Here is a 60,948-nt window from a genome sequence, read left to right as displayed (position 1 = left end):
AAGATCTCAGGAAGATGGAGAAAAGTATAGACCACAAGGAATGGCAAATCGCTCAAGACATAGCTTCCAACAGCATTAGAATAAAGAGCCAAACTAGGAGCGAAAATACTAGAGACAAAAGACCACCACAACATCAGTCAAAAAGACAGCTTCACTATGCCAAAGTCGACGAAGTTGGAAGGCATTTCTAATTTCTAAGTATGGAAGATAAGGATATGGACGTTGATGCAACACAAGGGCCTCTAGCAACTGCTCCAAACCAGCCCAACTCAGGAAGGTGAAGCAATTACCGTTGACCTTAAATCCTTGGATGTACAAATTGTAAAGGAACGCGACAAGTACAAAGCAATGGCAATTATTATCATGTAAGTAAAGGATAGCGTTATTCACCATATAGCAGAATGCACCGACCCAGCAAAACTATGGAAGATCCTTCACTCAATGTACGAAGGCCAAAACACGGCACACACGATGCAGCTACTTAACACACTCCACACCTTGAGAATGAAGGAAGGAACGCCCGTTGAAGAATTCATACGGCGTGTGCGAGAGACATTACTCGAGCTTCAAACCATTGGAGAAGAAATCCAGGACCCTAGGTTGGTCCACCTGACGCTCAGCGCGCTACCACTGAGCTACGAGGGCTTCATCCAAGTAGTTGTGGGGCAAGAACAACTTCCCACCTTTGAGAACCTATGCAACAGACTTTTATACGAGGAGCAACAACAAAAGAGTCGATTAGACGATCAGGGCAAAGCATTGATGCCCTAGAACCTACGACACAGAAGTTGTTGGGAAAATAACCAAAGGCAAGAAGTGGGAAAACGCTTCTAACACCAAGGATCCAGAGACCAGCAATACGAACACCAATATAGAAGACCTCAAAAGAACAAGAGGTGCAATAATTGCAACGAGTGGAGACACTTTGCTTGAGAATGCTTGCAACCCAAAAGAACCCGACGATCGGAGAGGAGGCCTCAAGCAAATCTCATGATCAAGGACACGGAGCAACAACCAAATCAAGAGAATAAAGAAAAAGAGAACAAACCACTCTTCTATAACGTTGCAATGTTGGCGCTCAATCTTGATTGCGATGTCGAGCATTGGTACTTCGACAGTGGCGCTACCATTCACGTTACTAGATTCAAGTCCAATCTCCGCACCATACAAGCCAATACATCACACACCAAGGTAAAATCCGTAGCGGGACAAGAACATGCAGTGCGAGGAGAAGGTACGGCACAAGCGCGATACGAAAACTCAATCAAAGACGTATTAAGGGCACTTCACGTGCCCGGAGTTTGTAAAAATCTTCTATCAGTCGGCATGATCACAAACAAAGGATGTATTGTCATGTTTACGTTGAATTCAAAAGCTTCAGGGCACATATAGAGAACAGAAACCAACACAAGATCCAAATCCTTAGAACCAATAGGGGAGGGAAATTTGTATCCAAGGATTTCCTAGCATTTTGCGAACAGGAAGGGATCAAAAGGCAACTCACCGCCCTACACACTCCTTACTATAATGGAGTAGCCGGAAGAATGAACTGGAAAATCTTTGTCAAAACCCAAAAAATGGCAATAGCAGCGCACCTGCTTGCCACATTCTGGCCAGAAGCAATCAGCACCGTAATTTACCTCGTGAACGTCACCCCTACAAAGCCAAACAACGGAACACTGCTACTTCAACAATACACAGGCAAAACGGTCAATATCAACCACTTGAAGGTCTTCAGATGCACGGCATATGCGCACATTTGAAAAGAAGAGAGAACTAAAATAGACTTACATGTAGAATTGTGCATGATGGAAGGTTACAATCAGGCATCGAAGGCCAACTGATTCTACCACCTCACCAAGTGCAAGATCCTGATAATTAAGGATGCAAGTTTTAACGAATTAGAGATGGCTATCATCAGATGCATGAACCTAAAAATATTGCCAATCAAAGAAACTACTCTTCCTTTGCAATTCAACAACGCAGAAGATGAACCGGCAGTCACAAAGCGAGACAATGCTACACCAGCCATAGAATAAGACACTCTACATGAAAATCCAGAAGAGCCATTACCAACATGCAAGCACCCGGTCACATCAAAATGGGTGTTCCGCACCAAAGTGTCCACCAACAACAAGACTGAAAAGCTTAAGACCCGCCTTGTTGCCAGAGAATTCCAGCAGCGCCTCGGCACTGACTACGACAAGACATTCTCACCAATAGTTAAATGCGTCACATTACGTATCGTAACAGCACTAGCAGCACAAAAAAGCTGGAAGCTAAAACATCTGGATGTGAATGCAGCTTACCTGAATGGTACCATCATCAAAGTAGTTTTCATGGCGCAACCACATGGTTTCATTGAACCAGGTCACAAACACCTGGTTAGCAAGCTTTGAAAAGCAATTTATGGTCTAAAACAATCGGGCAGAGCTTGGTACCTTGACATCGACAATTTTCTGCAAAACATTGACCTACAGTGGAGCAAGCACGACTACAACATGTACATCAAAATCATCCAAATAAATCAATATGTCATCCTCATATTGTATACAGACACCAGCATGCTCACTGGCAATGCGACAGAGGAGCTCAACCACCTCAAAATTTCACTCCAGACAAAATACCAAATATCTGCGCTAGGCACCCTTTCACTTTACATTGGCCTAGAGTTATAGTACATCATCAAGGGCATCTTCATCTTCCAACAACGTTACGTCAAGTAACTTCTCACCAAACACATCATGTAAGCATGCAAACTATACTGGAAGCAAGTGTCACAATTTGCCATCGATCTCAGGGTAGAATAATCACACAATCTCCTAGACAATGTCACAGTCCACACTGGTTTCGCTTCCTAGCTTCCCCCAAGCACTCTCAAGTTTTATGACCCCAATTGCGAGAGGCTTGCAAAGCAAGGCTAGAACGGCGATCCTCGTTGTGGCCATGTTCGCAAGGGATGTTGCGGTCGCAGCGCTTGCAACATATTGCAGCAGCGCAGGCACACTCCAAAACCACGCCGCAAAACCACTCCCTAGATTCCAAAAACAATGTATTTAGGGAATTGTTAAATCAACCTAGGCATTAATTAAATCGACCCACCCATCTTAACCATCATCGTGGTTGTATTATTATCTGAAAGGATAATGGTAAAGCAAAAGATCTAGGTATGTGAATACACTAGCTTAACTTGCATTGATATAATCTTACAGCATTGCATAATAGCTCATTTTCAGGTGTTGGTTACAAAAGCATGAGTAAGAAAACATGGTAATGAGTCATGATAAGAAGTTGAAATGTCTCTTATCAAACATAGTTTCTTTATACTGTAGGAAAATGAACCTTTTTAAATATGTTTATGTGCATATGTATGTATGTATATATATATATATATATATATCACTAGAATGTTTATGTATATGACTTGGAGGCAAGTTACATATGATTTTACTGGGAAAATGGCTCAAATATTTATAAACTACTGAAAAGTGGTTTTTTTGCAAAAGGTAATAAATAAGTTTTTGAAATGAATCTTAGAACTTTGTTTTTATCATGAAGAGGAATAAAAAGAGAGGAGAAGTGAGAGTAGGGGAACTGCCAAAAATTCAAAGAGAAATATACAAGCTATATTTTTTCTTTGTCATTGTTACTTAGGTTACAATGTAAACGTTTTTTAATTTGCAAGGTAGACTGAACTTGATTTACCTCTTAATCACTATTTTAATTTGTAAAAGAACTAAAACACAATTTCAGCCAAAATGAGGACTTCTTCTGTTACTTCGCTTTTTGTTTTTCTTTAATCTTCTCCATTTTTTGTCATAGTCAAAAACTAGTATTATCCTTAGTATATTTTCAGTAAAACTTTTGACATAGAATATGAAAATATATTATATAGATCTTATTTGTTTTTATGCTTTGGAAGCATTCTCTATTTTAAATTAATGAAGGTTTTAAAATTTTAAAACCTAGATAAATTCTGATTATTACTCTTTTTATTTTGGTCATGTTTTTGAAGGTGAGACCATTGAAGCTCCACCACTCCAATGATCGTGAATGATAGGATGCGAGGTTCTCATAAAAACTTCTAAATTGTGTTAAGTTGAGATAATTTATATAATTTCATTAACTGCCCACTTAATTTGAGAAAGAAAACATAAGCTATATATTAGTCACAAAGTATATAAACATACTTGTAAGTTATAAAAATTTCAAAATAGAATAAAACTTATGATATATATCATCTAATTTGCTGGCTTTCATCTATTTATATTTTTCAAAAAAACTCAGTATCAATTTGGTTTGATACATGCATTCCTACCCCAAAGTCATTATGTGTTCTTAAACTTTTCCTCCTTTGTTTGGACTTAACAACTTATTAATGTAGTTTTCCTTTTTCATTGACACAATATGCAAAAGAAATTGTTATATTAAAATTGAACTGTACATTGTTGTCTTCCTTTGTATACAGTAGCTTAAACCATTCTTACAACTGAAAATCCATAACAAAATGTGTCATAACTATTCATAATGTATCAAAAATGATTATAATATATATATATATATATATATATAAATAAAGAATCTTTGCAAATCATTTTATATTTTATATTATTTATGTAATTTTACAAGCGTGTGTGGTCACGTGGGTGACTAATCAATGCTAATTTTTGTGTGTACCAATACTAAAAACCATGTTCCATTACAAGAGAAAAATGACATGGTCCAAAAAGTAGAACAGCAGATATCATTGAAGATATTACATGACATAACACATCACATTAAATTAATGAATAGTCACATCTCTCCCAATAAGTCTTGTTGAAAGACATTTAAGAAAAAAAAAATATATCAGAATTATTGAGACATGTCGAAAAGAAAATCACAGAAGAGAATTTTATAAGAGATATTACAAAAGACTCCATGAAAAATTTAGTAGTTCCTTTTATAGTCATTTTTACTTAATAAAATGCGGTGTTTTAACTGAATAAAAATATCAAATTATTTGTAAAAATTAGTGAAAATTTTCAATTTATATTTTATGGGTTTGAATTAAAATTTTCTATAATATCCACCAATGACAACATCTATAACATTAATGAAAGACATGACAAAACAATCATAAAAAAAATAAAACATGGCATAGCATTAGTCATAACAAACAGAAACGACACATGATAGAAATAAGTTCTGCTATCATTTTACTAAGCCAAATAGGAGTCTAAAACTGGAACACTAATATTTCACTGTAAAAAATTAGTGCATATTGGACATACACCCACATGCTTCCGTGAACAGTGATGGCATAGCCACGAACCCATCATTCCACAAACGCCACACCCAGATGTCAACTTAGTGGACGGATATAATCTTCCACGCCAGTGCATCAATCGAGCAGCACGGTTCTCTCGCCGCGGACCGAAGGCGCGAAGCGCCGTTAGCGACGTCGAGCGGCACTGCTTGAGAAAGCAAGGGATGGCGCCAGGAGGGGAAAGAAGGAGGGTCTCTTGGGAGCAGATCACGAGTCCAGTCTCCACAGACGTCGCCTGACACCACCACAAACGTCATTAAATCTCTGGGTCTCGAAAAAAGTTGGTGCGAGCAGCGTCGACTGTCTACCACAGTTTGTGGGTGCGAGTATACGGCGGTGGGTGCAGAAGAGTGGAGATTGTTTAATGAGCTCCAGCCAGCGACCATCGTACCTCGTTCTTCTATCTACTCCCTATCTACTCCACCCTCGCTGACTCTCACCGCCCCCTCCGACATCCATTTCGTCCACACACCGGAGTTGAAGCTGCATTGACACCTGCTCTGTGCTCTGTCATTGAGTAATCCCTGATTCCGGTTTTGATCCAACTTACTACCCCGGTGAGGCTTGCAGTCGGCCTTTAATGTCGCTCATTGATATTCATGTGGGTTGCTCAAGTCTCTGCCGCTTCGCAATTTCTAGGGCGTCTATGCTGCATGTGTTTCTTTGCAGTCTTGTCACGTGCGCCGTGGGACTGGAGTGAGGAGGAAGTTGTTGTTGTGGTCATAGCTCAGTTTTTTGAACCTGCGAAATGTTTATCAAGAGGGACTGCAGTGGGGACGATGGCGGGTTACGTTCGCTTTAGGCTTGCGACGATTCTGGCGTCCTTTCTTTTGTGTCTACCAGCTTTTTCCCAATGCGGTAATTGATCTCTCACCTGGCTAGCAGCTCGTGCATGGGTGATGAAGCGACGAGGTGCTAGTGTCTGAAGTTATTTGAATTCATATTAGCTAAGTTGGAGAAATTGACTTCATGGTTTTCTCTCTTTCGGAGGCTAACCTACTCTCAAATGCCATTGATCTGCGAAAACATGATTGGTGTCACATATCTGCGACTTACATGAAGCACCTTGATCATGGATTTTGCGTGTGCAGCCAGGGTTGTCGGAATGACACAAACATCGGGTTCGGAAGTTGATTCTGAATACTACTCCAAAGCGTCCACTGGTAGAGCTTCGAAAGTTTTTGTCGAAGATGATGTCTTGAAATTGTAGTGCCAATTACACAGCTTATTACTCGTTGCTAACGTATAAGTGCGTTAATAAGCTATTTTGTCGTTTTCAGAGTATTGTTCGACAGACTTCTCGCAAGTTTCTTACGAAGACGTGAAAGCTGCGTGCCCAGCCTACGCCGAGCAGGGTGCATCTGCAGCTTGTTGTGCTGCCTTCAATACCAAGGCCTGCCAGTACGAGGCTCAAGTGAACAACTTTGGAAGCATGTGTCCCATACTTTTCATCAATTATCTCGGCATGGCCGGTCCTTACCCTGCTGGTTATTTCGTCGGCCCATGTGTCGACGGTACCAAGGGCTTTTGCATCCGCAAGTAGAACTTCTGCAATAGATGATTGTCAAGATCAGTATCTCAGGAGACTGCATCTAAAGCATCCAATCCTAGCTCCTCTTCGCATGAATTTGTCCTAATATGAAATGCTGCATTCCGCAGCCACTTCTGTTCAATCTACTGACTATTGTCCCACAACTGCAGCGCACTACATGTACATAGGGGTCCTGTAGAAGCGTAACTTCCGAGACACAAATATGTATGGATCTGCTTCAGTATGCCCGTGTGATTGTTGGTGAACTTTCCGAATCGCATCACTCCGTATTTCATACCTCGTCTGCATCTGTACGACTCTTGAAACTGGCTCTTCGTCTTGCATTTTCGATACAGTTGCGATAACTGCTCAGCGAAGATGCGGGTTTGCTTCAATGTATAGAGCTTTAAACTAAGCTTTGGGAACAAACGGGTTGGGAACTGGATGAAGCGAACCGCGCCGGTTGTCCATTCAACCGGACTAACAACGGTTTCTCAAAACAGTATGGCGAAGCTGTGATGCATTGCAATATCGGTTAAGCCACAATGTAGTAGAATGGCGCAGCTTTAATACCATTATTAAGCACAGATAAGTCGTCATTCGATTCTAGTTGCGAGTTGACGGTTCTGTAGGTTATGTGTTAAATTCTGGCCACGTTGGTCTGAACTATTCAATTCGACATCTACACCGACGAGTGCTCGTTAGAGATTTTATGAGGGTTTGCTGGATTGCTAAACTTAATGTAGACTATTTCACGCTCTAAACGCCACACGATAAAGCGGGTGTGTATGAACAGTTCACGATAAATTCTTTTTTATTGAAGGAATTTCCTGAAGTTCTCGATCTGAAAGCGACCGTCGGAAGGTGGTATCCGTTGCGAATAATCAATGAGCATTACGGGAATACTGCGGTGATTTCTGTAAGTTAAGCAGGGCTAACAATATACGGCCTCAGAGGAAATTACGTACTGAGATTTTTCAGCGAGAAACTGAAAATATTGTGAAAGTCGACAGAGAATTATGGAGCCTCAAAGTATTTCATGAGAATCGTAGCAACGAAGACGTGTCCGAAGCCTATTAGTTGTACAATTGGAACCATGCACTGCAAGGAATAGGACAGTTCTTCAGATTTCTTAGTTTACGGTCAGTCCATGGCATCACCAATGTTAGAAAGATCTGCACTACGCTCACAAACTCACCAACGAGATCACCTCAGGAGCTTTATAGCAAGCAAACAAGCATATCTCAATGCTAAAACGGCCCAACAACGTGCAGAGGATGTAGCCCTCTCAAGCACAGGAACCAAAGCTGCACTCTCACTGAAACCGTTCCCCGTTGCAGAGGTATGCGCCGCAAACTAAGAGCATTGCAGGCCAATGCAATGTCTTTACCTCCTTGTTGTTTCGGATGTTGTTCTTTTCAAGCACATCGTAGCTGTATAATTCTGTCTGTATTAGGTGGTTCAGCAAACGCAACAAATGGAGAAGATTCACGACAGGGTCATAAACTCGATTCATGCTGCGCTCTCTGATGAGAGTTTGGTGCAGATTCTCGCTCCTCCTTTCAACGAAACACTTGCAGCTGCGACCAAGGTATATTCAAACGATAATTTGGATCTTTTATTACATCCTCCTCGAAGCACGGGCAAAGTAGCTTGGATGCATGCACATGACTTCAAATCTACCATGGTTGAGAAATGGCTCATTCCGTGAGCTATTAAGAGACTCGAATTCGTTTTGTTGTAGAGAGGAGCATCATCACGATGGGAATGGCAAAAGAACACAGCCTTGCTGGAGCTTGAGAATCGTAACCAGAATCTCCAGATTCTTCTCTCTCAGGTCAGCTTCGTAGCTCCATTGAGTGTAAGGCTTTGATGCAGACAAATAATTATACGATACAATTCCAAGACTGTACCGTCTCCTAGATTCTAAATCATGGTTGCTTTCCAACTGGGTGCATGATATACATTTTTAGGCATTAACTAAGGTACTAGAGATATGGAAAATAGGCAGAAAGCGAAGCTCTGAAGCATCAGTCGCGCGCGCAAGAGGACCGCAAGATATTAGAAGAAGCACTGCAAAAAGGTAAAGAAGAGACTATTTTGTTGTCAAAAGCGCGTGACATGCGCGCACGGCTCATCGAGCAAATGCAAGTCATGGCGCGTAACAAGTCACTTCAGGCTACTCTTTGTGCTTGGCGACATTTCTGCGGGAAATCTAGGAGGAAAAGGGTACGATTCCTCACGCATGCTTTGCATGTGTCTAATCTTCCTAGCAGTTGCTTAGCCCTTCTACATCCATCAGGTCCAGGTATTGTTAAGGCTGTTTGTTGCAGGAGGTCATAGCCCCATCATTCTTATACAAGATTCTGACCATAAATCTCAGAATATCTAGTTTTTCTTTTCTTTTCTTTTCTTTTTGATGATACTATGTGTAGGTTTTTAGACATTAAACTGGTCTTAGTATTCTGTGTAGGCTCTGCGTAGAGCGGCTCGCATGTGGCACGCTCGAACCATGTTGAAGCTCTTCACAGCATTTGTAGCAGGATGTGATCGCACCAAACATACAGTTGGATTGAGATTGTATGCCACGCATCACCGGAGCCGGACCTTGCTCTTACTCGCTATACGGGTTTGGTGGCGGGGAGCAATGCTCCGGCGAGAAGCCAAGGACAGACTTCATAATTTCATCACCTCCTGGTCTAAGTATCGGCTGCGAAATGTGGTTGTACATTGGCACAATCATTGCAATCAGCTCTCCTTGAAGTATTCTAATAGGAAAAGAGCAGTTCGATCGCTATACTTTTCTCTCCTTCGACGGGCATGGCGTGGCCTGTACCTGCATACACTAATGGTACGCGAAAAGAAGTTGAATGCCGAGCTTTTCTTCTTCCTACGTGTTGCTCGAGATTGCTTACAAAACTGGCATGGATTGATTGTGCGCAAGAAACAAAGAGCAAGACAACTCGAATTAGGTACGCAATTTATGCTTGCTGTGAATTCTTTCTATTCTGTGTGGTATGGGGACAACCTCACATAAATTACTTGGATTGTTGTGCTCACTGGTGTTAGGAGGGCAACTTCGACAATCATACCTTGTGAGGTTAGCTATGGATGTATGGCTTGGAAGGACGCACCTCACTGCAGTTGTTTCAGCTCGTTTAAAGGCGTTTATCAAGCGGAGGGATCGAAGAAAGAAGAGCCTAACACTCTTCAAATGGTGGCATCTCGTTGTAAAAACAAATCGTGCGCGGACATTACGGATGATGCTCCTAACCAAGATTGAGCGAAGGATCAAGGAATGGGCTTTTCAAGTTGTGAAGAAGAAAGTTTTGCAGAAAACACTAGTGGAAGCGCACACCTTACATCGGTCAAAGCATGTTCGGTACGCACAGAACTAAACACGTCATTGCTAGACAAAAGTTTACTCCTCAGAATAAATTTCCTGCTCGGAATGCTCTTTCAGAAGCTGTTTCACTTCTTTACAAAATTGATGCAAATCTAAGGTTCACGATGGAGAACGAATTTAAACTATGTTTACTGGATTTTTGAGTTCCATACTACTTACAAGCAGGGATCGTCAACGTAGAATACCACAGCTGAACATTTTGAAAATGTGGATTTGTTATTCCGTTTTCTGGACTCGTAACTTTTTTGTGGTTGGAGGCAAACAGGAGGACAACAATGAGGTCATGGTTGTACGAGGTGCGGTCGAAGCAAGTGCGCCGCGTGTGGATGCAACGCCTGCTCAGGCAAATTCGTTATCGGCAGATGCAGAGGACATTCTGTTGTTGGCTTGTCTACACCGAAATCTGCAGGTATCTCTTCCTACCCAGCTGGGTTGTTTGTGTGGACAATTAATTATCATATCTGTGATTCTTGTTTTAGCATCGCGTAGTTCAAAGTCATGTAGAATATAGCTTATGCTCCCTTGTCTACTTATCTAGATTGAATAAGGATATACCTCTATAACGGATGAACTAATTCCACCTTTTCAAAATCATTACATCAATTCGTTCTGAGAAATAAGATGCTGTACAAGCTTTGTGCATAATTGTATTCTCCTGTGGAAGAACTCAAATAATGAAGATGATCTTGTAGGAGGTACGCAGTTGAGGGAAAGGTACAAGAAGCAGAAGCAAAAATAGATTTGCTGGAGATGAAGCTTGCAGGAACTGCACAAGTGAAAGCAGAAATGAAACGGTTGCTAGAGGGTTTTGAAACTGAAAGAGCGCGTGTTCTTGAGGATGCAACAGCAGCCATTGCTCGGACTCCATCTTGGACCTCTGGATTCCTTGATGGTAGTTATGCCTACAAATGATTTGATGCACCACTCAACCTTATATTCTACATTGTAACCTCTTCCTACAGTAGGATCTGAATGAAGTATTTCGATGTAGTCTTACTAGAAATGTACTTCAGCGCAATCAATTCAAGCAATCAGGGTTGGTGTACTGATGTGTACCTTCAGCTGAATTAAGGTGGAGCTCATTGAATTTGGAAGACAAATGGCACCCACACGCCCGAGCGGGCCACTCAGCAGTGTCCATGCGACTGGATACTCACAGGTCTCCGTGCATTATAATCTTTGGCGGTTACAACGGACGTAAGTCCTTCAATGATGTTGTCATCCTTGACAATGGTAAGAAACAATTCAAATTGTCACAAACATCGATTGAATTATCCAGAGATTTGATTTCCTCTGCGTGGAAAGAATACAACAAAATTGAATGCACTGTTTGTTCAACATTCGTTGACACAAGCACAGGATTGAGTTGATGCAATTGTCACGCATTATTATCTTCCAAATAATCTTAGTGATGGCGTGTCCGTGCAGGAGCTATGTCTTGGAAAACACCAACGATCAATATAGCCTCCGGGAGCTTTTGCCCTCCTCCAATGCGCAACCACACCGCTTGTTCTTACGGGAACAATAGGATGCTTTTGTTTGGAGGATTTGATGGATCTTGCGAGTTTTCCGACTTGTCTTTGCTTACATTTTATGACGAAGGCAGTAAGTTCCATCTGTACACCTAGACTTTCGGATTAATAATATATTTTTTAAACGAGACTCCTGAAGGCAGAGAAAAACTTCCTCCCCAGCGGCTTAAAGTTCATTTTTTGTCATTTGTGTTTCATTGTTGCGAATTGAGTCCATGAAGGAGGAGCTTAAGGATGCTTTGCATTGGCTGTTTCTTTTAGAGATATGCGAGTGGTCGCAACCAGAGAATTTTGGAGTAGGAGCAAGACCGGAATCCTTCTCCCATCACACTGCTTGCATGACACAGGACCAGCGGTATATGATTGTCTTTGGGGGCTACCGCTCTTGTGCGGGCCACTTGAATGAGACTTGGTTTCTGGACCTTCATCTGATGACATGGACTTCTCCAGACTACCGAGGAATTCCTCCGTCACCACGCAGAGGCCATGGCGCCGCTATTGTTGACAAGAGGATGTATGTCTTAGGAGGTTATAACGGTGCAGAGCATCTGGAAGACCTTCATGTGTTAAATATCGAGTCCATGACTTGGGAACTTGTGGATTTCCATGGAGATCCACCATCACCGCGACGGCAGCACGCCATGACAGCTGTGGGTCGTCATGTGGTTGTTCATGGTGGCTACGACGGAAAAGCTTACTTGGATGATACATACGTCTACGACACCGGTACCTTCGATTCACTTGATAGCATTACTTAGCTGAACTTCGAAACGTGATTTCTTCCTCCTGCCACTTTCAAAAATATTTCTATGTTGTATGTTGTTTTGTTTTGTTTTGTTTGTTTTTTCTCTCTCTCTCTCTCTCTCTCTCTCTCTCTCTCTCTCTAAGAAAGATATTCCCTGACTCAATTAGTCTTCCTAAAATTGGGAGCAGTGCTCTTGATGTAAGATCAGTGATTTCGATACAGAGAGCCATGTGTGGAAGCGGTGGTTGATTATGGACTCGCCAAAACAAGGCTCGTGTCCAGCTGATGTCAGAATGGATACGACAGCGCATGGCAGATCCATGCATACGATGATTGAAGCCGGCCAACGGCTCGTGATCTTCGGAGGCGTTCACGAATGTGGTGCTTTGCATGATGTTCTGTTCCTTGAGAACGCTGCTGGTGAGCCATTTCTTGTCCCTGATACGTTATGCTTCGTTAAATTTCTTTGAATACAAATGAGGAAATTAGACACGCGAAGAATCATTCGTTGACCGCACACACTATCAAAACACTGCATAGTGGTAGTTCTTACAAATCTTTCGCTCAGAGGCTTGTTTATTTTCTTTTTTTGCAAAGAACAAACCGTGGAAATTTTTGTATTTCGCAGCGGTGGGAGGTCTTCAACTGCAATGTTCCTTGATGGAAGAAACTGCAAAAGTGCATAGTTTGCAGGCAAATGTGGTTGGATGCCAGGAAGCAATGCTGGAGATATGCAGTGAGCTCACTCTCGCTCAATCGAGATTTCAGCAAGTACATTCAGCTCTTAAGGTGTAGATTTCAGCAAGTACATTCAGCTCTTAGGGTTGGGAATGCTGTGCTTGGAGGAAATCAACTATGTCGCCACTAGTCATTTGAATACTTAGAAGAGACATGACCAGTCCGGAATGAACTCATATGTCTACTGTTGTTTTGTTTTCAAAAATTCATTCAGAAGAGCCCTTTTTCTACCTTCATTGTATGTCATTCATGAAAAGTAAAGTTCCAGTTCAATGAGATAGATTTCTCAACATACCCATCCACAAAAGTGAAGACATACTCATTGACAGGTCATGATATCAATAGGTGGAGGCAGAGAAGCGAGCGACGGCAGTGGACAAACAACGAGTGTTGCTGAACAAGCTCCAGAAATCGCGCAACCATTCCAAATCCCTCACTCAAACTTGCCGCAAGTATGTAATCTCTCGATTTACTCCCTCCCTAGCCAGTGCTCCATTACCAACCTTGAGAAATTCAGGAACTGCTAATCTCAAGGAACGCTCCCAACCACGCGAAGCCGTGTCCTGGAGCACTGACAGAAACGAGTTTGCCGCATTGTTGCTTGAGCTGTAGCAGGTTAGGAAAGGAGCAAAAGATGCTTCAACGCTTGATCGTGGAACTTGAGCAGCAACAACGAGCACCCACTCAACCTTCCTCGGCCATGCATCAATCGGAGAGTATGTAGTGGCATGCCAAGCTATATTATGCTTCCTTTCCATTTAAAAGCAGATGATAGTTGCCCATGGTAAGCTCACTTTCATAGAGAAGGGATTCTATTCGTCAACCCATTGGATTGTGCAAAACTGTGCACAAAGAAGGGTATTCTTTGTCATGTTGAATTTCACATGATAAGCATTTTAATTCTCATATACTTTATATTTAGCACCTCGAGCATGAGGGGAATATTTTGTAGTTTGGTTTGTTTTGATTCTTTAGAATCATTTTTCAAGAGTTCTTTGAATTGAGTTTAAATAATGGCTCATCGTGGACGGTTATTATATAAGACAGTTGTGCGTTAGTTTTTGCCGCTTGTATACATTTGAGAGGATATACCTGCTGAATAAAAAATGGTGATGTGTATTAGAGGAGGAACTTTATTTACGATTTTTACATGATTCTTCTTTTGTTTGCTGCAGGGTGGCTTAGTTTTGGCATTGAGTAGAATGTCTTAAACAGTATTTTTCTAATTTAGTTATAATTCAACAAAATATCTTGAACTGTAATTATCTCACGATTCGCACATAACAAAGAAGGTGGCGTTATCTACATCTCATGAAATAGGTTGTTTCATTTTCTTCAATGTCAACTTGAGACAATTGAAGAACTCTCTTTCGTAATGTAGTTTTATTGCAATGTCGGACAACAAATTCATGTGGGCGTTTTGTTGTTGTACCAAAATTAATAAATTAATAAAATCTGCAAATCATGGATTTGAAGTCTAAAGTATCTTCTTAAAGAAATGTAGCACCAAGAAGTCTTTACACGATATTTATAGGTGATAAGGTAAACTTGTTTTGAAAGGAAAAAGTCCATGCATTTTTTACTAGTGGTTTGAATTTAATTAGTGATTAAAATGGTGTATCCCTGGCTAATATCTTTAAAGTGAAGATGGAATCCTTTGGTCTAGTGGATTTTAATTTATTTAGAAAAAAACTTAAACATAACTATTTGAGAGTTCATAATATTTATGAATGCTTTTTTCTTGACTTGCGCACTATATATTAAAAGATGAATTTGAATATCACCTGCATTTTGATGTATATATATATATATATATATATATAAAAAATAAAACCCTCACATGAGGACTTTACCCATCAAAAACTTGTGTCTGCCAGTTTTTCAACTACATGATCCAATTTCAAAGTTTTGAAAGGTTTCTTTTCTTGTTGTGAAGGTGTTAAAATATGTGATTTGGAAATTTATTTCTCATAAATACCATGATATTATTTATTTATTTTTACATTGGATCATCTGCCTGGAAAGAAGATTAAAAAAACCTGGTGAAATACTAATTAGTTACAATAATCTTTAAAAAACTGTATTGAAAAAATGAATTTTTTATTTATGACAACGAGGATTCTAACTGTTAAGTATTTAAATTACAGATAGTTTTGAAAGCATATATATATATATATATATAAAAAAATTGCTCTTGTACCAAAAAGACTCTTCTGTATTGTAAAAAGGTGGTTTTTATATTCAATCTAATAATATAATAAGTGAAGCTTAGGTACAAGACAAAGACATAGAAGAAGTCTTCTCATTTTTTTTTAACTTGCTTAGCCCAACTTGCAAAAAGACCTCCAGTTTACTGTTTAGAAACAGCTTTTCCGTGCCCAATGGCAGGGGTTTCCGCTAGGTTCATAATTAAACAAATAAGCTGAGTTTGGATGAAGACTGATTTCAAAAATTTATCATCTCTAATGCCGACTATGAAGCTTGATTTTGAATAATAATAAAGAGACTGATTAATGTCAGTTTCCTTTTCCCGGAGATTATGAATGGCTGCATTTATCGTTGGGAACGGCTAGCTCAACGTCATTGGCCATTATTGGCGCGAAATCCTATCAATTAGCCAAGTCGACTCGCGGGGTTTCTAAAGTATAGCTACCGATGAGGCAGGGCCTATTTTATTGGCTGGACCCATTCACATTCGCATCCACGTCACCTTTCGCGCCACATGCACGCTCGTTTCCCGCCCTCTGATCTCGCGCAAAGCTGTCCCCGCTGATACTCTCTTCCTCCCTCTCCCGCCATTTAGGTCTGAGTTCCTCCTCCGTCGCTCTGAGTCGAGTCGCGGAGCTGTTGTACCTCAACACCTGCTTGTTTTAGTAGCGCATTGGTTGGGTTTATTCCATGGTTTTGATCACCGTTTGTGCGCATTAGAGATTGATATGAATTGTGACGAACCCAGACAGTCATTGTGGATATTGCTACTCTTCCACTTTGATCTTTTGGATCTCTTTTGTTGGAACTTTAGCGGCCGTGGTGTTACGTAATTTGGCTCCATTGTGGGTGCTCACCTCGAAGTGTACGTTGTTCCCCCGAGAGATCGGTCTGTTTAGACTGTCACATGCTTCCTGGCCTCATGTTGACTTGATTCCGAGACCTTGTTGGCTCCGTGAACTGGTGCTTCGCCTACAAAATGGTGAGCACAATGTCCACCCTGCAATCTAGGCTCCCAAGAGAAATGCCTGTTAGGATTGATGTCGAGAAGTCTCGGAGAGGGATATTGGCTTTTAGAAGTCAAAAGCTCGAGTTTGTCGACGCCAAGGTAACGGGTAAGGGCGATGTCGCTACTCGCAAGCGGAAGAGTGACACCCCAGACGAGGTGTATCTCTCCCTGCCGAAGAAGACCCCTGCTCATCTCCCTGAGAAGTAAGCGTTTCTTCCCCACTTTCGGCTGTGCTCTCGAAACGAGAATCTTTCAGTAGTCTTTGATCTGATCTACATCGCAAAACGAGACCACCGGTTGTTGGGTTTTCAACTTGCTTGATGCGGAATCCATTGCCTTAGTGCTAATGGCGCATAAAATTAAGATAGCCGCTTGTATATACAGATTTGCGCTGTTAGAATCTTTCTATGAAGGGGTGGAGGCTGCCGTGAGTTTGCTAGGAATCCGTTGTCAGCTCTGCACATTTCAAGCAGTCTGCGCTACGGTTGAGGCTACCACGAAGAGGTAGGTCGTGCGTTTCCTTCTGCAGATCTTTTGTTCTAGGTCTGTTGCCTTGTTGTTGACATTGCTTTCTTCTAGAATGAATTCGAATCCTACAGATGTGATGGCTTTTCGATGACAGTTTTTGGACATGGTTGCAGGCGCTTCCTCCAGAAGCATTTGGCACAGATCAAGCACATTCTTCCCGAGGCCGTTGACCTCGAGTATGTGAGGTTGTATGATCAAGAATCATACACCAGGAAATGGGAGCTGAAGATCGCACTGCTGCCTATGCCCGCAGAAGAAACCGAGCCTATTCGGGATGGGAAGTGCACTTCGAAAAAGCCGAAGATTGAGTCTGTGCAGCGGAGACGCGTATTTCATACTCGCTTGGCTAGATTTGCTGTTACACACTCCGAGGTTGGTAATCCTGGCTACTTGAATTGTTTCTGCATGAAGGACAACTGTACATAGTCTATCGACTTCTACTACGTGTTTACTTACCATAGTCTGTCTTTGCATATAGGATGATGATATACCTGCGCATCCAATGCCGGAGCGCCCTTTCAATGGAAATTCAACCTTCAAGAGAGGGTTTACAGATATGCCTGTTGCTATGACTTGCATTCCGATGGGAATTAATATCACTGCGCATCGGGTTGTGGTGCCAGAGTCCACATCTGGCTCACCTCAGTATTCCGCGTCTTTCAAGTCCGGTTTCTTGCAGAAGGCTGGGAATGGACTTGGATCTTTTATTAGGGGTGATGAGGCAGGGCTTCAGGAATCTACTGAGGTTTCACATGTGCTGAACTCCACCCTCCCGATGCCGATCAATAGGACTTCCCACAGAGACGTCCATAATTTTGCAAAGAAGCCTCTGGGAACCCCCCATCTTGAGCCTTCTTTCAAGGCTTTCTTTTCTATCAAAAGTAGATCTGCAATAACGGAGGTAGCCGATGAGAACTACGATGATCCTATTCTCGCCGCTAATACGCCGAACTCTTCACAAACACTCTCACCAGTTAAACGTCGACATGTCAGTCTTCAGGAGGAGGTCGAAATTGTGGCTGCGGTGGAGCCCCAAACTCCGGTCAAGATCGCCCGGACATGCGGAACCCCAGCACGACTCATTGGAAGTAAGTTCGAGAGCCCGATCAGGCAATGCCACCACTCTACTGTCGCCAAACTCCATTTTTCAACCCGGAGCTCTTCAACGAGCCTTAGCCAGCCTGATTCATGCTGTACCTTAGGCTCAGCGGTGGAGCCATCCGTGTCGAAGGATATTTCCATCTCCTGGGATGTGCGGACCCCAGTACATGTGTCCAATGCTGCGGAGCAGTGCTCGCCCGAAGAGGAAGAATCGTTTCTCCTGAAGACGCCAGTGAAGTCAACTATTCCAGCACGCTCCTTCAGATCTCCAGCCTCAGTTACCCCTACGCTTCAGTACACTCCTTGTACGCCACATAATAATGAGCGCGGATGCAGTTCCATTTATGTTTCCTACCATGCAGGGGAGCCAGAAGGGGCTTGCCCAGAGGGATTCAAATCACCTGCTGCCACGCCTGTGAAAGGAGGCTCTACAAGTAGGTCCTTGAACTTTTCCTCACCGAAGAGCATTCCCTTCTCTAAAACTTCTGGCTTCCCTAGATCACCAAGCCCTCACACACCTAGTCCTGATGTCCCTTCAACTCCAGGCCTACGAACTCCAGTGAATTCTTCGAGGACCTCGAGGTTCAGGAATAAACAGGCTACGAAGTTGAATCTTGGGCCCATTTTCGCTCGAACCAGTGACGAGGATGCGTCAGCAGATTCTGGGGGCACTCATACTGGTTCAGGAACGTCATTGCCGAAGAAGTCTTTGTGCTTCACAAGTGAAGTATCGCAAGCGGACATGCTCATGATTCAGGGCATACCAAGTAAACTTGTTAACTCAGTAAGTATTCCACACTTACACTTTTCGGACTCACCATATCAGCTAGTACTTCTGAAGGGAGGATGTTGCAAGCCGTGAAGCTGATGTTATGCTATAAATTGTCTTCAGGTCTTGAGAGAAGAGTTACGAGTTGCAGAAGAGAATAGGGACGATGTGGTGGCGCTTAGACGTCATCAGCAGATGAAGGCTGGTATTACTCTTCTATTCGATCAACTGCGCTTGATCGTCCAGTCCAGTAACAAGTCCGTATTCCCATGCAAGAAGCTTCTGTCGAAGTTGGTATCCTCCAACACTGAAATGACAGATCGAACTGAAGTAGAAGTGCGCCTCAATTTGCTAATGGAGTTGGCTCCTGAATGGATATCGGCAAAGCCATCTCTTGCTGGGGATACGCTATACAGGTTGGTCTCTCACTCAAAATTTCACGCCTGTTTTTGTGGTTATTAGATGATGAGAACCATTTCCGTACGCTGGTGAGTCCATGCTCTGACCTCCTTCCGTTCTTCTCAGGATCGACAAGAATGCAGACGTGATGGGGGTGCGCAAGCGACTATGTAGTGTTTAGTCTTACAAGATTGTCTTAGAAGAGGAACATCAAGCAAGTTTTACCATATGTGACGAAACATAGCGGGTTGTCAAGTTCAAACTTGTTGAGGAACCCGCTATGTTTCGTCACAATAAGTCTTAGACACATTGTAAAATAGTACAGATAAATTCTGACCGTGAAGAGAAAATTTTATTCTCTAAATTTATTGATTTAGGTTGAATTTGCAGCTTTAGTACATATTCTTGTGTACAAGTCATAGGCACCATTCTATGGGCAGTTAATGAGAAAAGTTATTTAAATTTTCGATTAAGCATTACTCTTACACATTACCAGTGAAATATTTGGCCATGTCTTACTACTTACTGTGAATCTTTCAACTGCAAACACCACTTCATATTCCGATAACTTCAATGAAATATGTATGTCTCACACTAATTTCCCATATCTACTAGCCAAACAAAGCGCAAATCTCATATTTTCATCTATTGCCGCTGAAAAAAAAACATGACACTTAGGAATGACCAAAATCTGTTTGCAAAAACTGAGCGTCGAGACCGCCAAAACTGTCATCGTTATCATTACTACTTCCTAGCAAAAAATCGAGACCTTCATCGTTACTAACTTCAGGAAACACATCCATGTATTTCACATCTCCAGTAACATCAACTGGATCGCTTTCATTTACGGCTTCTTCAACGACCTCCACTGGGATACCCACCAGCCGCAGTGTCTCTTGCCAAACCAGATTCGCCTTGTGCATGTCATGTACCTGACGAGCGACAGCGCAGGGTCGGCAATCAGACCCAAAGTAGGGCGCTAGAGGATAACTGATCGAACGCAATGCTCGTGCATAGTCTTGTACTTGTTTGTCTGTGACGCAGAACAGCAAACTCCGAGCACCTGGCAGACAAAAATTCGATTGAAACATCTTTAAAAATCCGTAGGATGAACATAAAATCTACTTTGTGTACCACATGAGCAGTAACAACGAATCGCTGCAATCAGTTCTGGAGAGGAATCAAGAAACTTTCGGATATATGGGACATTACCTTCCAGAGGGCTGAAAAGATTAAACTGAATTTTCTGGATAATACCACGCCAACCTGTTGCCTGTACATTAACAGCCAGACATTTTGAACTAAGAAAGCGCCGAATGCCATTAAAAAAAAACCGTTTGAATGCAATTAGAAATTAGACTCTTACCCAAAGTGAATTACGAACCTTTCTCGTTCTTGAAGAAAGTAATATGAAAATTCTACTCCGGGAAATTTCAATTTCAGATAAGTAATAATCATTACCGTTTCGTTTACAACTTGCCCAGGGTGCATACATATGATGTCAATGCCGGTTTCCTTTGGAAGCCGTCTTTGTAGCAGGTTGGAGAACAGAAGCTGTAAATGGAAGAAAACTTTTACAGTCTCAATTGCACATCATATAAGAGAATAGAAAATGCAGTGCAACTAAACGATGTTGAACGGTTCAAAAGAACTAAATGTGAATTTGTTTTGCTTGAATATGGTATCTTTTGGTCTGAAGTAGTGGTTGAAGTGGCTACTTGAAAGTAGTTGAATCATTTTGGACTAGAATTCCATTACCAGAATGCTTGAGATCACAGCTACCAATACCTGGGCAAGCTTGCTGTTCGCATGAGCTGTCAACGTATTCCATCTCTTTTTGTTGCCAGATAGGTTAAGATCGTCTGCGTCAAGGTGACCTATGTGGTGTACCTATCACAAACATGAAAGCATGTGCTTATGAAGTAAAAGTGATTAAAATGTGTGCAAAATAGTTAAACACATTCAAGGTGAAAAGCTCCAGTTCTCAACAAATTTACGAACTATGTGAAGTCAGGAATTCATGACTAAATCCTGCGCATCTTGAATTGACGAGTGCTACGATTATCCGTGCATAGCCCTTGAACAATAAACACTTTGCGAAGGGAAAAAGGAACAGTAATGCACAATGGCCAATGACTTACAACAGAGTTCACCATAACTACTCGTGAAGGTGATCCACGAAGCAAAGACGGCAACATCAACAACGATAAAAGAGCTGGGGCAAGATGGTTCACTTGCATGTGATGCTCGTAGCCATCCCTTGACAAGTTCTTTGTATCTGCGACCACGCACCAAAGAAGAAAACTCAGACCACGACAAACCAGGTTCGAACATTCGAGAACCGGTACAGTTAATCTATCATCCCGAGATATGTGTAGTCAAAACGAGTAGATATGCAATCACGTGCCTTAGCCAGCTACTAGTGACTAATATAAGTTTTTCAAGTTTTGTTAATAAACGTAGCAGAAATAATCAGCAAGACCGGCGAAATAGCTATATCACTGGTACTGGTACTGGTACTGGACGATGGTGGACCAAATGCTATCATTACTTCAAAGAAAATATAAATATCAATTAATATACTTGTACCGTCCATGTAGGAAGAGCTACTGATGTTGATTAACACGTTCAAAGGAAGCTTGCGCGCCTCCCAATCTACAGAAAATTTACGCACAGAGTCCAGTACTAGACAGTCCATCTTCATAACCTGATATTCAAAAGGGTAGGGATGTTAAGGTAGTACAGAGTGTCTGGTCACATGCAGCTTTCTGCGGTCCATAAGAATCTAGCTTTCGAAGGAACATATACATATTCATGAGCGAACGAAGCTTGACTATGCCACTTGCTGCCAGTTATAGAGAAGCCGGCAGTGCTGCCGACCTTGTGCACGTCATGAGCCAGAACCCCATGCCTCAACTCTTCTCAAAGATATGAAAGTTCACCAACTTCACATCGCTCACTTACTCAAACTTACACATTATAAAGCTTTAACTGGGAAGACTGCTATCCACAGATACAATTGCTGTGGAGCATGCCAATGACATTTACAAGACATATATGCATTTCACAATAAGTAAAATAATAATAATAGTAATAAAAATGCACCATACCTCACAATTGAGCGGCGGATTCGTATAACCCGTTGATTCATCTTCCCACCTCGCAATCAGCTCCCTCACAGCATCCACATCGGCCACAGCAAACACAACGTGCGCTCCTGACTTCGCCAAATGTCTAACACAGTTTATGGATGTTGCGAAATCAAACAAGGTAGGCGTCTAGCAGACATTACCGAATTAGAGAGCACAAACGACGATTTAGCTGTCAATGAAAACCGACATCTATGAAACGCAACAGCAGGAGATGTGAACCTTGCAGTTTCAAGAGCAATGCCAGGTGAGCAGCTTGTAATAATGCAGGTGAGGTGCGACAGAGACAAAGTTGGGAGGCCGGGCTGAAGCGTGACGGAGGAGATCCGCTGACAAAGCGAATCCCAAACGATCACAAACAACCCCATGATCCATTCCCACCACCCCATTTTCGTCATCGCCACTTGCCCCCCCTAACCCTGATCACTGCACCCCCGCTATTTTACCTGCACAGCTTGAACCGATTTCATCGCTAAGTATCCCACTCTCAACAACCGATTGCTTAGGTGATCACGGTTCTTCGAAATCATCAAAGCAGGCCGCCGAGGACAACCCCACCTAGTTCACCTCGGAGAAACAATCTTCGGGCCCAACAAATAGCGGATGTGGGCCAAATTAGGGTCAAAGTGAGACGTGAGAAATTTGGGTCTACTTAAAAGACTCAACTGCGACACGTTCATTGGCATCCACAGTGTTGCGCTCAACAGCGATTGATCGATCGCCGGCATCGGGGTCACACTTTGGTGGATTATCGAGGGAGAGTGACTCGGCAGGATCTCAGAGTGTGTGCTTGCCGACGGGAGGGAATGTTGGGAACACTTGGAGAACGTCGCTCACGACATTCAAATTCATGTGGATGTATGAATCTCTCGCGTTGAAATCAGATGGATGAAAGTGGCTTTCAGTCGTGTCTTTAAAAAATTACACCCAAAAATTTAATCAGAAGATTTATAATATTTTTAACACGGAATACTACTTGTAAAGTGACGACTTTTTAGTGTGTTCCCGTATTTCAATTAAAGTTGGATTTACTCAGATCTAAGAATAATTTTTCTTTGCATAGAGAATTATTTGATATTTCATAATTTGTTTAAAATTAATAGTATTCACAGTTTTAGTGTGAAACATGCACGAAAAATTAATAAGGAGAAAGCTCAGTGATCTCTTGGCAATGGCAGATTCTATTTTATGTGGTTTGTTGACAAATAAATGTGTATTTGAAGATAATCTTATAGTAATATCTAAGCGATTCGGTGCCCAGATTCTTATTGTTTCAGTTTAGATTTAATAAAACTCACCTGCATCTGTAGTTTGCACACTCTTCGTTGAATTCAGCAGCAAATCTGAGCTGGTTATCTAGAACAGTGATTTGATCTAATGACATTTAATAACATGTGATTAATTGGAGAAAGGGAGTAGGTTGTGTGGGCACACTGCAAGTCCGATGGCATAAAAGCCAAAAAATCGATCTTCGCATTCTCTAGTTTACTATTCATCCGAACAGGGTTGAGTTGAATAGCACAATGTAATACAATATCATAGCTTCTTTTCAGTTTTTCTTCACATTTTTTGGTGAAACCGCAGAACTTTTACAACAGAGAACTAAAAGATGAACTCCCTAATGCATCAACAGTGAGTGAAAGTTCATATCTGGCGGAGCAGTACACCTGCGGTTATGAGGATGTCTTCTATTCACTATATCATTTTTCCTGATTGGGAGAGTATTTTGTCACTCTGCTTTTTCCAATGAAATAAATCTCTCTAGATGTGCTACGTGTTGCTTTAGGCCGCAGCCAATGTAGTTGCTGAAATCTCCCTTTGCATAGTTTGAGAAAGCCTGCAAAACCATGTGTCGATAAAACGCTGTATCATCATTGCGATTACGTGATACATGTTGAAAAACTAGATACATTCTGCACTGCCTTTTGGTCATTTAGAAAATAGGAATGCAAATACAATGCACAGAGCTCCCAAATGTAACTGCAAGAGAAACAGAAGACAGTACTGACAAGTACCTTGACTATCTTCACCTTCGAGAAGTTTGATAACAATGCTGCCCCCCGGCAGCAGTATTCCACCAGTCTCAGGTATAGAATCATCTACCTCTGACTGACCAAGTGCAAGATGCAATGCACACATGCCTAGCTCTGCTGACAGTGCAGCATCTTTAGATCCGACCCCTGATACCGACGGGCACATGTCTGATATCAAAACCGAGTACCCCTTTCCCTGGGAGAGGATCAAAGTCAACAGTTGCTATTACTTAAGGACACATCAACAATCAAGAACAAAAATCATCCTAGGCCTCTACGTTCGTCGCAGTGAACACCACTAGTTCTGTCTTCCGTGCCAGCAACATCAGACCTCAAGTGTTCCATAAAATTTACTTTAGAACACACTCAGCAGATAAGGAAAGCACATACCGAAGCTGAGAAAGATGCAAGAGCGGCATGAGACATCTGCATCACATCACTGGCGATTGTCCGTACACGGTGATCACAATGGTCCGCAGGTACTTTTACCTTCTGCTCTGAAATAATGCCACCAAACAATCTTTATAATGAGTAACTTTTCGTAAATCATGTACTCGAAATAAAAATGAACAACGATAGCGCCAATTCACGTCTGTCAAAGACCAAATGAACAAGTTTAGTAAAATAGATTTTGAGAATGAAGATGATGACCTTGATGTCAACTCCAACCACCACGCCCCCTTTCTCCGGCGGCCCTAAATTTTGGCACGCTACCTACAAGCAAAGTGTGCACAATTTTGAGCGATACCAGCAAAGCAATTGCAATCAGTCGCGGAAGAACCAGGTCAGGTATAAGTTAGACGAGCAGTCAACAAACCTGTAGGAAAGCACCCGGGGCACACCCGAGATCCAGTACAGAGGCACCTGGCCGAATGATTCGGTGTTTCTTTTGTATCTCCAACAACTGCAAATCACACGCAACCGAGTTCGAAATTAAGGAAGAGTCCAGTGAATGTCAACACGAAATTGGTTATATAACTGTGGAAAAAAAAATTCGATCGTATCGAAGTGTATCGCAGATCATGCTAAGTGGCCATGGTGAACGTTTAATCGGAAATTCCCTTAGCGGCTCGAAATACACAGAGAAGTACATGCGGGCTCATAGTTACCTTGAAAGCCGAGCGGGCCACATACTTAAGCCTGCGAGCCTCACGGTAGAAAAAATCGGCAGTACCTCCGCTCATGATGACCTCTCCTGACTTCAATAGGGATGTGAAAAACTCATGCTGCTCTGCAACATTCTTTCTGTTGTATCACAACCAAAAAACACATGTGAACGTCATTATGTATCTCGTGCCAACCCTACACTTCATTATGGTCCTTCTCGTTCAATAAGTGGACGCCCATTCAGTACGTGAAACGTGCCAACACCAAAACAACCACAAAAGAGACCCCAACCATCAAACTCAGTTTCTTAAACCCTGAACCCTAGAACATCTGAAAGCAGACCCTGGTGAACCTAGGTACTCATCTTCACCCATAAATCTATGAATTCCCCAAAGGTGACCTCACGGGGTCGCAAGTCGCAACCTTAAGCTAACTTAAACCAGAAAATCGAGACACTGCACCTTCTCACACATCTCTCGTTCCGACCGGTCTACAATCGAAAAACGTTAGAACTTAACAAACGAAGCGATCAACGATCAGACTCACGTACAGGATGGTTTCAAATTCGGAAATCGAGAGAGCGAATGAACTCGTGGAAGAGTGACGGCGAATTCACAAGATGGCGGCAAAGCCAAAGGCGAATGCAATCCTACGAAAACAAAAGCTTCGTGAGATGCCAAGTCGCAGTTGTCCCACAAAAGTATCCTAGTGCTTTAACCTAACCTTTTGAAGTATCCTCATTTAAGGTGGATATGTATAACATGTCTACTCCAAAAAATTCACGCAAGATGACACAGATCCTGATTTTGCCATGTGTGTAAATTGCAGAAGTATAAGATGGGCCATTTACGAGTCACTTGTTGGACCAATCTTCAGTGCCGAGCCACTTGTCTTTGAAGCTAACACACATCAAATTCTGCAGAAGGCAGTGCACTCTATCAACATTATGCGCAATTCGAAGTTATCAAATGGGGCAACACTACTTTTCTCTGACCCATACAAGTAACAAGCACACACTTCTAGGGTTCTTTCAGAAGGGTTCACATGTGAATATGTTGCTAAATTTATGATCTTGATGCACAGAAGGGAAGAGGTCGCACATGATTTAATAGAGATCAGTGGAAAACTCTTAATGTAACAATGAAGAAATCATTAAAATATGCCATAGCAAGAATATATTAGTAGTTTGAAAAGAAAAATTGTTAAGTTAATCTGCATTGGGATACAAACTTCTAGTTTAAAAATTGAGGAACAAGAAAAGAAAAGCAAGTTGTTGGGAAATTCAAACTAAAATGAAAATCTTTTGTAACCTTCATATCTCTACATGAAAAGAGCAGTACATCTTTAAAAGTAGGATGGAGAGCAGAGTAAGGAAAAAAAATCCCTTAATAAAACTGTGATGCCATATAGGAGAGGTAAACGAAGTTACGAGAGGCCATAACCATTTGGCACAGTGACAGACTATAGGCGTCAGTGACCCAGTGGTTGTAGCTTCCACTAGTTAATCTCCAAGAGGCTTTCAGGTCTGAAAAAGAGTTGAGATTTTGGACAGTTTCGGAAATTTATCACCCTGAATGATCCGAAATGCATTAACAATGCAACAGTCTAGGATACAGATTTCCTTGCAATTCTCGCGAGATCCTGTAGTGTAAGTCATACTGAAGAGGAACACAGACGCGAATGCTTCTGGTCTCAAACATTAAGTTTGCTAATCCGATTGAAACCATTGCCTCATGCATGGGGTGCCCTCCCACTCTGGTCCTATGTACGAGGAGCTACAGGTCAGCATTAGGCAGTCAAATTAGTATCTAGTGCAGCATCCTGAAGTGGGGATTTGGAATGAATGACTGGCTCTTTAGGTTCATCCTGCACCCAATACACATATTCTATCAGAAAAAACTTCGGAGACGTAGGGTCATGGTCTCTACATCAGTTCACGCATTTTCTATCGACACATCCAACTGCATCACAAGCAGAAACATATAATAATGCTTTTTCAGTCAAATAGAAGATAACTAATGCATCAATGATCTTAATAGTGCGCTCCTGCATGTACATGATTCATGGAGCTCCTACCTACCCACGATACAGAAACTGTTTCAATAGAAGATAAAACGTGAAATTTGACGAGTAATGTCAAGTACCAGGTTCGCTAATTTCGTGGCTGTAAGCTCCTGCTGATGTTTCAATATGTTCCTTAGATCCTGAAATCCCTGAAAAAATTTACATAACAGAAAAAATAAACGTTACAGAATGTACGCTAGACAGTCGAGGCTAATTCACAGTTCAAGTAGAGTACTTATCAAATTTCCTTCCTTGGAACCAATCTACAGATTATTCCACTATTGTTAAAACAAGAGTTGCCCACAGGAAGGCTTCCATGGTAAAATGAAGGCAATGTGGTGCACCAGGAAATGAGTTCAGCGTGACAAGTACATGCCACTGCCCAATCAGAGCAAAATAAAATGCCGACAATGATGCGATAACATAATTACGAAGATTTAGCCTTAAAACTAAAACTACGAAATGGAACGTTAACTTACAACTCGAAGTTGATCAACCTCTAAATTTAATGCGCATCGAAGACCTCCAAGTTCCTATGCAAAAGAAACAACTTCCAACATAAGACAACCAGTTTGCAAAATCAAATGAAGACAGAAATTTCACATATGTAGACTAAGTGTATAAACACCCAGAACCTCACCCTTTTCAAGATTAGTTTATAACTGCTTCAGATTGATTTATATGATGATGTTGACATTCAGTAACTACAGCATGACTAACATGATTCAATATTTAATTGTGCACATGAATCGAGGGCGAGAAGAAAAAGGTAAAATCCTACGTACATCATTAATTGTGCCTATAAAACTGCATTCCACAAATCTTTGTCAGCTGTAGGTCTATATGAATGTTTCAGTCAAAACTTTCCGCAATAATCACAAAAATAGACGTAGGAGACTGACCTCCCTATACGACTTGACTTGGGTATCCAACTTGGCCCGCCAGTTCTCTAGATCCTGCGAAACAATAGATCAACATCACGAAGTTATGAGCACCGTAGTACTGTAGTATTGAGACGTTGCTGGCAACGTTCAGTGAGCATTGCCGTCACCTCAATCTCAGATTCTTACTATATGACGAGAAGCAGCAACACTTGTTATTGGTGGCCAACCCTTTACCTTCTTCAAAGCTTGCACACGTTGTAGAAGCTCATTCCTTGACTCGTTTAGTCCTTGAGAACCCGGAAGCCCCTGTATAGTTCTCTAGTTAGGAAGACTTGAAAAGAGCATTAAATACCCTTGAATTTCACCACAATAAAGGCCGCAGGGGAAAATGAAAGCACCACTGAACTAGTTATTGCGCAACATCTGAAACCAAAGCGTAAATGACTCCCTCTATGACTTGGTTACTCCAATCCCATCTAGAAAATACCACCGACGATCTGGCTATTCTGCATTACACAGAGAATACACGAAAACGAAAATAAATAACTAAAACTGGTGATGAGTTACGTTAATTGTGAGGTCGTGACATCTTACTGTCGGTGTTGGTTCCTGTGAGTAAATCAGAGATTCACTTCGACGACATTCATCAACACTCGTCTCGTTTTCTGCCATACTTGTAGCGTCTTGGAGGCTTGTACCCGCAGAAACCTCATCAGGTCCAGAGAGGTTCGCGTCCATAGAATTAACCTTCGAGTCCGTATGCATAGCTTCAGAAAAGCTCTCTCCAAGAGCCACATCCTTCAAACACACACACAAAAGCTTGTAAGCTTTGCCTAAAGTTAAACATCGCGCAAATGTAGACATAGAATTTGGTGACTCGCCACAGCGCATTGCTGTAAGCCATGCGGAGAAATTGGATCCGCAATTAACCAACATCGACACTGGCTGGTTCTGAATTGCAGCTGCTGCGCAAAATCACGTCGCTCTTCGATGACTTATCATCGAGCTTCAAATTTAAGTCATCCTAAACCACTACGAGAAAAGCTGCTTAAAGCAACGCATGATACTATCAACCATGCAATTAAAAGCGATCAACGCTGACGACATCGCACCGCCGCAACTACAGAATGAGCTAACGGCACCAAAACAGAAGGGAAAAAGAAAAAAAAAGGAAAGAAAATGAAAAGACGAGGTGCTCCGATATGAAAAACACAAAGAAATAGCATCTCCGGCTGAAATACAACTCACCATATTTCCCAGCGAATTGCAAAGAGACAGGCAATCACCAGACTCAGTCATGGTCACAGACGCATCCTGAGCTCAACACGCAGAAATTTTCCAAAAAATACACGCCGCTTGCGCACAATCACCTTTAGCTGCTTCCGAAATCGAATAATTCTACCGTCGGACAACAAAGTCAAGACAATTCCGCCTCCATCGCAAGCTTCATAGCATCGCCCTCCGACAATTGCTGGAATGGCACGGCTGAAATTGGCCTCACGCGATGAGCTGTGAGGATTGTTGTGAGGGAGACGTCGCCGCGATGGCGGGGAGCGTGAGAATTGAAGACCGGTTTGAATTGATTTTGGCGGGCATTAGATTCACAGGCCAGAATTGAGGCGCCTTGAACCCAAACTGTCCTGGTCCACGCGCGCCGCGTGGTAATAAATTACACGTCACCTCGAGATTCTGGGACCCTCTTCGAAACCTTTTTCGGGGAAGTGAAAATTTCAGAGAAAAAATTAATACGAAATTGTTGAATTCCTATGCACCGAAATATTCACAAATTTTCTTGTCGGGACTTGAAAGTGTTCAAAAGTCATTCTTATAGTGGAGTCCTTGTGGACCTTTTAAGATTGTTGTTTGTTCATTTATTTATTATCTTAAATATAAATTACAAATTAAAATTTTATTTTAATGCGGTTTTTGTATAAATTAAGAAATTTTTTATTTCTTCATTTCTCTAATTTGTAAGATTATTTTGATCTTCTATATTCTTGGAAGAGTCATATTACTTGTTGTCCAAAAGATATCTGTCATTAGTGACATGACATCTCTCACAAATACCTCTAAACAAGATTGTACGATATCATCGCAGACTATTATTGCCACAAAAAATAAATTTAGCCTCATGAGTTATAAGCCAAATTGCTTCAAAAACTTGAATTTCTTACATTAAAACATGGATTTTTGAAGCAATTAAGCTTACATTAAAAAACAAATTTCTTACATAAAAACATGAATTTCTTACATCAAGGCATTTTGGGGCAAACAAAACACTAATTTTAAATTCAAGATATTATTCTTCACCACAAATGTTATCAGCAACCTATCATGGCAAATGTTTGTGTCCAACAAGGTATATCTTCTCAAATTATTTACTTTAAGGACATGATTTTATTATTCCACAGTCCACAATTTTCAATGTTTTTGCATGTCAAAAAAGAAATTTAAGGATTCAGAAAAGAAATTCTACATTTGGAAATTAAAGGAATTTTCTTAAAACATTTAAAAAAATTAATACAGATAAATTATTACATGTTTATTATTTATTTTTCACCATCAATTTTCATTTTAATAATATTGTAAAAGTTATTTTATAGACGAATCACAACAATAGCTCAAATTTCATAAATGCAAAAATCCTAATCCTACCATCAAAAAACATTGTTTCAAATTTCAGGTATAGATGTCAATATTTTTCAAACATCCATTACATTTTGATATTCATTCATAAAATTCCCATAGTTGTGTTTCAGGAAATATTTGTCACAGCAAGACATTACAAGTAACTCAACTTTGACATACATCAACAGCATCACCAGGATGTTTTCACAAACCATCTAAGGTACAAATTTTCCGACATCTACTCATCTAATAATCGCAATTAAAAAAATTGTGTAAACAACATACAAGTAGATTCAATTATCTCTACAGCGAGGGTTACAAACAACCTTAATTTCTATTACACCAACCTCAAAAACCACATAAAACCAACCAAAGTGACATCATCAAAATCAAGAAAACCTCACAAAACCACACAAACATTAAAGCATCTTCTGGGTTCAGCTTTTGTAGAAAACTCCAGAAAGGTTCAACTTGAAGTACAAGATTATGAACAAATTCCACAGCAATCATGGACATGGGAGCCTAGAATTGAAGAGCGACTCAAGGGATTCTTAGTCAACTGAAAAGGGTTTGGGACATGGAGAATGGATAAAATGAAAACCCGCATTGGAGTCAAGAGTCCTACCTTACAAGGCCAACTTTCAACGTATCAATGCCTGCATGGACCAAGCGCCTCCTCACAAGGACTCGCCGCTCAACTCCACGCCATGGCAAATTCTCATGCGTTTCCTTGCATATTCCTGCTCAAGCTGCATGAAGATCATGGCTTTCGGAGCATCAATTGTCACTAGCCCCTTCAATCAACTCAAGCATTTGTGTACCGGACGATCTTCCACAGATCTCCTTGTGGAACAATTCTTTGGGGAGAAATTATTATTCGACTTGACTCTGCAGGTCACCGGCAAGTGGTGTGAATTTTGAGTGGGTTCTGGTTTTGTGGAAATTGGTATCTCGGATCATTAGGTGTTATTTGTTGAGAGATTGGATGTTTTGGAGCATCGGCTTCACGAGCTAGCGAGGTTGGTGACATGGAATTAGATGAGCAAAGTGGTCTGTTGTTGTTTCCACGCGTGGAACGTGACAATGGTGTTGCTTTTTGCTGCAATGGTGAAGTTGGTAAGGGAGGAGTTCATGGTACAGATTCTCTTAATTGGGTCAAGACTGCCATGGCTATGGAATGCAGCCACCTCAAAGAGGGCGTGCAGATAGTGGGTATTTTCAAGAATGCCACCAGAGTAGTAATCAAAGGGGCCAACCTTGGTGTTCCTCAAGTGGCGGCAATTGCTCGCAAACCTAAAGTGCAGGTGGAACCTGATGCTGTGAATGCCAAAGGAAGAGTGGATGAGAGTTCCAACTAGGTCTTTAATAAGATCATGAATGGAGGTGATATCTACGGCGTCACTACTCGATTTTGTGCTTCCTTGCAACGCTGCATGCAACACGGAGTGGAGCTCCAACGTGAGTTCATCCGATTTCTCAATGCGCGTGTCGTCGGCAAGGGTAACTCCCTGCCCTCAGAAACCATCCGTACGGCCATGCTCGTGCGGACCAATACGCTGATATAAGGCTATTTTGGCAACCGATGGAAGATCCTCCAAGCAAAAGAGAAACTACTGAGCGCGCACCTTATCTCAAAGCTGCCGCTGCGAGGCACCATCAACGCCTCCGACAATCTAGTTCTTTTATTGTACATTTCCAGCCTGCTTACGGGTCGCCCCAATTGCATAGCGGTCACTGAGGATGGTCGAGAGGTCTCCCTACTAGAAGCTTTGTGCATTGCAGGTGTAGAGAAGCCGTTCGAGCTCGCGCCTAAGGAAGGGCTCGTCCTGGTAAACGGAACCGCGGTTGGCTCTGCCCTGGCTTCCACAGTGTGCTACAATGCTAACATCATGATGCTCCTCGTGGAGGTTCTGTTTGTGCTCTTCTACGAGGTGATGCATGGCAAGTCGAAAAGTACGGACTCCCTCACCCACAAGCTCAAGCACTACCCCGGACAGATGGAAGTCGTGGCCATCATGGAGTGGTTACTGGATGGAAGCTCCTTCATAAAGGCTGCTGCCAAATTCAAGGAGACTGATTCCTTCCACTAGCCCAAGCAGGATAAGTATGCTTTGCGAACGTCCTCGTAGTGGCTGGGCTTCTAACTGGAGGCCATCTGTAATGCTACTCACGCCATTGAGCGGGAGATCAACTCAGTGAACAACAACCCCATCATTGACGCTGGCAGGGGCTTTGTTCTCCACGGAGGCAACTTCCAAGGCACTCGTATCGGCGTGTCTATAGACAACATGCGCATAGCATTGTCCGCCATCACCAAACTCATGTTCCCCTAATTCTCAAAGCTCGTCAATGATTACTACAACAACGGCTTGCCGTGGAACCTGAGCGGAGGGCCAAATCTAGCCCAGACTATGGCATGAAGGGCACAAAGATTGCCATGGCATTTTACTTGTCGAAGATGAACTACCTTGCCATCCCCGTCACCATCCACATGCAAAGCGTGGAGCAGTACAATTAGGACATGAACTCGTTGGGATTGGTGTCCACACGCAAGACAAAGGAGGCCATGGAGATCCTCAAGCTCATGAGCGATACCTTCCTGGTGACCTTATGCCAGGCCATAGACTTGCGCTATATGGAGGAGACAATGCAAACAACTGTGAAGCAAGTAGTGGCACAAGCGGTCAGGAAGACGCACTTCATGGAAAGCAATGAGTCCTTTTCACCATTGCAGTTGTGCGAGGAGGATCTATTGATGGTGGTGGAGTGAGAACCCATGTTTTCATACATTGACGATGCTGTGAGTAGCTCGTACCCACTGATGGAGAAGTTGTGATAGGTGCTGGTTGATCGCGCTCTGAATATAGACAAAGACACTGCGAGCTCGGTGTTCAGCCGCATTTCCATCTTCAAAGCAGAATTGAAACAGTAATTGAGCTAGGTAGTGCAGCTAGTGTAGGGAGCATATGACACAAAAGGAACATCATTGGTATCCAACAAAATTCAAGATTTTTTGACATATCTGCTATACAAATTGGTGCGCAGGGAGGTGGAGACACAGGTGCTGTATGGGTTGAAGACGGTGTCTCTAGGGTAAGAAATTGAGGATGAGTTCAACGCCATCTCGAAGGGGAAGTGGTGGCTTCTGTGCTGGATGCGTCCAAGGCTATACTGGAGTACCAGGGCCTTTTCTCAAATCCGGTTGATGGAGCTCATTGCTTATGATATCGGCATGTATCGTGCATTACTTGCATTTTATGACTAATCACAAGGTCTATATCCACAACCTTTTTTTTTTGTCCTCCAATTTCTTTTGTCGAAAGTAACATCAGAAGAGCAACAATGATTCATTCAAACCCAAGTGTTTACTAGGACAAGGAGTACGGTTTTGGCCAAGGTATTGATGTGTTGGATGTTCACGACTTGAATGAGTGAAGTCAATGCAGCTTCGGCACTAATATCAATGGATTGCATACCCTAAGGTATTAGTTAATACGACCCTTTAATCATTTGCTATTGCCATGATTCTAGAGGTATTTATTTGTAGCATATAGTGTATATTTGTTATTCTATCAAAGGTCACATTGATCTCATATTCTTAAATGGAAACCAATTGGATCCATTCAATACAACAAAAGAGGTTGCAATGTATATGATTAAATGATTTGAAGGTCCTTGTATGATGGTTTTATTAGATTTGCATTTAGAAGTCAATCAATGCAAGTGATGTAAGCTTATTTTTGTCGCAAGCTCAAGCTAGAGATTCCCAATATACCAAAAATCAATTGCATCATGTAGATATATTAAAAGGAGTAACTTCTTCCTTATAAGGATAAGTTGAAGAAATAATCAAAAATTTAAGTGTCAAAAAATTAAACACTATACAAGTGATTGATGTAAAAACAAATGAATTGCTAGCTATAATATTGTGTATTGGGGTGATGAATTCCATGAGTCATACATCCTAATTAAAATTTTTATTAAAGATCAAACACATACCCTCTTGGTCAATTATCAATAATAGAAGTGATTTCTAAGTTGAATTGATGTATTTATATACCTTTTTAGATAGATTAGAATAAAAAGTTTTGGATATGAATTTATTATTAGGTTGTATTTTTATTTTTTGATTTTTTTTATGTGTTTTATTATAATAGATTATCAATTTTTTTTGTATATAGAAGTGTTGATGTATTCTTGCTATTATGTATTTATATAGTATCAAATTTTGGTTCTTGAATTGCAAGTGCTACAAATTGAGCTACCTCATTATTACTTATTCATAAGGGCTAGCATGTAGTTCAAGTAAAGTTGTTGAATTTGACTTGAGGTACTTTTGGGCCATGCTATTTTGCAATATTATAGATGTGGTACTTTGTATGGTATTTTTAATAAGAAACATTTTAGTTGACTTAAGGTGAACTCAAGTCTTGAGCTTGTGGAGTTTCTTTTTGCAAGTGACATGTTTATATGGAGTTGAATGTTTCTATAGTATTGATTACATTTGACATGCCTCCATAAGTACAACATATTATACTACTTGAAGTAATTAAGAGTAGGTTGTACATATCCTCTAATTACATTTGGTACTTTAATTGTTTGAAGTTGATGAGAAGAGACTATTATAAATGGATAACAACAAAAATAAAATAACATTCCTATAAAAAATATAATCTAATAATATATTATAATAAAATACTTAAAAAAAAAAAAATGAGATACAACCTTGTGAGCTCATATTTGTAAGTTCATACACTAATCTAAAGAGATAGGTAAATGCATTTCTTTAAAATGGAGTTGATTTCTATCTACAATAATAGACCAAGTAATTATGTATTAAATCTTTAATGTTATTTTTTAATTAAATTTTATTAAAATAATCATTTAGCTAATTTTTATAGATATATTAATTTTTTTAATTTTACACAATTATGAATAGGAAAGATTTTTTTGAATAAATTTGCCACCATATCTTTTTATAGAATAAATGTCAATTCTAAAATATCAAAAGATTGTATAAGTAAAAAATAATAAAAATTTTGAAGAATATATTTAGAGTTGAAATAAAAAATTGAATTGAGCATAAATTTGATTTTACTTTAATTATTTGTATCTGAGTCATCAAATAAAATTCACATGTAGTCTTAAAACAATCAATTGTACTTCTAGTGCCAAAACTATAATTCTTAGGTGAGTGTATGTAAGAAATTTTAGAAGTGTAGAAAATTAGTATTAATTGTGAAATTACAACTTATCAAAATTCTTTTACAAATTTCTAAAGTCTAGTACTTAAAGAACCATTACTTAATTGATAATATCTTTCATTCTTTCTTCTATAAAAGATTAGATTGTCTTTAAAAGTAGTCAATGCTAATACAAAGGATGAAAGTAAGAATAAATTTGTTAAATTGATACTTATCATATCAAATTCTATATAAGTCTAAAAAGGTGATTTTGGAAAGATCCAAGAAGCTATTAATGCCATATTAAAAAGAAACAAGAAGCTCATTTTTATTAAAATCAAGAAAAGATCAAAAGATTATTAAGCAGATGTATTAGCAGTATCATTTTAGTCAATTGTTGGAATATAGAAGTGTTACTTCTATCCAATGTATGTAGAGTTGTTTAGCAGTAGAATGAAGGGTGGATGTCATATGGTAGCACTAAAACAATTCTACTTAGTACAAGATGTATTGATAAGTACATATACTTTGAAGTTGTAGCAAATCTAAAAATAAAAATTGTTAATTGATATCCTTGGATGAGTCCTTTAGTCTTCTAAAAATAATATCACTTTGGCTAAGAAGATCTAACATCTTAGGAAGAAGGTTGTTGATAGGGATCTAGTGCTATATAGTATGTTTCTTTGCTAGAGAATGCACTGGATATTTGGTTGTAAAAATTAATCTAGAAATTGTATCAAACAAAGATCCTAATAATTCTAATAGAATCTTAAATAAATCTTCATTAAACCTTAATAATTTTTTTTAAACCATAATTAATTCTAAATAAATCATAATTTTTTTCTAAAAATATTCTAAAGAAGTCATAGAAAAATTTAAAGAATTCTTAAATAATTATTAAAAAAATATAGTAAAAAAATATTATAATGATTCTAAATAAATAATAAAAATATCCTTAAAAAGATTAAAAAAAATTCAAAGTTACTTTAAAGAAAATTCTAATTAATTTTTATTAAAATCTTAAATAAAACTTTATCAATTTATAAGTAAATCCTAATTAAATCCTAACCAAATCCTAATGAAATTCATATGATATCTCAAATAAATTTTAATCAAATCCTCATGAAATCTTAATTATATTCTAATCAAATTCTTATATCTATCTTAAAATCTTAATTACAATTAATCAAACTGTTTATTTCAATTAAAACTTTTCACATATTTTAATTAAAACTTTTCACATATTTTAATTTTCAAGAAATTAGAAAGTAAATAAAGTTTTTTAAAAAATTAAATTTATCAATTGGAAAGAAATTCTTCTAATATCCTAAAGTGCTGGCCGTCTTCCTTTTCCAACCTTTATATTCATCTTCTTATAGTAATCATTATTTTTTAAACCATTCAATTGTTTTTTAATTTGACAAAATTATTGAAAATTAAGCTCACTATGCTCTAAATTTTTTTTGCTTCAATCAAATTAGTAGATTTCTTAAGATCACTAAAAATCTCATTGATTATAAACATCAAATATCTAAGATCTCAATTTAATAAAATTCTAATATTCTTCAATCTAACTATTTAATGGATCTTCAATTTTTAATTTTATTTTAAGATAAGCACTTTAGACAAAATTTTATCCATCCATCTACTATAATATTTACAAATTTTTGAGATATATAAAAATTCTTTTATTTCTCAAAATTTAAAATCATTGAAAACATCTCTAACTTTAAAAAGCTCTTAAAATATCAATAGTAATCCAAATCAATTAAAAGAAAATACTAAAATAGCCTTTTCTAAAGTTTTCTTTCAAATAATTTTCTTCAATTTGCATAAAAACTCTGGAATTGCCATAGATGCATGGTTTTGTGACTTTAGGTCAGATTTTGACCCTTGTTCAAAATTGATCCACTTTGAGTATCAATTCTTAAGTTTTTAATGTAATATTTTCTATAATCTATTCTTAATTTATGCCACAATATGTCTTTTTTATTCATCTTTTTAATATATATATTTATCTTATTTATAGTGATACAAAGTAAGTAAAAGTTGTTTTACAATAAGACTTTATTGATAATAAATATGTTTATTCTCTTTGTATTTTTTATTTATTTTTTACTACTATAATTTTTAATTACGCTCTTTTATAGTAGAATCCATATTTCTCTCTTTTACTATATAATTGAGTTACAACACAATATCAAGAGCTCTATATTTTATTTTATTTTATTTTATTTTATTTCTCTTACTTTTTGTTCTTGTGGCATTCAATAGTATTGTTTTAGTATCATTTTTCTATTTTTTTTCTATTTTTTATTAATATTATTGATATTGATTTTTGATTGAAGATGTTGGTTGATGATATTATTTAGTTTGTTCTTTCCTAGTTATTTTTTGAGGTTGTTGCAGAGCCAACTATTTCTTTTCATATTACAATTTTTTATTTTTAGATTTTGATAAAAAAAAGAAATACTTCAAATAATTCTTCAATCAAGAGTTAGATAAAATCTTTTAGTAAGAAGTTTTTTCTAGCACATAATTACTACTTACTTGTGAATTAATTAGCTAAAAAAATCTTCTTATTTCTTACTTAAAAATCATTAAGCTTCCTAATTTATTAAATAGCACACTTTTAAATTTACAACACCACAATACAACCATCTAAACAATTCAAAAGACCACATACTTGAAGAGAATTTTTATATGATTTTTATTTTTATTTTTCTTAGTATTAATTATCATACAAATTCAAAACTTCATCTAAGAATAATCTTTCATCCATAAATGATTTTTCATCTAAGAATAATTTCTCATTTACAAATAAAAATTCATCCGCTCAAAAAGAAATTTTATTTATCAAAATTCATGCAATTTGACTAAGCTTTATCTACACACTTTTTTATCGAATAAGATTCAATTTCATTATCAATTTCTATCTATATGATTCATCCATAATAACTAACTAAGGGACTTACAATATATCTAAGTAAGAACCAAAGGTGGTTGACACTTCTAAACCTATTGTTGCACCCACCTTCAAAATTTAGTATACCACAATTGATTGTAAGCTTTAAATTGAATCCAACTAGTCTTATTAGAAAGAAGACTTAAAGGCTTATCTATCCTCTAAGTTTTGCCTTCAAATTTGATTAAGTGATTCAAATCCTGTCCTTCAAAATTGATGCTTTAATTTGATTAGGTAGCAGATGTCATGAACATGAATCTCAAAGAAAAAAAACCTCAATACTTTCTTGTCTCTCTCAAAAAGACTAAAGAATCATTCAAAGATATTAATATATTTAACTAAAATGTCTATTGCTAAGGACAAGAAGACTAAAAAGTCTTGAAAGAAGACTAAAAAGTCTTGAAAGAAGACTAGAAAGTCTTGAAAAAAGATTAAAGATTAAAAAAAAATTGGCATGAGTGAAAAAGGCTTTACTCTTGCTTCCATAAATACTTTCTAACTAGGAGCTATGTGGTAATATTCTGTAGGACCTCTAACACGTGTTGACTTTGCTAGATACATGTTTTAACTCGTAAGGAAAGTTATTTATATATGTGCCATATAATTAACTTGTACTACATAGTTAGCTTGTTTTACAAGCTATCAACACATGTAGCATGTCATTAATTTGTTGACAAAGTTTTTAACCTATCAATCAATTATAAACACATTTAAAGTCAAATCTGCATCTATGAACCTTCTAAGAAGCTATTCTAAAAGATATTATGAAACTAATTTACATTTATCTATTTCTACCTAATCATATAGATAATTATTAGAATATATACATGATATTATTCCTTCCTTTTAAAGGCAAGTTTCATATAGAGTAGTCATTATCTTTTATAAATCTTACTATTTTTTTGTCTTAATTTTGATAGATGTCATTGATAAAAAGTCTCAACTCTCTTTGTTGCATTTGTAAGATTTTTTACAAACTTCCATGTTCATTCACTAATATCATATTCATGCCAATGAATAAGATATTTCAATCTATTTTGGAATTGCCTTGATTCTAATACTTCTTCTACCTTGAACTCTTGATTATTATCCACTTGTATAAGAGGAGATGGCATTTATCCTCTTCTCGAGATATTCACCATCTTATATGGCTCAAAAAGAGACATGTGGAATATGAGATGGATCTTCATAGACTTTGGTAGATATAATAAATAAACAATAAGATTGACTTATTCATAAATAGAAAAATATCCAAGCCTATAATAGTCTAACTTGTCACAAGAATGAGTAGTCTTGATATTATGATGAAGTAATTATACCTTGCCATCTACGTTAAATTTTGGTTGTTTCTTGCAATAGGCATACATATCAATTTTTTTATCTCTATTTAAAGTTTTAAACAAAATATTTATGAAAATATTATATTTTCATTTGACATGCATTTTAAAATCAACCTATGTGAATATATTTATATCTTTTTTCATGTTAAGATAATCTTAAAGAGATTGAATGTAAGTTCTTGAGGTATGCCACTTAAGCTCTAATATAGCTCTTTTCTATTCTTCACATTCTAAAGAACTCTAAAGCCTCCTTAAGAAAGTTTTTCTTTTAGAATATTCCTTCATTTTGCTCTTTGCTGCTTTATTGGCATATTTTATTAGAAATATTACCTTCTATTTTGGAAGGAAGATATCATCTTCATGGTCACTCTAATTCCTTTTCTTTGTGCAATTATTTTATACTAATACTTTAGTGATTCTTGAGTTGCTTATTTGTGGCCCTATGTCTTCTATAATCACCAACTTCTTTTTATTGAAAACAATGATTAAACCTTATATATGTTTTAAGTTTCTTTTATTTATCCATTGGAATTCATGAAAGTATACAAGTATTGAATACCTTTCATATCTATTTGTTTCTTATGAAGTATTACTTCTACTTAACCTATAGTTTGATTCCAATAATTTCAACAAATGATTCTTGCCAAGTGAATAATAAATGATTTTGATGATTAAAAGAATACAATGCCTACTTTAAGATATATTATATTCATCTATCTTCATTTGATACCAATGAAGTCATCTTTCATCTCTTTTGAACAAATATAAAAGTGCAATCCAATAGAAAGAACTCCAAGGTTTACTCAATAAATGACAAGATATGAAGGTGTAATGCACATCACTCATGCTTTCTCTCCTACAAAAACTATAAAGCCTCTATTACCTCCCCCTGGTCAAGGTGGCCTCCTGATTTAGTAGAAGGCTCCACCGTAAAAACACTATGGGTGGTTGTGGCACAAGAAGGTAGCATAACAACCATGAAAAGATTCTCATTCATCATGACCTTGGATTCATTAACGATTTCAACCGATTCTTCTATATTGCCAAGTTCCGAGACCACCACGTTTGTTTTGGATCATGATACCCATAGCACTCGCACAGAATTGTGTGTAGCCATCATGTTCGCCACAGTGGTGCACAAATGCGACTCGAGGACTAGCATAGATGCCACAAGGATTTGCTTTCTGTCCCACATACTCAATCGGCAATATACATATGCGGGCGGGGCTGGTGCCAAATTTTTTATATTTCGGGACGACAATTGTTCCGCCCTGTGAACTCATGGCTATCAAGAGCCACCCCTTCCATGTGTGAGCTGCTATAGCCGCAAAGGTTGTAAAGCCATAGAAAGGAGAATGAGCATACATTCCTCGAATATCCAGAATACTTTGGGTCATAAGAGTGGATCCGTCCACCATAGCCAGAGTTAAATTCAGAAGAGGAATCGAAATACCAGCGAGTTCAGAGTGACTCCCCCTGACTCTGAGATCGATGTCCACATAAAGGCCTACACGCATTCCAAATATGAGATCCCAGATTTCGGCTTCATTATAGCCTCTTGTTGCAAGCGTTTTCACCATTTCGGGCAGACTCTGCGGAGTAGATTCCCAACGTGTAATGCCAGTAGACCTGTAAGGCAGCAAGATTCCCTTTTCTGCGCCAGGTTGCACAGCAAGGTTCAAAGGCACAAAAGGAATGCTCCTCCACTTAGTGAAACTCATGAATGGGACGGAGCGCACCTGGTCTGGGGTAGGTATCATGCCGAGCCCATCCTCCACCTCGTCACGACTTATCTCATGGCACCAGAAGATCCACGAATAATCCCCACGGCAGCTAGCGCTCTCGAAAACCTGGATCAAAATGGCACTGAAGGGGATGTCGTAGTCTGGTTGGACCTGTTCTGATAAGTCACAAACACCAAGCAGAGAATACACCATGTCATGTTCTACGGTAGCATTGCGGCGCCACACGCAAGACAGCGCATCTCCTACTGGCAAGCCACTCATAGAAGCATCCACCATCGTAGATACCGAGTCCCAGAAGCTTGCTGACTTCCCCAGCGTTAGCTTTGTACCCACAGAGGCCGCTTGGTGACGAACAGGATCAGCAATGCGCAACACATGTTGGATTGGAATGCTCTCCTCTTCATCTCCAACTAAGAAGGTACGCGGGTTTAGCACCGCCTCCTGAAATGTCCATGCCTGCTCCCACCATCTGCTTGCAAATACGTTCCGCAGCGAACTATGCTCTCCGAGGGTAGCAAACATATAGCTTCCATAGATATCGGTGGCCTTTTGAAGTTCGGCGTAACACTCATCGTCCATGAGCGCATTACACCGTGCTAACGTGACGCAGGCATCGACAGACACTTCTGGGACTAGGCACAGTACTGCTGTCGCCCCTCGATAAATGTCAGCCATTTTGGCCAACTCTTCCATCTTCCCGGATTTGTCGTCTTGAGGAATACAGGCTGCGTCGATCCAGAGCGGGAGGGTTTATTTTGACAGACGTTCCGAAAGTTTCAGTGATTGCTCTGTGCCGCGTCGCCCACACCAATCTTTCCACACTGGATTAATATCCCACACATAGGATATAGCAACATAGTCGGACACTTGAGTACCGGGATTGAGTTTGTCATTCAGGATGCAGTGTGCTGGGCGTGCGTAGCTTGAAGCCCTCTCCCGCTCCGCACGTCTTGGCGATATCCGTATGTGTCTGTAAGAACTTTGTGGTGTACATGTTGCTATTCCACTGCGATTGTCAAAGAGCTTGGACCACCAGGGATTGCTGTGCAGTAGATGTCTGCGTTTATTGTCAAGCCTATTGATTGCGTGCCTATACACTCTACACCGTGGATGATACCCATGGATGCCAAAGTTCATTTCTCCACATTTATGCGGGGCAGTACCAATGCAGTTCATGAAAATCATCCCACCGCCATTGTCCTCTGCAGCAATAAGAAAGAAATGTCAATTTAAGATACGTTACCAAATTTCAAAGATAGGGATATGGAATAAGGAGAGACTTGGTGCATGGTATCCTCGGGCCATACAACTATCATCGTAGTAACTGCTCCATGTCATTGAAGGTAGAAAATCATTGCAGTAGCTGCTCTACGATACCTCCGGAAAAGCTCTTTTCCCGCATCACAAACTCTCCGACACAAATACATCTAGCCAGGATAGGATACTTCGAAGCAAATTGCACAACAATTAGACAAAAACGTAACCCCGACTTTGAAATGGTCTGCAATCCCAGAGACCTATTATGTTCATTTGCACCCACAGCTAGTTAATTACAAGTTTCAGTACATAGTTACGTTTATGATAGTTAGGTACAATTATCACAACCTTCCGCAAAAACGTGTTCCAAACATACTTAGAATTAAGTACACCGAAGTAAAGATCATTGGTCACTACGTATCTCTACAGATCACTGTCCACCTTCACACTGTAAATTGTCCGTAACAACCTGAAATCGCCATCATCAGCTCAGAAGCTAAATACATTGACGATATAAAGCTGAGAATGATGGTTACTCAAATAGAAACGATCCTCAGGATTTGGACCCTTCATGGCGCCTTCGATCCCCGATGACACACCATGAGCTGCTTTCTTCTCCTTCATTCAAACATCCATCTGCCACATCTCAGAAGCTAGCAGTTAGATGAACACTCGACTCACTCCAGATGTTTACAATGCACTAGTAAAAGTTCCGTACTTCTTGCATAAAAGAAACAACGAAACTGACCTGAGGAATGGCCTGCACCAATCTGATAACTTCGCCGATTTGGACTCCCCAAATTCCGCAAACATCTCTCTCTCTCTCTCTCTCTCTCTCGCTCTCTCACAATTTCAACGCAGTAAGCCCATTAATTGAAAGCTGCGACAGGCTCTCTCGGATGCAAGTGAGCACTAGGTTGAAATTTCTGAAAGCGGAAACATGTCAACAAGGACTAGGTCAAAAGAACACACAACCCTCGCCTTGTAAGAAAGAACATAAGAAAAACGCTTCCTGAATGCCGCTACCAAGCTCCCCATGCGTTCAGTACAAGTGTTCATTGGCAAGCGTCCAGTGCGCATTCTTCACTAGTGCGTGCATCACAGAACTAACCCATCCATCAAAATCTTCCACTACACAACCAAATGTAGCACTCCTACACCTCATCCTCCAGGCTTCCCTGCTCTCTCCAATCTCATACCCCTCCAAATACCCCGCCTCGTAACTCCCTCTGAGAGAAACCCTCAATACATCGCAACAAACTCCACACCCCAAACAAACACCACATGAACTACCAAACATCACGCCTAGATTGAAACCTCCAGAATCCGCACCTTGAAAAGGCAGCCTTGACATTCCGAATCGCAACCAAATCACAGCCGAAACACCTCCAATCACAGCAGATGATCTAAAAGTTAGGCGCAGCATGAGAGCATCTACCCCGGCACTCCACTCCTTGTTATAACTCAGGCATGGTGTCCATTCCTTCATCGGGGTGGTTTTAGTTCAAGACGACAGAGAGTGAGCTTGTTACTGTAGCCAAGATTAGGCAAAATAGTCACATAGTCTCAGTTTGATGCTCTTCTTGAGAGGGGAAGTATTGATACAATATCTCACTCTGCATCTCGTACTGTGACAGGGGTTTATGGGCACTAGAATGTTCGAAGCTAGTGTCTTGCAGTTGCGCACAGACGCTTGTTTCACAATTGATCCTTTAGGTTTCGGAGCGCATCACTGTAGCAACGTCATTGGTATTAGTCTAGTGCTTGGAATTCAGTTTAACCGAACCCACCTCTGAGGATTAGTTCGCATGCCATGGCTATGTTGCTGGAAAATGCTCCACCAGCAGCAAACGTAGAATTGGGTTCTAGAACCTGTAGTATTTCTGTGTGACCTGATAGTTCTCCAGATTAAATTCGTCAATGCTTGAACAGTTTGCTCTTCATCCCGACATGTTGGAACTCCATTGACTAGTCTTCTGAAAGTTGCACTTTCAATGGGTGATTGGAAGGGCTGCGTTGTGTATGAAAAGTGACCTAATCTTGAGATTTAGAATATGTCGAATTTTGCAGCGTGCGTACCTGGATTAATATGGCACCGATGCGGAAGGATTGGTATGTGCTTGAGCGTGGCACCAGCGTCGTCATCGACACCTCGACGCGATATGGGAAGCAATTTGGAATAGATGCATGTGATTCAGAGCTGGTGTTAGGTGATGTATTTGTGGAATTTGGATGTGCGGGATGCCGTGCGGTGCTCTCGACCCCGAATATGAGGGGTTTAGAGGCAAAGGAGCATTCGGATCGAGGATTCGATTCCTTTTCGGGAAAATTTGTTGCAGTTTGTAGTCTGAATCCGGTCGTTTTCTGCAGCATCGGGATTGGAAGTTTTAAATTTCTCAATTGCGTGGATAATTTTAAAGAATTTTCCGTTCCAGGATTCGGAAATTCGCATTCCGTGAGAAATATTGTGATTGAAGACCCATTGATGGAGTCTGAAAGGGGTTTTAATGACGAATTGCAGCGTAGTTGTTCAAACAGCGAAGGATGTTCAATTTTGATTTTGAGAGGAATGGAGCTGAAATGGGATCAAGACCTTATTGATCTGTTTCTGAATATGTTGCAGAACTGTGAGCTAAGAGTGCTGCACTGACCCTGGTCACTACGTGTCGCAGAAACCTCACTATTCATTTGACTGGCTCGAGACATCTCAGCAGTCAATCATTAGTCATCTCAGCATTTCAAGAGTCAATCATGGCTGTTACAACATCTGTCGAGAACGCGGGGAGCGCCGGAGAATGCCAGGGGCGAGCAGAGAAACTCGGGGGAATTTGGTTGTGTGGGCAGAAGAGCGAGGGGGTATTTAGAGTTTTAGATTATTGAGGATTTTGTATCAGCATTGCAGACACACATGGAGTTGAGGATAAATTCCATCATCTTCACCTACTTCCAGAAAAGTCATCTTATTTGTGAGCTTAAGTAAGCCTCCATTAATTGGAAGGTTATTCTTGTTCACCACAAGTGAATTACTATGTAAGTTTTAGAAGTTGTAGGTATTATTCAAATCTTAAACAATTCTCTCTTTATTCTTTTTAAATCACCCAATTAATTAAGCAAATACCTCTAATACTAATTCACAATCACAATAATAAATCACTCAATAAATTCATGCCTTGAGAACCTCTTTTATTAATTAATTAATTAATATTTTATGTTTATTATTATTATTTTAATTAGAATTTATCTATTAACAAAAAATCATCCAAGTATAAGTTATCATCCACAAATAACGTCTCATCCATAAATAATTTTTCATCTACTTTTAAATTTCATCCTTAAAAGTTTTCATCCTTGTTTATAGTCTTCATCCAACATTCATTCATACAAAATCCTAACCTAATTACATCCTAACTTACTTTATCTAATTCAAATATTGTCCAAATGAAATCAATTCTTACATGCAAATCATCCTTATACAATCTCCCACTTGATGTAGAACTTTACTTCATATATTCTTCTTGGTAGTGGTAGAAGATTCCTGTTGCAATACTTCCTCTACCTTAATAGCTTCTAGACAATGTTGGCACTCAACTCACAGTATTGGAATCAACGTGCAACCTTACTTTTGCTCAAATTAATGTTGGCAATGCAAATAGCAATCCTCAAAACCATTAAAAACAAACAAAGTTATAGTTATCTATGATGTATTGAAACTAGAATTGTATAACTAGAGGCTTTTTTTTGGTGACCATCACCTACAAATTCTAGCAGAAATGTCACTTTATGAATCAACCTTGCTTGATGCTTTTATCTTTATGTACTTTCATCTTTGGTACTCTGAATTGAATGATTGTGTTGCAACTTTTCTTTAATACCATTACTTAGACTCTTCACACTTGAAGATTCTTCTATTATGGAATTTTGAGGTTCTTCATTACCAGTTTCTTTAGTATGATCTTTGAAACCACTCAATAGGCCAATTATTGACTCAACTTCCTTAAAATCACATTGCTTCAAATTACCACCAAATATGTTATTACAAATAAAAATGTGGTAAAAACAATCTTCAGTATTATCTCCCTTAGTCTATACCCAACTATGAAAACCACTACAAATAGGCTTCTCATTCTCCTTAGGCTTTAGACTGCTTAGTGGTGTCAAATTATGCAATGCACTTCTTTGTTTCAATTCTACACATTGGATAGATTGTGTTGCTTTAATAAAGAGATGTCATGTCTCTCTTAAATTGCCAAAGCACAAGAGGCAGTGGTTTATTCCAAATAACACCACTTTTTTACTATTGCTACATACTATTAAAAGAATTATTTATGAATTCTAGGGATAGAATGTCAATACTTGACTAATGACACACTATAGGGACAAGGTGTCAAGGACATAAATTTTAAGAAAACAAAATCTCAATATATTCTTATGTTATTGAAAAAGACTAAAAAAATTACTTTAAAATAGTAATATATTAAACTATAATAGTTATTACTAAAGACAAGAAGACTAAAAAGTCTTGAAATAAGACTAAAGACTAGAAAGGTGTTATCAAGAGTGAAGAAGGCTTCAGTCTTCTATCCATATATACTATCCAACTAAGAGCTACATGGCGACATCCTATAAGACCTCTAATATGTGTCTAATTTGCAAGACTTAGTCTTAACTTACAAGATAAGTTTCCTATATGCATGCTACATTTTTAGCTAGTACTACAAGCTAACTACATATGTGATACATGGCTAACTTATTAACCAAGTTTCTAACCTATAAATCAATTATAAACATTTAAAAATTCAAATATGCATCTATGAAGCTTCTAAAAAGCTTTGTCTTAAGATAATATCAAAACTACCTATAGTTATCTTCTACCTATCAAGGAAAATAACTTGATAGAAACAAATAAACAAGTGAAACTTTTCTCAAAGAAAGATGATAAAATAGAAATAACTAAATATGTATATTAAAAAAGAAACTGGAATCGCTATTGCCAAAAGACAAGAAAACTAGAGACCCTTGAAGCTAGATCAGAAACAAGAAAGGAATTGACAAGAGTGAAGAAGGCTTCAGTCTTGCCTCTATATATACTATCTACCTAGGAGCTACATGGAAACATTCTATAGGACCTCCAAAAACGTGTTGACTTTGCACAACATATATCTTAACTTGCAAGGCAAGTTTTCTATATGGATGCCACATAATTAGCTTGTTCCACAAGCTACCAACATGTATGGCATGTGATTAACTTGTTGATCAAGTTTTTAACCTACCAATCAAGTATAAATACATGTAAAGTCAAAGCAGTGTCTATGAAGCTTCTAGAAAGCTTCTCTAGAAGATATTATGAAATTAATCTACTTTTACTTACTTCTACCTATTCATATCATCTAGGTAAAAATTACAATAAATATATGTCTGTGACACTACATAGCACTTTTTATCTAGGTAAGTATGTATGTCCATGATGTTATCTCCTTTTCTCAAGACAAGTTCGACAAGGATTAATCATCATATATTGAGGAAGTCCATGATGCAACAAATTTATTTTTCTACATACTCTAATCTTAGTTCTCATCAAAGATGGTTGATAGGTCTTTCTAGCCATTAATAATATCCTATTCCAAGGCAAAAAAAAACTACCTTGTTATTTGGTCATTTTTAAAGCCTTCATAACTTCTTTCAAACAAAACATTTGTAGTACCATAAGGAGTCATTTTTACCTCTAATAAAATCACTAAGTATCAAGAATCTCTTTGAAAGTCATGATACAAAATACATTGTATCTTGCTATCTATTTGAAGAAGAATTTGTCATTCTTAAGGATCTTTATTTCGATTATATTTGCTTACAAGTTGTAATAATTACAATGTTTTATTCAGTAAGTCAACAATTGATAGCTCTAGAGTTGAATCTATTGGTTGTTGGTTAACCATCTCCTTAGCACCACAAATACATATAAACTACAAATAAAGATAAAAGGTAAAATGTTATCTTTTTTGAACTACATTTCTTTTATAACAAAGATTTGTTATTCTTCATCTTGGTTTTGATGGATGCTATTGGTGAACTACTATTAGTTGGCAATCTAATCCAATTCCTAACAATGTTGATTATCTAAGTTTTCTAAGAAATTACTATTATCATTTGATCTATGTTGAGTATTTCTAATAATTTTTTAATTATGAATTTGATAAAACCCTCTAAAAGGAACTTTCTTCTATTTCACAACCACTACTCATTTGTGAATTAATGAGCTAAAAAGTCTTCTTACTTCTTACTTATAACTCATTAAGTTTTCTAACTAGTAAAAAGTTCCCACTCACATATTCACAAACAACAATACAAGCAAATAATAAATACTCCAAAATCACACACTTGAAAACAAAATTTTAAGTGACTTTATTTTAATTTTTATATGATTTTATTTTTATTTTTATCTAGTATTAATTACCATCCAAAGTTAATTTTCATCCAAGGCTAATTCTCATCCAAAGTTAATTTTCATCCAAGGCTAATTTTTATCCAAAGTTAATTTTTATCCAAGGCTAATTCTCATCTACAAATAATTTTTCATCCAAAATTACTTCTCATTTGTGAATAAAAAGCCATCCACCTTAATAAAAAAAATTCATCCACTCTTAATCTAGCTTCATCTATATGATTTTCATCCAATTTACTAAAATTCTTCATTCACTTGATTAAATTCATTGAATAAAAAGATCATCCAATTCAACCGAAATTATCTTTAACCTAAGCGTAATTGAAGTTAATCTAATTTACCTAGTGCGGAAGTTCAATTGGTTGAGTCGAAAGTTTGTTGTGGGCCACTTCAGGTGAGGTAGCACTCCTACAGTAGCGGATTAGGTCCCGATTGCCATCAATCTTAGTCTAGCAATGTCTTACAGCAGTAGCCCTCATTCTCTCCTATTGCCGAATTGATGCGCTCTAGAGTTGCTGGAATTTTGGTTCCAAGCTAGTATCACCTTAGAGCCTTCGACGTCCACCTCATGTATACGACGATTTTCAAAGACGTGTAGTTCCTTAACTCTAGTTCACTGCACAAAGGAAAATAAATTAGAATGCAACTAGGATTCGACATTCTACATTTATCTTCTACCTAAATCTTTTTACTTAGATAAATATGTATGTCAGTGATACAAAAAAAACAAGTTAATTTAGTTGAGACAATCAATTCTTGCTAAATCTTTATTAGCAACAAATTGCAATGCAAAAATAAAATTAAATATAGTCCACCTTCCAAGCACAAATATTTATCATGGAAGATCAATAACTCAAATGATGATAGCCATAATCACTATTTAACTACCTTGTACAAGTTCTTCTAATTTTAGAAAATAAAACAAATTATAGAAAATATAGTTGATGATGGCAACACTACAACCAAATCAAGAAATAACTAATTAAATGATTTTATTAGTTGAAAAAGTAAACAACCATTGATAGTCTCAAAATCATCCACTAAATTTGAATATTGAATACTTAACTATCAAATGCAAGAAGCAATTTGATTATATTGTTATATTACAAAGTTTAAACATAGTACTAAAATTATTATATCAATTTTGTATAACAATGGAGAGATGATCCTTGATCTAAAAACAAATTATATTGGCATGTATTGTGACAATCAAAGTATTATTAAGCTTGTACAAAATCTTGTATTTCACATTCAAATTAAGCATATTAAAATTCATCATCATTTTATTCAAGTAAGGATATTAGAAGGAGAAATCCAACTAGACTACATTAACACTAATCAACAACCAACAAATATATTGACAAAATTGGTGAGACATGTTAAATTTGATCTACATTAACAAAATTCAGGCATATAACAATTATCTTTATTGAATCCAAGCATATATATATATATATATATATATAATAAAATTAGAGTTTGATTTTTTTTATTACATTATCATAATTGTAATAATATAGTGACCATGATGCCTTACAATTTTTTGTTATTATTATTATTCCTTCTCAATCTTTAGTAATGTTATTATTCATGACTATTAGCAACACTCATACAACAAGATGTTCCAATAAACTGATTTATATATGTATGTATATATATATATATATATATATAAGAAAATATAACGAAAAATTTACAAAAAAAAAAAAAAAAAAAACTAACAAATAAACAAAGAAATAAATAAATAAACTTATGACGATTTTAAGGTCAATCATTGACTACTATTGTTGCTGGGAATCAAACTCGGATCTTAGTTCTACCACACAACTACCAAAAAAGACCCGTTGAACTACTGACACCGATGCATCACCTTCACGTTGGACCTCCACAACTGCTGGACCGCAAACCCGGTGATCTAGTAGCAGCGTCGTTTCGACAGACTAACAGCTACCTCGTTGACAATTCTCTTATTGGTCTAGATGTCATGAGTCATGCGAGAGCAGTGGCGATCTAGTGCGGACAAAATAACAAGCTGTAGAGCTACAAAAAGGGTCACTAAGCACTGTTCACTTTTGGATGTCAACGAAGGATCAGAACTATTAATAGTTGTGGCTGTTGAGAATGTTTAGAAAGACACAAGAGTAATAGTAAGTCATACACACACACGAGTAGTAGTAAGTCATACACACACAAGGGTTTCTAAGGAGAGAAAGCTTCACATACACAAAAATCTATTGATCTGGTTGTGTTTCATACACAAGAAGAGAGAAGATAAGAAGATGAACAGTACTTCTCCACTAGACTCTAAATACTGTAGCTACAGTAATTATTGTAGTCTACAGTAAATATTATGGAGAGCGTCAGCTACATTTAATGATCTCAATACTCCTCTTCGCTCATCATAATATTTATATAATATAAAATTTATATAGATTTATAATCTATACTTTTCTGTGATCTTATAAGATCAAGAATTGTTGCCTCATTAAAACCTTATCTAGGAAAACCTTATTTTATTTAAGGGTAAAACCATAGATGAAGGAAAAAGAATACAACATTATTTTCTTTAATTATTTAAAGAGCTTATTAACTTTCTTATTCAAGAAAAGCAAGTTGATGCATACCAATGCCATAAGTAAGTCAACGATGATTGCTTAATGGGAGAGCTTTGGTGAAGAGATCAGCAAGGTTATTTGTAGATTCAATTTTTTTAATTATAAGTTCTTGATCAGTAATCAAATCATGAGTATAACTAAAATACTTTGGATCAATATACTTTGTCCTGTCACCTTTAATGAAACCAACTTGCATCTGTGCAATACAAGCACTATTATCTTGATGCAAGATAGTTGGAGAATCATCATATGAAAATCCACAGGTTGTTTGAATGAATTTATCAATTGATTGCAACCAAATACATTCTCGAGATGCTTCATGTAAGGCAATAATTTCTGCATGGTTGGATGAAGTTGTAGTTATTTCCATGATATTGCAGCTCCATGTCTTAAAAATACATATCTTGTTTGAGATTTAGCTGTTGCAATATCAGATTTATATCCTGCTTCACAATATCCAACCAATTTTGGATCTGCAGATTTTGTGTAATATAATTCCAAGTCTTCAGTATCTTTTAAATAATGTAATAAATATTTGATGCCATTCCAATGTCGTAGTGTTGGACGTGCACTATGTCTTGCAAGAACACTAACTGCAAATGCAATATCTAGTCTTGTAGATGTAGCTAAATACAAAAGTGCTCCAATCGCTGCGAGGTATGGATATTGGTCTCCCAATATTTCCTCCTCTTCCTCGCATGGACGGTATGGATCATGACCATCACGACCACGCTCAACCATTGGTGTGGACAATAGATAAGCATCATTCATATTAAATCTTTGTAAAATTTGTCTAATATACGTTAGTTGGTAGAGAAAAATACTACCATCTGTAAGATGCATAATCTGAAGACCAATGCAGAAAGTTATTTTTCCTAGCATTTTTATCTCAAATTCATATATAAGTAGGTTTGTAACTGTAACACATGCAGATGTAGTGCCTACTAGGTTAAGATCATCAACATATACAACGATGATCACAAAACCAATTTTATCACGTTTGATAAATAAACAAGGGATTAGTGGATCACTTGTAAAATTATTTTTAATTAAATTATCTCGAAGACGTTGATACCATATTCGTCCGGATTGTTTTAAACCATACAAGGCTTTACATAATTTAATACCACGATATTTTCCTGGAGCAGGTTGATTTGGAGTTCCTGTTTCTAAGCTAGGTGGAACTTTCATATAAATATTTGCATCAAGAGAACCATATAGATATGGAGTTACTACATCCATCAGATGCATCTCAAGGGTGGCATGAACTGTCATTCCAATAATATATCGAAATGTAATTGAATCCATGACTAGAGAATATGTGGATTCATAATCAATGCCAAATCGTTGAGAAAATCCTTGAGCAACAAGACGAGCTTTATAGCTGGTTATTTGGCCTTGAGCATCTCGCTTGCATATTAATACCATTTTATATCCCACAAGGCGAGATGTAAGAGTATCTACAATTAGACTAAAGACTTTCTTCTTACGCAAAGAGACATACTCTTCCTCAATAGCAGTTTTCTATTTTGACCAATCAAAGCGATACATCGCCTCTTTGATGGTTTGAGGTTCAAGATCGTCTTCCTCGCAAGAAAGGGCTTCTATAATCATATATGAAAATGATTCATCTACCGTAATAGATGGTCTGTTCCAAATATCATTTGTAGCACAATACAGAATAGATAATTCTTTACTCAACTTATTCTTATTCCTTCCAATTTCAAGATTATTTTTCATAGGAATTGAAAGTACATTATGCATGGATATATCATCATGAATTAGTAGTCCTGCAAGATGAGTGGCAATTTCTTGAGAAATAATACCAGGATTAGTTAATTTTATAGCTTTCTTCTTACATGGTTGCTTATCTGGTCCATGAGTTCTTTTAGTTGTTGTTGTTATAACTTGAGGTATTGTAGTCAATGGCACTGCAATCTGAGCAGGTGCATTCTGAGCCTCATTAATAGGAACTCTTATAATTCTAGGTGCATCATTGAAGCCATCAAGTATTTCATCCGTGATCCGTTTTAAATGTAAAATCTTAGCAACTTCAGTTTCTGCCAAAGATGTCCTAGGATCGGGATTCATTGTAAACATTTCTTGTACTTCAAATATGAGTACTTTATTTCTTTGTTGATTGGATACTCCTCCTTGAAGAGATGGGAATACAGTTTCTTCAAAACGGCAATTTTGCAAAAGTGCACGTAATAATGTACCAGTTGATGGATCAACAATACGAATAATGCTTGGTGAATCAAAACCAACATATATGCCTTCTTGTCGATGAGCTCGAATGGTACGCCATTGAGGTTCTGGTACTGGAATCCAAGCACGGCAACCAAATACTCATAAGTGAGATACATTTGGAACACGATCCGAAATGAGCTCATGTGGTGAAACAGTTTCAAGAGAAGAAGGGCGGAGGCATATTAATGCTGCAGCATGTAAAACTGCATGACCCCACATAGATGTAGGTAGATTTGCGTGAAGGAGGAGTGGCCGCATAATGAGTTGTATACGCTTTATAAATGACTCTACAAGTCCATTTTGAGCATGTTCATATGGAACATAATATGTCAATTTGATTCCTGTTGCAGTACAATAGTCTTCAAAAGACTTTTATGTAAATTCTTTTGCATTATCCATACGCAATGTTTTTATAGGATAATCAAGAAAATGTACCCAAAAGCGAATAAGCATAGATATAAGATTGGCAAACACCATGTTTCGAATTGATAATAATGAAACATGTGATTGTTTACCTGATGCATCAACAAGGACCAAAAAATAACGAAATGGTGCTGATATTGGATTAATAGGACCACAAATATCACCATGCAATCCTTCAAGCATTAGTGATAATTCTTATGGAAGTTTCCAAATTGAAGGTCGAGTAATCATTTTACCTTACACACATGCACGACATAATTCCATAGAGTCTACATGTGCAGGCTTTCAATTGTATCTAGTTATACAAGAAATGATCTTTCTAAATAATGTGGATCCTGGATGTGCCAATCGTCCATGCTAGAGAAAAACACGACTCTTTGAGATAAATGATGTAAAATTAAATATAATAGGAGGTCGAATCGCAATTTGGTATAAACCAATTTCTGTAGCAAAAGCTTTTTCAACAACTCTATGGTTCTTTGCAAGAACCAAAACTTCTTTTCTATTTAAAGTGGCAGTCGAAAGGTGATAACCATTAATACACATATCTCGGTAGCTGATCAGACTCTGAGGTATTGAAGATGAAAACATCGCATGTTTATATTTTATGATGGAACCCGCAGATAATTTTACCATCGCTGTGCCCTCTTGGAAACAAAACGCATTTGCTCCAGCTATGGTCACCATATTTTTAGTTTGCCAAGTTGAAGATTTTTCAATAAAAAATCATCTATCTTGTAAGTTAATATGTGTTGTTGCAGAATCAATGAGCGCATCATTTGATTCATCATTAGAGGTTCTATCAGTCATATAAGCCTCTAAGTCATCAACACCAATTGAATCCATGGACGCATCCATGGTATGAACTTTACGAGCCTTAGCTCATAATTTCTTATTTTCTTGAAATATTTTAATAAAATATTCTGAAGTACGGCATGCATGTACTAAATGTCCAATCATTCCACACTTATGGCAAGAACGCAACTCTGATTTTTGTTTTCTACTATAATTAATAGTAGAACGTTTATTCTTTCTATATAGATAGAAATGGTCTTGACTATGATTACCCTGATACTTATAAGCACGTTTTCTATGTTTATATAATTTCTTCTTAGACTTTGAAATATTAAGTACATGAGATTCAGGAACTGTAGTTCCAATAGGACGAGCTTCCGCATTGCACAAGAGTAGCTTATTTTACTTCTCCACAAGAAGTAGATAGGACATGAGATCAGAATGACTCTGAAATTTCATGTTCCTGTATTGTTGTGCAAGCACAGTAGATGCAGGAAGAAATGTAGAGAGAGTTTTCTCAATCATTTCTTCTTCAGAAATGCTTTGTCCACATAATCGTAATTGTGAGACAATAGTATATATTTCACTATTGAAAGCATTTAAATTTGGAAAATCCAAGATACGTAAATGTGTCCAATTATGACGTGCACGTGGAAGAAAAATGGTCTTTTGATGATCAAACTTAGATTTAAGATTCTTCCAAAGTTTTGCAAGGTCTTCCATTTCTAAATATTGATGTTGTAATGCAGGTACAAGATGACGACGAAGGAGAAGAAGTGCTTTCCAATGAATAGTAGGAGATATAAAAATACTTGTTGTAGGAGATTCTTCAAACATAATGGCATTCGAGAGTTGTTCTGCAAATAAATTTGCTTTTGCCATTTTTGCCCATAATAGATAATTATTTCCATCCACAGTCAATGGTGGAAATAAAAGAGCTTGAAAATGTTGGGATGCAGTGATAATAGTAAGAACCATAGTAGAAGCAGTTGAAGATGTTGAAACACTCATTATAAATAAATCTATAAAGAAAATACAAGATCAAGTAGAAAAGTTGAATAAAACGTACCTTAAAATATAAAGTCAAATAAAATGATAAACTTGAACTTGAAAAAACTAAAATATATATATATATATATATATATATATATATATATTTTTACAAGAAAGAGTTGTAGATTAAGGTAGCAGAATAGCAATAAAATGGCAGTAATAGGTAGCGGTAGGGCGGCAGGGTGGTAGCGACGGGCAGCGACGGACAACAACGACGGGCGGCGGCGGACAATGGCGGATAGCAGCGGCTAGCAACGGCGGGCAATGGTGGGCAGCAGCGAACAATGGCAATGGCGGCGGCAGCGGCGTTAGGGTGGCGATGGCGGCGGGTGACAGCGGCAGCGGTAGTGGCGACAGGGTAGTAGCGACGAATTCGACGTCTGTTCGGCGGCAGTTCGGGGCGCAGCAGGGAGTAAGGAGCAAGCAGAGGGTGGAGTTGGGCTGGATCAAGTATTCAGAGCAAGCAAGGCAGAGAGTGAAACAAGTACTCTAAGCAAACAACTAATGTGTGAGGGGCCAGTAAGAAGAACAAGATCATGCCCTAGACACTAAGCAAGGGTAGCAACATGTTTGAAGAGTCAAAGACTAGAGCAAAAAAAAAAAAATTGTGATAGTGCGTGGAAGAGAATCATGTTGATAACGTCTTGAGAATGTTTAGAAAGACACAAGAGTAATAGTAAGTCATACACATACACAAGTAGTAGTAAGTCTTACACACACAAGGGTTTCTAAGGAGAGAGAGCTTCACACACACAAAAATCTATTGATCTGGTTGTGTCTCGTACACAAGAAGAGAGAAGATAAGAGGATGAACAGTACTTCTCCACTAGACTCTAAATACTATAGCTACAATAATTATTGTAGTCTACAGTAAATATTATGGAGAGCGTCGGCTACATTTAATGATCTCAACAGTGGCTTCTTCATAAACGCGATGCAAAAAAAAATACAAAGATGGTAGTTGTCTATAGTCTTGACATCCACATGGGCCTCGATCAAACTTTGTCACTTGTGTATCAATGATCTCTACTTGTTCGTTATCAAGTCCATCCCCTAGAAGTTGGTCAGCTAAAGAAACCTCGAATATACGACCTCTCAAACCATCGGAAGCAATCTTGGTACCCGCCGTCCTGGTGACGAGGGTCTTTCCCAATAACTTCTGCGTGAAGGTGTTGGGACTCTATGAAGGTGATATCTAAACTCCGTGATCTAGATGCTTTAGATCCCTTGAAGATCGACCCACAATATTCTCTCAACTTTATTTTGCAGCCATCACCAAGTAGATCTATAGAGGGGTGATCAACATGAACCAGGAAAATCATCATCACTAAATCCAAATAATAGCAGGGAACGTTCATCCACTTTGGATGAGGTTTTAGCAAGCAGTGTCGTCATCTTTCCTTGTTAGGATTCCATCCAATAGATAGTTTTGCATCCATGCCCAATGGACGAACATGTTAGTTTACTTGTCATCCAGTTCATATATTACTTAAAGCGAATGTACACTTTATTTTTAGCCAAATGATTTGTGTTTGACTTATTAAAATTTGAAAAATGGCTCCTTCAAAGTTCATCATGTAGATGTCTAGATAGAAGCAATTTGAGTAGCATGTGTGCAAGTTCTGGTAGAGTTTAATTTATTTTTGATATTCTGTCATTCGGTGTGAAACATTGACTTAGAATTTATCACACCATATGTACTTGAACAACGAGTGCTCAACAAATCCAAGACCCCTAGCACACATGTAGAGAAGTGTGTTACAAAATCTATGGAGAAGCTGAAATATCTAGAATTGTGAATGCAATGATGTATTTTTAATATTCTGAATTGTTAGCCAATAGATCGATATCCAAATTCAAGCAGGTTGGATGTTAGAGCCGTATTGGAGGAGTCGGTCTACAGAAGTGGTACAATGTCTTAGCAATGTTACACTTCAAATGAACAATGATATTCATCAAGGTATAAGAAGCATAGGAACTACTAGTGTTGAAGTTGTGGATCAGAGATAGTCACTACAAATCGCAGTTGTCAAATAATGTGCACGTGCTATATATTTTGAAATTGCTGCAAATACATACAGTTGATATGGCAGTCTTTGTCTGCATGTAGTTTGTAATTTTATTTATTCAAAAATCTAAAATTTGGTCTTTTTTGTGTCATACTTAAAAGTAAAAAATATTACCTTTAAACAATTTATATATAATATTTGGATTTTATTTTTTTTAAAAAAAATTATTTAATGGTAATGAGAATAAATTTGACATGTTTTTTATTTTTCTAAGTTTTTATTAGCTTTAAGAGAAGATTATACAAAGTTATTAAAATAGAGAGTTGTTAAAGTCACACCCAAATGTTGTTAAAGCAACATCCCTCAAATCATATGATGATTAATTTTGGGAGATATGGAATGAAAGAAGGGGATAGGAAACAAAGCACAAGGATTGGAAATGAGAGACAATATGAGCAACATAGAACAAAGGACAGAGACAAGAATGGACGAAGTCAATCATCAAATAGTAATATGAGGGGTGGCTTTAACAACTCCTTTAAAATATTAGATAATATCTCATCTTAAATTAAATCACCTTTTTAATTATATATATATATATATATATATATATATATATATATATATATATATATATATGTTTTTTCTTCAAATGATTCAAGTGATAATTTAAAACAAAGATATTTTTTATATATTCTAAAATTATTTTTATCTTAATTTTTTAAAGATTGTATAATTTTTTTTAAAAATAATTTAAAGAATTAAGATCTTAGTAGAAGTTTTTGTTCTAAAAAAGTTAAAAATAGCTATATATAAAAGTAAAATTTACCCCTAACTAAAAGATGGCATTAATTAAGAGTTGCTTCTAATTTGTGGTGTTGAGTGAGAGATTTAAGGTATAAAAAAAATAATAAAAATAATTGCATTGAAACAATTATACATTCCAAAAATAGTCACAATTTTTTTATTCAAGTTTTATTTTTTATAAAATAAAATTAAAATTCTAATAATAATTTTTTACATAAATAATATTTTAGTCTTTTTAATAAAATTAAAAAATTAAAATAAAAAATTCTAAGTATAAAATATAAATATTGCAAGATGAAAAAAATTAAAATCAAAGAAATGAATAAATGAGATTTATTTCAAAAGTAAGTTCCTTAGAAAGTTAAAGATTTAAGTTTCATCAATGATCACAAAGTAGTCTAAAAGATTTCTTAAAGAGTCCAATAGACTTTGGTATTATTTTCTTATCTATATCCAAGGTGCTATAATCCATAGGGAACATAAACACCTCTCTTTGTATATACTAATTGCCAATCTTCTTATTTTGTAGTAATAAAAACATCTTTCTTTTTTTCACTTTTGACTTTGTTGTGGTATTTAAAATATCCAATTTTTTATAATATAATGGGCTTCTTAAAAAAAAATTTATAATGTAATGGGCTTCTTAAAAAATTGGATATTTTAAATACCACAACAAAGTCAAAAGTGAAAAAAAGTTAGATGTTTTTATTACTACAAAATAAGAAGATTGGCAATTAGTATATACAAAGAGAGGTGTTTATGTTCCATATGGATTATAGCACCTTGAATATAGATAAGAAAATAATACCAAAGTCTATTGGACTCTTTAAGAAATCTTCTTCATAGTAGTCTCACATATTTATAAAAATATTTTCACCAAAATCTTTAAAATATATTATAAAAATTACTAAACTATTTTTTTTTAAAA

General features: G+C 37.9%; 7 protein-coding genes, 1 long non-coding RNA gene and 1 pseudogene across 35 annotated transcripts; 4 read left to right on the top strand and 5 right to left on the bottom strand.

The window, feature by feature from the left end:
* Positions 1 to 339: 339 nt before the first annotated feature.
* LOC149986650 (uncharacterized) lies at positions 340 to 2,643 on the bottom strand. 5 transcript variants are annotated; one of them, XR_016500111.1, is made up of 5 exons: positions 2,310 to 2,643; positions 2,074 to 2,197; positions 1,792 to 1,871; positions 1,049 to 1,679; positions 340 to 705 (listed from the first exon to the last, which is right to left on the bottom strand). It is a non-coding gene; the product is annotated as an uncharacterized LOC149986650 (long non-coding RNA). The 5 variants fall into 5 exon arrangements; XR_016500110.1 differs by having other exon boundaries at positions 1,049 to 1,656; XR_016500112.1 differs by having other exon boundaries at positions 1,049 to 1,595.
* Positions 2,644 to 5,473: 2,830 nt separating this feature from the next.
* Positions 5,474 to 6,981, top strand: LOC112274857 (GPI-anchored protein LLG1). Of its 2 annotated transcripts, none has more exons than XM_024504675.2 (4): positions 5,474 to 5,865; positions 6,080 to 6,166; positions 6,400 to 6,471; positions 6,589 to 6,981. In XM_024504675.2, the coding sequence occupies exons 2-4, from the start codon at positions 6,088 to 6,090 to the stop codon at positions 6,849 to 6,851; spliced, it is 414 nt and encodes a 137-aa protein (XP_024360443.1). In that variant the 5' UTR covers positions 5,474 to 5,865; positions 6,080 to 6,087; the 3' UTR covers positions 6,852 to 6,981. The 2 variants fall into 2 exon arrangements, with proteins under 2 accessions (XP_024360443.1, XP_024360442.1); XM_024504674.2 differs by having other exon boundaries at positions 5,476 to 5,865; positions 6,069 to 6,166.
* A 345-nt stretch (positions 6,982 to 7,326) lies between these two features.
* LOC112274886 (uncharacterized) lies at positions 7,327 to 14,565 on the top strand. 13 transcript variants are annotated; one of them, XR_002967538.3, is made up of 16 exons: positions 7,333 to 8,181; positions 8,296 to 8,430; positions 8,584 to 8,676; positions 8,847 to 9,068; positions 9,313 to 9,811; positions 9,909 to 10,221; positions 10,511 to 10,654; positions 10,938 to 11,137; positions 11,308 to 11,478; positions 11,674 to 11,850; positions 12,039 to 12,503; positions 12,745 to 12,942; positions 13,151 to 13,311; positions 13,590 to 13,712; positions 13,873 to 13,976; positions 14,436 to 14,565. XR_002967538.3 is itself a non-coding variant. In XM_073530302.2 (16 exons), the coding sequence occupies exons 1-16, from the start codon at positions 7,990 to 7,992 to the stop codon at positions 14,459 to 14,461; spliced, it is 3,117 nt and encodes a 1,038-aa protein (XP_073386403.1). In that variant the 5' UTR covers positions 7,335 to 7,989; the 3' UTR covers positions 14,462 to 14,565. The 13 variants fall into 13 exon arrangements, 9 of the variants coding, with proteins under 9 accessions (XP_073386404.1, XP_073386406.1, XP_073386405.1 ...); XR_002967539.3 differs by having other exon boundaries at positions 7,334 to 8,181; positions 13,876 to 13,976; XR_012216471.2 differs by having other exon boundaries at positions 7,334 to 8,181; positions 13,873 to 14,044.
* A 1,472-nt stretch (positions 14,566 to 16,037) lies between these two features.
* On the top strand, positions 16,038 to 19,747 carry LOC112275316 (uncharacterized). Of its 2 annotated transcripts, XM_073530314.2 has the most exons (7): positions 16,038 to 16,680; positions 16,862 to 16,981; positions 17,119 to 17,377; positions 17,484 to 18,540; positions 18,652 to 18,890; positions 18,999 to 19,291; positions 19,401 to 19,747. In XM_073530314.2, the coding sequence occupies exons 1-7, from the start codon at positions 16,448 to 16,450 to the stop codon at positions 19,453 to 19,455; spliced, it is 2,256 nt and encodes a 751-aa protein (XP_073386415.1). In that variant the 5' UTR covers positions 16,038 to 16,447; the 3' UTR covers positions 19,456 to 19,747. The 2 variants fall into 2 exon arrangements, with proteins under 2 accessions (XP_073386415.1, XP_024361344.1); XM_024505576.3 differs by having other exon boundaries at positions 16,039 to 16,680; positions 17,484 to 18,890.
* LOC112275317 (dehydrogenase/reductase SDR family member FEY) lies at positions 19,715 to 23,209 on the bottom strand. 2 transcript variants are annotated; one of them, XM_024505577.3, is made up of 8 exons: positions 22,646 to 23,209; positions 22,385 to 22,508; positions 21,858 to 21,981; positions 21,416 to 21,552; positions 21,063 to 21,164; positions 20,736 to 20,828; positions 20,487 to 20,547; positions 19,715 to 20,337 (listed from the first exon to the last, which is right to left on the bottom strand). In XM_024505577.3, exons 1-8 carry the CDS (start codon positions 22,819 to 22,821, stop codon positions 19,949 to 19,951), a joined length of 1,206 nt encoding a protein of 401 aa, XP_024361345.1. In that variant the 5' UTR covers positions 22,822 to 23,209; the 3' UTR covers positions 19,715 to 19,948. The 2 variants fall into 2 exon arrangements, with proteins under 2 accessions (XP_024361345.1, XP_024361346.1); XM_024505578.3 differs by having other exon boundaries at positions 19,797 to 20,337; positions 21,864 to 21,981; positions 22,646 to 23,207.
* Positions 23,210 to 23,966: 757 nt separating this feature from the next.
* LOC112274698 (uncharacterized) lies at positions 23,967 to 26,218 on the bottom strand. The gene is made up of 7 exons (XM_024504378.3): positions 26,114 to 26,218; positions 25,566 to 25,701; positions 25,274 to 25,360; positions 25,108 to 25,170; positions 24,847 to 24,948; positions 24,439 to 24,652; positions 23,967 to 24,260 (listed from the first exon to the last, which is right to left on the bottom strand). The coding sequence occupies exons 2-7, from the start codon at positions 25,638 to 25,640 to the stop codon at positions 24,124 to 24,126; spliced, it is 678 nt and encodes a 225-aa protein (XP_024360146.1). The 5' UTR covers positions 25,641 to 25,701; positions 26,114 to 26,218; the 3' UTR covers positions 23,967 to 24,123.
* Positions 26,219 to 26,851: 633 nt separating this feature from the next.
* Positions 26,852 to 30,077, bottom strand: LOC112274700 (uncharacterized). Its single transcript, XM_024504382.1, has 7 exons — positions 29,760 to 30,077; positions 29,106 to 29,309; positions 28,746 to 28,817; positions 28,530 to 28,583; positions 28,107 to 28,160; positions 27,708 to 27,776; positions 26,852 to 27,429 (listed from the first exon to the last, which is right to left on the bottom strand). Exons 1-7 carry the CDS (start codon positions 29,808 to 29,810, stop codon positions 27,352 to 27,354), a joined length of 582 nt encoding a protein of 193 aa, XP_024360150.1. The 5' UTR covers positions 29,811 to 30,077; the 3' UTR covers positions 26,852 to 27,351.
* Positions 30,078 to 30,269: 192 nt separating this feature from the next.
* On the top strand, positions 30,270 to 34,574 carry LOC112274697 (phenylalanine ammonia-lyase pseudogene; annotated as a pseudogene). The gene is made up of 5 exons (XR_016500029.1): positions 30,270 to 30,870; positions 31,260 to 31,359; positions 31,581 to 33,939; positions 34,185 to 34,232; positions 34,512 to 34,574. The product of XR_016500029.1 is annotated as a phenylalanine ammonia-lyase pseudogene (transcript).
* A 6,836-nt stretch (positions 34,575 to 41,410) lies between these two features.
* LOC112275320 (uncharacterized) lies at positions 41,411 to 46,628 on the bottom strand. Of its 8 annotated transcripts, none has more exons than XM_090246214.1 (4): positions 44,962 to 46,628; positions 44,378 to 44,555; positions 43,750 to 44,265; positions 41,411 to 43,574 (listed from the first exon to the last, which is right to left on the bottom strand). In XM_090246214.1, exon 4 carries the CDS (start codon positions 43,063 to 43,065, stop codon positions 41,650 to 41,652), a length of 1,416 nt encoding a protein of 471 aa, XP_090102340.1. In that variant the 5' UTR covers positions 43,066 to 43,574; positions 43,750 to 44,265; positions 44,378 to 44,555; positions 44,962 to 46,628; the 3' UTR covers positions 41,411 to 41,649. The 8 variants fall into 8 exon arrangements, with proteins under 8 accessions (XP_090102340.1, XP_024361351.1, XP_024361353.1 ...); XM_024505583.3 differs by having other exon boundaries at positions 44,099 to 44,265; XM_024505585.3 differs by having other exon boundaries at positions 44,166 to 44,265.
* Positions 46,629 to 60,948: the final 14,320 nt, after the last annotated feature.

This window comes from Physcomitrium patens, chromosome 22, assembly GCF_059467195.1.
Source record: "Physcomitrium patens ecotype Gransden chromosome 22, ASM5946719v1, whole genome shotgun sequence".
NCBI lineage: Eukaryota > Viridiplantae > Streptophyta > Bryopsida > Funariales > Funariaceae > Physcomitrium > Physcomitrium patens.
The sequence above is the reverse complement of the archived record's forward strand: the minus strand, read 5'-3'. Positions and strand labels throughout refer to the sequence as shown.

Excerpts from the sequence above, each read along its gene's own strand:
- LOC112275317 (XM_024505577.3), bottom strand. The coding sequence starts at position 22,821 with ATGACGAAAATGGGGTGGTGGGAATGGATCATGGGGTTGTTTGTGATC. Across the intron at positions 21,982-22,384 it reads ATCCGCCGCTCAATTGTGAG|GTTATGAAGATGGACTGTCT; the intron begins GTATGGTGCATT and ends TTTGAATATCAG. Across the intron at positions 20,548-20,735 it reads GGCAAGTTGTAAACGAAACG|GCAACAGGTTGGCGTGGTAT; the intron begins GTAATGATTATT and ends GTTAATGTACAG.
- LOC112274700 (XM_024504382.1), bottom strand. The coding sequence starts at position 29,810 with ATGACTGAGTCTGGTGATTGCCTGTCTCTTTGCAATTCGCTGGGAAAT. Across the intron at positions 29,310-29,759 it reads GCAATTCGCTGGGAAATATG|GATGTGGCTCTTGGAGAGAG; the intron begins GTGAGTTGTATT and ends GTGTGTTTGAAG. Across the intron at positions 27,777-28,106 it reads AGGTTGATCAACTTCGAGTT|GGATTTCAGGATCTAAGGAA; the intron begins GTAAGTTAACGT and ends AAATTTTTTCAG.
- LOC112274886 (XM_024504722.3), top strand. The coding sequence starts at position 7,990 with ATGGCATCACCAATGTTAGAAAGATCTGCACTACGCTCACAAACTCAC. Across the intron at positions 8,677-8,846 it reads TCCAGATTCTTCTCTCTCAG|GCAGAAAGCGAAGCTCTGAA; the intron begins GTCAGCTTCGTA and ends TATGGAAAATAG. Across the intron at positions 13,713-13,872 it reads CTCACTCAAACTTGCCGCAA|CAGGTTAGGAAAGGAGCAAA; the intron begins GTATGTAATCTC and ends CTTGAGCTGTAG.
- LOC112274698 (XM_024504378.3), bottom strand. The coding sequence starts at position 25,640 with ATGAGCGGAGGTACTGCCGATTTTTTCTACCGTGAGGCTCGCAGGCTT. Across the intron at positions 25,361-25,565 it reads TGGCCCGCTCGGCTTTCAAG|TTGTTGGAGATACAAAAGAA; the intron begins GTAACTATGAGC and ends TGTGATTTGCAG. Across the intron at positions 24,949-25,107 it reads TGGTTGGAGTTGACATCAAG|AAGGTAAAAGTACCTGCGGA; the intron begins GTCATCATCTTC and ends ATTTCAGAGCAG.
- LOC112275320 (XM_073530363.2), bottom strand. The coding sequence starts at position 43,065 with ATGGAAGAGTTGGCCAAAATGGCTGACATTTATCGAGGGGCGACAGCA.
- LOC112275316 (XM_024505576.3), top strand. The coding sequence starts at position 16,448 with ATGGTGAGCACAATGTCCACCCTGCAATCTAGGCTCCCAAGAGAAATG. Across the intron at positions 16,982-17,118 it reads GTTGAGGCTACCACGAAGAG|GCGCTTCCTCCAGAAGCATT; the intron begins GTAGGTCGTGCG and ends ACATGGTTGCAG. Across the intron at positions 18,891-18,998 it reads CAAGTAAACTTGTTAACTCA|GTCTTGAGAGAAGAGTTACG; the intron begins GTAAGTATTCCA and ends AATTGTCTTCAG.
- LOC112274857 (XM_024504675.2), top strand. The coding sequence starts at position 6,088 with ATGGCGGGTTACGTTCGCTTTAGGCTTGCGACGATTCTGGCGTCCTTT. Across the intron at positions 6,167-6,399 it reads ACCAGCTTTTTCCCAATGCG|CCAGGGTTGTCGGAATGACA; the intron begins GTAATTGATCTC and ends TTGCGTGTGCAG. Across the intron at positions 6,472-6,588 it reads CTACTCCAAAGCGTCCACTG|AGTATTGTTCGACAGACTTC; the intron begins GTAGAGCTTCGA and ends TGTCGTTTTCAG.